The 72,089-nt window shown below is 38.9% G+C and overlaps 3 protein-coding genes and 1 long non-coding RNA gene across 19 annotated transcripts in view; 2 read left to right on the forward strand and 2 right to left on the reverse strand.

The window, feature by feature from the left end:
• Positions 1–8,453: 8,453 nt before the first annotated feature.
• Positions 8,454–21,273, forward strand: LOC104112255 (cyclin-H1-1). 12 transcript variants are annotated; one of them, XM_033660275.2, is made up of 15 exons: positions 8,454–8,607; positions 8,938–9,003; positions 9,770–9,947; positions 10,292–10,342; positions 11,152–11,230; positions 11,344–11,456; positions 11,668–11,741; positions 11,892–12,012; positions 12,098–12,166; positions 12,423–12,467; positions 17,711–17,788; positions 20,118–20,176; positions 20,256–20,340; positions 20,476–20,567; positions 20,717–21,273. In XM_033660275.2, exons 3-15 carry the CDS (start codon positions 9,888–9,890, stop codon positions 20,775–20,777), a joined length of 987 nt encoding a protein of 328 aa, XP_033516166.1. In that variant the 5' UTR covers positions 8,454–8,607; positions 8,938–9,003; positions 9,770–9,887; the 3' UTR covers positions 20,778–21,273. The 12 variants fall into 12 exon arrangements, with proteins under 12 accessions (XP_033516166.1, XP_070043764.1, XP_009620419.1 ...); XM_070187663.1 differs by having other exon boundaries at positions 9,805–9,947; positions 10,230–10,342; XM_009622124.4 differs by having other exon boundaries at positions 9,805–9,947.
• Positions 21,274–38,013: 16,740 nt separating this feature from the next.
• Positions 38,014–40,963, reverse strand: LOC138899997 (uncharacterized). The gene is made up of 4 exons (XM_070186697.1): positions 40,381–40,963; positions 39,474–39,548; positions 38,728–38,927; positions 38,014–38,298 (listed from the first exon to the last, which is right to left on the reverse strand). Exons 1-4 carry the CDS (start codon positions 40,961–40,963, stop codon positions 38,014–38,016), a joined length of 1,143 nt encoding a protein of 380 aa, XP_070042798.1.
• Positions 40,964–51,887: 10,924 nt separating this feature from the next.
• LOC104112256 (uncharacterized) lies at positions 51,888–56,799 on the forward strand. 5 transcript variants are annotated; one of them, XM_070187371.1, is made up of 6 exons: positions 51,891–52,172; positions 52,976–53,056; positions 53,277–53,570; positions 53,726–54,081; positions 55,981–56,088; positions 56,207–56,799. In XM_070187371.1, the coding sequence occupies exons 4-6, from the start codon at positions 53,728–53,730 to the stop codon at positions 56,228–56,230; spliced, it is 486 nt and encodes a 161-aa protein (XP_070043472.1). In that variant the 5' UTR covers positions 51,891–52,172; positions 52,976–53,056; positions 53,277–53,570; positions 53,726–53,727; the 3' UTR covers positions 56,231–56,799. The 5 variants fall into 5 exon arrangements, with proteins under 5 accessions (XP_070043474.1, XP_070043472.1, XP_070043471.1 ...); XM_070187370.1 differs by having other exon boundaries at positions 51,891–52,116; XM_070187372.1 differs by having other exon boundaries at positions 51,891–52,116; positions 52,985–53,056.
• Positions 56,800–70,725: 13,926 nt separating this feature from the next.
• Positions 70,726–72,089, reverse strand: part of LOC104112258 (uncharacterized) — a 6,844-nt gene continuing 5,480 nt past the window's right edge. Inside the window, exon 2 of the long non-coding RNA XR_689935.4 lies at positions 70,726–70,989. This is a non-coding gene — a long non-coding RNA (uncharacterized lncRNA). The remainder of the gene's footprint in view (positions 70,990–72,089) is intronic.

Raw genomic sequence — 72,089 nt, forward strand, 5'->3', positions numbered from 1 at the left:
AGCACAAATGTCTCTGTACCAATCCTCCAGACTCTACTAATCTTGCTCGTGAATCGTGAGACCTAAGCAACCTAGAGCTCTGATACCAACTGTCACGACCCAAACTTTCCCACCGACGGGACCGTGATGGCGCCTAACATTTCACTTGCTAGGCAAGCCAACGTTAGAGAATCATTAACCAATTCCTTATTTCCATTCACTAATTAAAAATAATTAACTAAGATAAAATATAATAAGTGCGGAATATCATAAAACTATATTAACTACTACTACCCGGATGTGAAGTCACCATTCACGAGTATTCTAGAATTTACGACAAGTAATAGTCTGAAAGAAATACAACTGTCTGAATGAAAGAAAATAGTAGGACATAAAAGATAGATGGGGACTTCAAGATCTGTGAATGCCGACAGATCTACCTTGAGTCTCCGAACAGCGGACCGGTAGCAAATCTCGATCAACCTGAGCCGATATCAAAATATGCACAGAAAGTGCAGAGTGCAGCATCAGTACAACCGACCCCATATACTGGTAAGTGTCTAGCCTAACCTCGGCGAAGTAGTGACGAGGCTAGGACAAGACACCAACATATAACCTGAACAGTAAAATCATGCTAGTGGCAACGATAGTAAATAAAGCAATAACGCAGAAATAATGGGAAGGAAACATACAGTGGGGTAATACAACATAAAGAGTGAGAATAATGAAAAGACAGAATTAAACAGTAAATCCTTAAACGAGTTGAGCAATTAAAACAGCAAGGAAAACTGCACGGCATCACCCTTCGTGCTTTACACTCTTCTTCACAATATAATTAAATTATGCACGGCATCACCCTTCGTGCTTTACGCACTTCCTCACAATTCACAGAATCAATAACAACGGATAGAGAGAAGTTTCACAAGAAATCAATATTTCATCAATGATTACTTTCACAATTTAACATCTCGACCTCGAATCAATATTCCCAATTTTATCGACCTTGGTGGAACCGGATACTAGTCTCCCAACATTTCAATAACAACAATAAGCATGGATAACAAGATTTAAGACTACAAATTTGCAATAAATGGAATTTCACTCGCATGCTATGACTCGACCACAACGTATAGATGCTTGTCACCTCAACTATACGTCGTATTCAATAACAAAACACGTAGCAAATACTCACACAATACCTATTCCCTCAAGCCAAAGTTAGACACAACACTTACCTTGCTTCGAAGGCCACTTAATTCTCAATCACAGCTTTTCTTTTGGAATTCACCTCCAAACCACTCGTACCTATTCAAAATTGACTCAATAATATCAAATATTGCTAAAGGAATTAATTATATTTCATAAATTAAATTTCTCAAATTTTCATCCAAAAAGTCAAAAAATCGACCCCGGTCCCGCTTGGTCAAAACCCGAGGTTCGAACCAAAAACCTTTTACCCATTCATCCCCAAGCCCGAATATATAATTGGTTTTGGAATCCGACCCAAAATTGAGGTCTAAATCCCCAAATTCCCGAAATTCCTAGTTTCTACCCTAACCCCTAATTCCACCGTGAAAACTCTAGATTTTTGGTTGAAAATTCAAGAAATGTAATGGGAAATTGAAAGAAAATAGTTTAGAATCACTTACCAACAATTTGGGGAAGAAATGACTCTTGAAAAATCGCCTCTCACCGTTTGGTTTTTGAGAAAAATGAGTTTTTGGCTAAAATCCTGTTTTTGGATTCTGTTAAGTGCTGGGCGACAGTGTTCATCGCGTTCGCAAGAGCACTGTCGCGTTTGCGAAGTTTATGGCCTGCCAAGCCTTCGCGTTCGCGAGACAGTGCTCGTGTTCGCGTAGGCTACCCTTCCCTGGTCTTCGTGTTCGCGAGTCATTGTATTTTCGTTCGCGATGAAGAAAAAGTTGTCTGCCCCTCCCGAGAGCCTAACACTACGCGTTCGCGATGGCTTGTCGCGTTCGCGAAGGGTAACTTCCCCATCGCTTTGCGTTCGCGAAGAAGAAATACTCAGGTGCCCAGTTTACTCTTCGCGTTCGTGAGAGTACCTTCGCGAACGCGAAGAAGGACATGCCAGTACACCTGCTGCAGCAAAATACCAGATTTCCAAAGTCCAAAACATCCCGTGGCCTATCCGAAACTCACCCGAGCCCTCGGGGCTCCAAACCAAATATGCACACAAGTCTAAAAACATCATACGGACCTGCCGCGCGATCAAATCGCCAAAATAATACCTAGAACTCCGAATTTAGCACCAAATCGAATGAAATTCTCAAGAACACTTTAAAATTACTATTTTCTCAACCGAAGGTCCAAATCACGTCAAATCAACTCCGTTTCTCACCAAATTTCTCAGACAGGTCTTAAATATCATAATGAACCTGTACCGGGCTCCGAAACTAAAATACGGACCCGGTACTAACAATGCCAAACATCAATCAATTCTTAAAAACAATTATTTTTCAAAGTTTTAAATTTTTATCAAAAATTCATAACTTGAGCTAGGGACCTCCGAAATGGATTTCGGACATACGCCCAGGTCCCATAATTCGATACGGTCCCACCGGGACCGTCAAAATACGGATCCGAGCCCGTTTACTAAAAATATTGACCAAAGTCAACTAAAATTAACTTTAAGGCAAAAAATCTTATTTTCATTAGTTTTCAACATAAAAGCTTTCCGGAAATCTGCCCGGACTGCGCACATAAATCGAGGAGGGTAAAAATGAGATTTTTAAGGCTTAAGAGCGCATATTCGAGTTCTAAAACATAGATGACCTTTTGGGTCATCACAAGTTTCCAGAACTTAAGTTCTATTTCTGGGACTTTTACCCTTCGCGAACGCGGTCAGTGCCTCGCGTTTGCGAAGCACAAATTTGTGTTGTCCCATTTTACACTTCGCGAACGCGAGGGCTACTTCGCGAACGCGAAGCTTGCCTAGCTTGGCCTTCGCGAACGCGAGATGACCTTCGCGAACGCGAAGGCAATAATCCTGGCCAGCCTCTTTCCCTTCGCGAACGCGAGGCTTCGGTCGCGAACGCGAAGCGTTGAACCTCAAGCCTTCGCGAACGCGGTCACTCTGTCGCGAACGCGAAGCACAAAATGTGCCAGCCCCAATTTGCTCTTCGCGTTTGCGAGAGTATCTTTGCAAACGCGATGAAGAACACACCAGAAGCCTAAAGTCTGCAGAAAACCAGATTTCCTAAGTTCGAAAATGATCCGTTAACCACCCGAAACCAACCCGAACCCTCGGGGCTCCAAACCAAACACACGCAAGTCCAAAAACCTCATACGAACTTGCTCGCGCGATCAAATCGCCAAAATAACACCTAAAACTACGAATCGGATACCAAATCAAAGGAAGTTTTTAAGAAAATTTTAAAACTTAATTTTTTTCAACCGGACGTCCGAATCACGTCAAATCAACTCTGATTCTCACCAAATTCGGCAGAAAAGTCATAAATATTATAGTGGACCTATACCAGGCTCCGAAACTAAAATACGGACCCGAGGTCAATAAATCCAACATAAGTAATTTCTTAAAAATTATTAAGCTTTCAAGCTTTTAATTTTTCATCAAAATTTCATATCTCGAGCTAGGGACCTCGGAATTCGAGGGCATACGCCGAGGTTCCAAATCACGATACGGACCTATCAGAATTGTCAAAATACTGATCCGGGTCCGTTTGCTCAAAATGTTGACCAAAGTCAACTTAGTTGAGTTTTAAAGCTCTATTTCTCATTTTAATCTATTTTTCACATAAAAACTTTCCAAAAAATTATACGGACTGCGCACGTAAGTCGAGGACTAATAAATGGTACTTTTTTCGAGGTCTTAGAACACAAAATTACTTATTAAATTTAAAAATAATATTTTGAGTTATCACAGATCCAGCTGTTAACTACTATTTATTATATATCTTAGCCTTAGAATAATGAAATTATGAGAAAATTTGAAAAGCAATACTCATATAAAACAAGACCATTAGTAAAAGCACAGGAAATCAACTCGTGCTTTCGTGTTTCAGTAGCAATTAAAATTAGAATTCTTCAACATTCAGAAAACGAAAGAGGAGCTGAAGTTGTTTAAACAGTGGGTACAAATTAAATCGTGCAATTTTTACAATAAAAACATAATACAGACAAAATTTCTTTTGAATAATATTGTAATTGACTCCAAAGTCCTAATATGAGGATTAGTCGTAAATATAGTTTATTATAACATACTTCAAATAATTATTTTTATAAAGTAAAATCTTATATGGTTTTAAAGTGCTAAATTTAAGACATTTTACCTAGTTCAAATAAGGAAAGATTTAGTAATCACAATCTTAGTTGTTTTTAATGTACTAAATATTAGGGAGGGGAAAATTATAAATGACTATTTTGTCCAGTAAGAACTCTAATTTTAAAGGTAAAAAAGGCAAATAATATTTTACTAAGGGTTTTCGTGCTTTTAATATAACTAGTCTATATGAACGTGCGTTGCACATTAATAATTACACGTAGTTATTCAGTCTGTTTAATAATTGTACGTAAATATTCAATTAATAATTAATATGAGCAAAATATACTTTAACCAAATATTCAAATTTTCCCTGAATTCCAGTCAACGCTTAAGGTCGTACGATAATAGTTTTCCATTGAAATCAAAATTGTATTCACATGCAACATATATATACTAAATCTTGATGAATATCAGATGGCTACTAATACCGAGTACTGGATTTATAAGCAATATCTATTATTAGTTAGGCATGACAATTATTTTTTATTCTAAGAAAAAAAAATTTACCGATTTGTTTCCCACATAATTAGCATACTTTAAGATATCAATGCATCAAAATATTTTATTCTTTCCTTGTCTTTTGCTTGATTGGCTTGGACAAGATAAGAGCTTTACTTCTTAAAAAATTTACTACTGATTAGTGCAATATACGCCATGTTGCATCGCAAACTAAGTTTTGTCCAAAAATGTTGAACAAAAAGAAAAACCTTACAAATACTTTATGATGACAAAGTAATTAATTACCTGCTCTATCTTTTGAGTCGTGAACAATATAATATCGAGATCGAATTGACTTTGTTTCCTTCACTGTGAAAATAAGACCGTGATCAAAAGTACACATATCAAGGAGCTAGACAACGGTCTATCGGATAACAATTTTAATTAAATCATACAAAATAAAAACATTAAATCAGAAGTACAAAATCTTCCATAAACTTGAATGGAAGTAAAGGAAAACAAAGTCACACAAATAATTAGAATGGTAGAGATAAATGTGTGTTTCTTACTTCATGTAATATTTCTATCGCCTGTAATTAATGTTTCCTTGACTGCCATCATAATAGATAAAATATTTACAAAATCTCACCAATAAAAAGGACATTATCTGTGACTTTGAGAGAATGAGAGAGAGCCGATATCCCAAAATTAGTCTTCTTCTATGATTCCTAAACTTTATCTCAACTCCAAATCGTACTATCCTTTTAAAACTTTACTTCTATGTCCGATTAAATTTGATTATGATTGGAATTCAGTGCAAATCAATATTAGTCCAAGTTTTAAGTTATAATTTTATCCAACATAGAATTATGTTTTGAACGACATAAAAGTCGATCAATTTATTGAGGGTATTTTTGTCGTTCAACATTTAGCGGTTCAACATTTAGCGTAAAATATTCGTACTTTTATAATAATATAGATATATAGATAGATAGATTTGAAAAAAATCCATTTTATCGTATTATTTTTTTATTTATGTTGTACTTTTTAAATAATTAAAGAATCAAAATGTGAGGCCCCATAAAATCTCGCAAAGGAAAAATAATATTTCGTGGTGCCGAACTAGGCTTACGTGTTTGAGGATTGTACCGCGGCTCAGACTTTTTGGGTTGAACAATACACTGAAAAGTAAAGGAAAAATATTTGGGCAGAAGAAATGCACTTCTGCGGCCCACTATGCGGCCGCAGAATCACTCTGCAGCCCACTATGCAGACCGCATAATTGTCGTAGAGTGAGACAGTCTTTTGGGCCATTTTTGATGTCATTTTCGCGGCCCATTATGTGACCGCAAAATTATTTCATGGGCCGCACTCTAATCGCATATCTAGCTTTGAGATTTTTCGGAGGGAGGTTCTGTGGCGCATTATGCGACCGCAAAACAGGTCTGCGGGCCGCATAATGACCACAAACCGAGTCAGATTTGCCCAGTTCTGGAGGACAATTATGCGGCCTATTCTGCGGACCGCATAAGTATTATGCGGTCGCATATGCGACCGCATGCCCTGTTCCGAAGCTTCATTTTTGGGTTTTTATAACTCGGCTCTACTTCGTTAAATAGACAATTTGTACCATTTTTGAGCTAAAACCTGATATGTTGAGAGTGAGTGAGTGCCCTAAAGTGGGAGAGTGATCTTCAACAATTTGTTCTTCAATTCTTGCTCGAATCTTTGAAGATTAACAAGAAAAACTCACTAGGTCTTCATCCTAGAGGTAAGATTCGACACCCTAGCTCAAGATTAATAATAATTGGTAATTAGCAAGACAATTCTTGGGTATAGGAGTTATTTATTTTGCATGCATATGTTATCAAAGGGTGTAGGAAGATTGTGAGCTAAACATGGTAAAGAGTGGGTTTGTGGGATGATGGAATCCTCCATAAAAGGACCTTGAAACCTTAATGCGCACCTAGTGTTTGATAAAATGCTCAAATGAACTAGAACCATGATCATCTTCCTAATTTTGGTTCAATTTGTTATATTTCTAAAAAAGATTGAAGTTGCTAAGAATTCCGGAACATTTTAGAGTTTAAGGAAGCTAAATTGAGGTATGTTAGCTAAACTCTTCTTTAAGAATTGGAACCCCAATATCCTTGTAAGTTCTAAGATATTTATTACAAATCGAGTATTCCAAATAAGTTTTGTGACAAAGATATATATTCAATTTGTATTTCAAATGCTCTTATCATATTGTATTATAAATTGAGGATGTGTTCCAAACTATGGATTGCGTATCTACATGTTATGATTCCAAGTCGTGATTTATGTGGAAATAATTATGCCAAATTGTGTAGAGATTGTGATTGGGATTATACCTCCACCCGCATACATTGGGGATGAGGAGGCAATACCGCTTTGTGTATGATTTTGGTATTGTTGTTGCACCACCACCCACCTATATATATTGGGGTGAGGCGGCATGGCCGCTTTGTGTAGGTATTGGTATCGTTGATGCATTTCCACCCGCATATATATATATTGAGGCGGCGGGGCCGCTTTATGTGAAAATGGGTATTGTGTTTACACCTCCACCTGCATACATTGGGGTGAGGCGGCAGGGCCGCTTGAGTAGAGATTTGGTATTGTGCTTACACCTCCACCTGCATACATTGGGGTGAGGCGGCGGGGCCACTTTGTGTGAAAATGGTTACAAAGAATCTCACCTTAAATTCTATAAATGTTAATGACAACTCTTGATAAGCTTGCTTTGGTTTAAACGGTTATCTATGCTATTTTATTGTCGCCTTGATTCATCATATTCATACTGTATTTTCGAGTTCTTAAATTGGTGTTTGGTTTTCGTACTAGTACTATTCGACATGTACTAACGTCCCTTTTGCCGGGAGCGCTGCATCTTTAATAGATGCAGGTGGTTCCATAGCGGAGGATACTGACCAGTGATAGCAGTGCTCATTCTTCCCAACTGACTTGGTGAGCCCCATCTCATTTCGTGGTTGTGCATCTTTTGTTTCGTATGTGTTATCGTGTTTTGAGGTATAGCTGGAGCCTTGTTGCGTGCACTATCATTGTACTCTTTGGTATTTTTAGAGGCTCCGTAGACTAAGTGTGGGTTGTATATGGGTGTTGGGAATGTTAAACAAGTTGTGTTATGATTAAATCACCCGTTCCACTTTGAACCATGAAGGTGTGTGTGTTTTGAGAATTATTAAATGAGGTAACTAATGGTAATGAATTGGTATTGTAGACACGATCACCTTATTGTCTAATTAACGAAAATATATATTATCCTTATTCATGGATGAGTTTGGGTAGAAGAAAATCTAAGAGGCTTGCTCGACCGGGTTCATTCGGTTGAGCACTGATCGCGCTCTCCGAGTTTGGGGCGTGACACAAAAACCCAAACTAATAGCATGTTTGGCCAAGCTTTTCCTTATTTTTCAAAATTGAAGTGTTTGACCAATATTTTAGAAGAATAAAAAGTATTTTTAAGTAGAAGTAGAAAAAAATAGCTTATTCTCAAAAGTAATTTTTTGAAAAGTATTTTTGAGAAAAATACACTTAAAATTACTTTATAAAAGTTTGGTCGAGTACTAATTCATACTCAAAAGTATTTTTTAAATTAATTAAACAAATACAAATTATTTCTCGTCAAAATTACTTTTATAAAAAACAATTTTGAAAAAAAGTTCTCTTATTTTAGAAGATTTGCCAAACAGGTTATAAATTAACCCTTTGCTCTCTCCCCGTCAAAAACATCCCCCACTCACCCCAACAAGGAAACCCCGACAATCTAGCAGCTCTCTTGCGTTTTGTGAATTCCAACCGGCAACGGGCGACGACTTACAGTGACTGCGTGGGCGACTCTCACTGTAAGACTCTCTTTTCCTCCCTTTTTTTTTGTATTTTTTGATTTGTTCTTCCACATATGTTTTAATTTAATTTACTGATGCATCAGTTTTGATATTAAGAATTTCAGTTACCGAGAGACCAATTTTAAAAGGCCAAATTAGGCGTTTCTTGGGAACTTCCAAAAGCATATTCTCAGAAAACTAATTTAACATTAAAATCTCAACTCGTTTAATCATGAAATGGAAGACTACCAACTAAGTTTAAGCAAAAATAGATGGTATCATAGAAGAGATAGTTTATGTGGTTACTTGTGCAATGTATTGATGTAATTGAGCCTAATATATTTGCAGGGGCTTGCAAATTGCAAGATAAAATCTAGCTACGTCCAACTTCCGAGGTCATATTTTCTCCAATTGGTAAGTCTTCTTTTATTTCTCAAAGAATGTTATAGTTATGACTTATGTGGTAGATTCTCTACCTTTTGGTTTACTGCTTATACGGAAGATTTTTCCATTATTAATAAAATTATTTACCTTAAAAAAGATGTTATCATTATGACTTATGATAGACTTACTATGGAAGGATTGTGTTCCCTCTTACATGTTATAATTTGTGTTGATAGAAGAGATCTGATTTCCCTATTGGAATTGACTTATTGTTAATCGATATTATTAAAAATTCATACTTTGGTCTAGGTTCTTATTTTCACTTTTTTTTGGTGATCGGGTTGTATATGTAAATTGAAAAGACGGATAAACGAACTTAAGTCCAAAATAGGTGACATGATAATATTATTCAAGGCAGTGGTGGCACCCGTCGTCTTAAAATCTTGGGTCTGCCTTTGAAAATAGGCAACATATGATAATGTTATGATGGTGAAGAATAGAGTATGAAGTAGTCTTTTTGGTGATATTTTGAGTAGTAAAGATTAAAAACAATGTATCTAAAAAATTGGTTAGAGCAAGTCATATGTAACAAGAGTTAGATCTCTGGAAAGGAAAATGAAAACTGTCTATAAATTAAGGAAGTTACATCCTTTTGGTGGAATTTCTTTTTGGAGGAAACTTATTCCAATAAATTCAAAGTAAATAAACTCTAAGAATAATTTCATTAATTTTCTTTTTTTTTGACAGAATATTTTTCGGAAAAAACATTTTTTAATTAAACCAAACAAATATGAAGGGTTTGGCTGTGAAACAAAAATGTGCTAACTCCAGGAATAACGGATACCTTGAAAGACCTTGGCTGAACTTCATACGTGCAAACAGGGACGGCAGAAGAAAGAAGGAATCAGCAAGCAATGGCAGATTTCACGACATCGACTCACAGAGCCAAGTGGATTTTCACTCCCCAAGAGCTTGTAAGTTGCAAATTTTGTCCATTTAAATCCCTGCCCCTTAGTTCCAATCAACTGTTTCTGAAAATCATCAGCAGTACTAGGGATCTTTTTTGTAAATACTCCCTCCGTTTTAATTTATATGAACCTATTTCCTTTTTAGTCCGTGTAAAAAAGAATGACCCCTTTCCCTATTTGGAAACAATTTACCTTTATGCAATAGTTTATAGCCACACAAAATATATGTGCCTCATTTTACATTACAAGTTCAAAAGTCTTCTCTCTTTTGTTAAACTCCTTGTCCAGTCAAATGCGTTCACATAAATTGAAACGGAGGGAGTAATAGAATGAACTGTTACTGTTTACAGAGGGACAAGTACAAGGCTGCTAATCAAAGAGCCAAACAAGCTCTAGAGAAGGTATGCTAGTTCTATTTCCGTATGTTTTCTATGTGCTGGCACATGTATTTCTCAGTGTAAAGAAATGACTTTTTGTTGTGCTGATAAATTGCATCATTTATGTCCTCTTACTGTTGATTTAAAAGTTATTTGTCTTGCAATGTGCCTACAAATGCGTAGTGTATGAACTTCTATATGCCTAGTTTGGTTTCTTGAATCAACCGTCCCCTTCTTTGTGCTTTAACTACAATGGTATATCTGTAACCTCAAAACATTGAAGCATGCATCAGAGGAGTACTTCTACCTTTGAAATTCTTTCACTCACACACAGGCATCAATCTTCCAATCTTCTACAACTCAATTCCAGGAAAAAATCGTGGTCGTTTGACCACTTTATTCGGCGCCAAATCATTCCAATACTACACTTATAAATGATTCGCATGAATTTTTTCACAATGATAAAGCGGTGTCGTTTTGTTTGCTTCATTGACATTCCTGCAAGGATGTATACACCTTGCTTATGACATTGTAATTTATAACTGTATGTATTGATCTTGAAGTTCCTTAGATTACACGCTCCTAATATAGGAAAAGCCAAATTGAAGGTTAGATCAAGAGAAGTTGAGTCTTACAGAGGGTATGAGGTGTCATATTGTCTTTTCTTTAACAGGGGCTACTGTGAAATAGACCATTAAGATTACTTGACCAAAATGTGTCTGTGTAGTTTGACATATCTATGGACTTGATTTTTTGGTTCAATAAACTTAATCAACTCTTTTCTTGTTAACTTTGATTTGCTTACAACGCTGATAGCTAAATATGTTCTGAAGTACGGAGCAACCAGAATGGAAGTTGACATCGATGGGTCTTTCTCGTATGCTGAACCTCAAAGTGATGCAAAAGATAGTGGTAAGTTGTTTCTTGCCCCATGTAAAGCAATTTAAACTGATTCAACTTCTGTTGTAAGGCCCTTTTTGTTTTAAGGTAATCACCATTCTTTTCACTGCCTGTTGGCATGTTAGCTGAAAAGCGTCCCAAACCTCTCAAGGTCGAAGAAGAGCAGCTGTTAAGGGCTTTTTATGAGTTCAAAATTCAAGATGTCTGTGATGCTTTTAAGTTCCCACGCAAGATTCAGGTATAAGTTTAGTTTATTATTTTTATTTAATATGGCTCCAGCACTGCCTTGGCGCTGATTTTAATATAGTGTTGCCATTCTAAAAAAAAAAGAAGTTTATTTTCACGAGTTACAATTAGTGTACATATCAAAAGATGTATTTTTGGTTATTGAATCAGCAACCTTTGATCAACCTATTTGAAGGTTAACCAGTTATCATGTTGCATTGCAGGCAACAGCTCTCATTTATTTTAAAAGGTTTTATCTGCAATGGTCGGTGATGGAACATCATCCCAAAAACATCATGTAAGAAACTCTTAATTATCTCTTCCACCAGGTCTCCTGGTTCGAGAGAGATCAAGAGAGAGACATCCCTAAATATTGTTGACACTGTAAAAATGTGTTTTACTATCTTCTTCCCAAGAAAGTGGACGAGGTGTCTTATGATATTTGCAGGTTAACTTGCATATATGCAGCTTGCAAGGCCGAGGAAAATCACGTATCAGCTGAGGAGCTTGGTAAGGGGATAGAACAAGATCATCATGTTATCCTCAATAATGAGATGCTGGTTCTTCAGGCAAGGATGTAATTTATATGTTATTTCCTCCTACACTATTTTTTTGAATCCTGCTTTTATTTGAATTTTTACCTTTCTCTTGCAGAGTCTAGGTTTCGATCTTATTGTTTATGCTCCATATCGTGCACTCGAAGGTTTTGTCAGTGATATGGAGGTCTTTTGTTGATCCACCAATTAACTTTTTGTTGTAACTTTTTGAATGGATTCTTTTTTTAAAACATAATTACGATGGCTATGTGGTTAAAATCATGTTGTAATAGCTACAGCATGAGTAAAACTCTCAATATGAAGGAAACTTCGTAAGGGCTTAAATAAATCCCAATTGGTTATAGAGTATCCTGATAGTTGGTTACTCCTTAATCACGTATCATGTCCAATGCAATCTTTGACTATTCTTCTTGAAACTTTAGGAGTTTCGTGGTGCTAATGATGATGACCAACATGAGACGCTAAAGGTAATTGTTATACATTTGCCATACGATTTTGAAAATTTAAATTTAATAGCCTTTGATTTTCTGCTCCTTGTACAATCTGGCTTTAGTGAATTGCATTTAATTAGTGTTGTCGTATTACAATTATTATATTTAAACAACTGTCCATTACTGTATTTTTTTCCAACAATGCTGAGACTGTGCTTTTACTGAGGAGCCGAGGGTCTATCGGAAACAACCTCTCTAACTTCACAAGGTAGGGGTAAGGTCCGCGTACACACTACCCTCCCCAGACCCCACTTATGGAATTACGCTGGGTTTGTTGCTGTTGTATATTTAAACAATTGAGAGAGCTTGTACATTTTGGCTTTGAATAATTGCATTTCACTCGGTGTTGTTCAACAATTAGTCAGGTGATTCGAGGTTTGGGAATAGAGTTCACGGTATATTGTGTATATTAGACATAGAAAAGACATAGGATCATTTCAATTGGAGACATTGTTATACCTTCTTGAAAGAACGGATGCAGTGACAGATCAAAAGCTTTCTTTATATCAAGTTTGCAAATGAGACTGGTATGGCCAATCTATTCGGAAATCTAAGCATTCATTTGCAATGAGAACAACATCATTAATTTGACGGCCTCTAATGAAGGCCAACCGATGAGGAGAAACTAGTTTACTGATAATCAGCTTTAGTCTAGTAGCAAGTACCTTAGGAAGGATCTTGTAGAAGCTACCCCCAAGACTAAAGGGTCGGAGATCCCAAACTTCATTATCTCCAGACATTAGGGACCAAAGTAATAAAAGTAGCATTTAGACTCTTGGGAAGTGTTTGTTAACGGATGAGGTTCAAAACATTAAGAAAATGGTGCCTGATAATGCTCCGAAACTTTTTATATTCTACCCATGGTAAAGCCATTTGTCAAAGACGGAATCATTGATAACACCAATAACTTCCTCTTCTAGGAAAGGTTGTAAAGCCATATTATCTTCTATCGAAATACAGGAATATTACAATAAGACCGTGGGAGTCACATGGAGTCATCTTTACTGTAGAGTGATTCAAAGAAATCAAGGATTTTGTCCTTTATAATCACCTCATCTGTAACTATAACCCCATCAATAATAAGGTCATTAATTTGATTATATTTACGGTAGGCGTTTGCCATTTGTGAAAGAACTTAGTGTTGTTGTCACGTGTTTTAGCTAAATACTCATTGACTTGGTGTCGCAAAATTATTTTTTCCTGCTTGAATATTTCATCAAGGTCCATTTGTAATCTGTCTCTCTACCATTTCATCATCAGAGCGTGTTCTCCATTCAGCTTCATTGTTAAATTTCAGTATCTCTGCAAGGATAAAGGATTAAACTCTTCTGAGTTCTATACTGTACATCAGAGATTAATGCTTACCCCTCTGGCTCATGGAGCTGCCAACTAGCTAAACTTTCATTTGTTGAACTGCAAGTGTCTTTTACACATTTCTTTTTGACCTGCGATTTTCGATAAGAGCAATTAATAAATTTCCTGATTAGAAATTTGTAGCATCTTGGACATCAACCAGTACACTACTAATTCAATTGATTTTTTTAGTCATTACCTCATTGAGTTCTTTCCTGATAACAACACGATAGGGGATTCAAGAATTATTAAAGAAAAACAAGAAAATCAAGAAACGTGTTGAAGCTAAAAGAATATAGGGAAACGAAAAAAGACAGAAATTAAAGATAGATTGAATTAAAGAAAGAGTTTCTTCAATTCAACAAGTCTATTCTTGAAGTTGAATCCTAGCAACAACAATTAGCTAACGAAGAACTAATCGCCTTTGGTAGAGAATTAAAAACAAGCTATCAAATAAGACACTTTTATGATATAGCCAAGTATCAATTACAAATCTCATGGATTCTTCTATATATAAGCTATTCAAAGAAGCACATAAATTCTCAAGAAAGTTGGAAGAACCCATAATTACCAAAATAAAAGTTTCAATACATTCAAGCTCGTGATTATAACTTTCCCCAATAATATTTCTAACATCAACAGATTCTAAACATTTGCTCAAACTGTCATAGAAAGAGTCATAAATAAGCTCATGAAAGAGTATTTGATCACTAACGTCACAATAATCATTCATAGCCTCTTTACTAGTAGCAAACACTTTTACAGGCTCACAATCAACATGACTAGAAGAATGACTTCTCATCACACAACAAAATTCACATTCTAGCAATTTATCACATGAAAACTCATTAGCCACTTGAATAAGAGAAGAAGAAATATTTAATTCATTCGCAAGCCTCTTCTCATATATTTCATGCCTCTTTCCACAAAGTTGGAATACATGATCATCTATGTCATACTCAATTTCAAAAAGAAGCAAATTACTTTTGCACTTGAACTTAGATATTACAGTTAATGACTTGATATGCATCAAAATATCATCATCCACAAAAATAATATAGTCACCAACATAAAAAATAAGAGTATAGTTCTTTACCTCCAAAAATACCTTAGGTGTTCTAGAAAGCCCAAGAAATCGGATAAACCAATTATACATACTATACTTGGACTTATTTACCAATGGAACATCATCACCTTGTATTCTTTTATGCAATGGCTCCAACTTAGCAATGTCTTTAGGGAACTCCATGTCATAAAACTGTAAATAAGGATCAAAATAGTCAAAAGGTTCAACAACAAAGAAAATAACCAAGATTTTATCTTCCACCATCCAACAAAAATAGATTTCGCCAAATTCATGTTGGAATGCAATTAGATCCTTTGCCACCATCTCTTGCACTTCACCTCCCCTTTCAAAAGGTATTTCAACACGTGGCTGCACAAAATCACAAGAACTAAAACAAGAAAGAGTTAATGAGTTAGGAAGTAAAGAAACTTTTTTCTTGCTTACACACTCTCTTTGGCTTTTATCACAAAACTTACTTTCTCCTCACCTTTAGCCTCTTTTTTCTCACTAAAGTTTTTTTCTTTTTCTTCACTCAAACCCTCTTGTTTTTCTCTCTCTACCTCACAGACTTTTGTTATCTCATTGCCTTCTCTCTTTTCTTTTCCCTCAAGCTCCCTCTTTTTCTCACTTGATATCCCCTTCTCTTCACTCAACACAACCTCTCCTTTTTCCTCTCTTGGGATGTCGACATGCACTCCCTTACTCCTCTCATTCTTTTCTCTCTCATATTTTTTCATACTCTCTTTAATAGTCTTTTCATCTTCACAAATTTGTGAGGGAGTCAAAGGTCCAAGAATGAGTTTCTTCCCGTTAACCTCAAAAGAGTATCTATTTTTTTTCAGGTTATATGAAGCTCTTCTGTAGACATACCATGGCTTTCCCAACAAGATATGATAATTATCCATGGGAATCACATCACACCAGATCATATCCTCATACCTTCTAATAGAAAATAGTAATAACACTCTTTTATCTACCTTTACTCCTCTCAACATGTAAGGTTCAATATGCTCAACACAAGCTAAGTTCAATTTCTCAACCATATAAGTGCTAATTGAGTTATAGCCAAATTATTTGTCAATTCTAAGGGCACAAATCGTGGACATCACTTTAGCTCTTGTTTGAAAAATAACTTTACGATTGTTTTCCTTCCATTCGGTATACTGTAAGTTCGACTTTTCAAGTTGTTGAGTCATAGCTCACCTCCTTTCGCTATAACTACCTATTTGAGACATCTTGACATAGATTAGAAGAAATATGTATCTTTTAAATTTGGCTCTTTCCCTCTAATGTTCTCACTTATCTTGCCTTTTTCCCACTCAAAGCAACTCTTGGTCGTTAATCTTGTAGATTTATTAATAAACCTTACTAGTCATAACCTTAGCGATAAGAATGTGGAGTTAGATAAAAGGAAAAGGAAAGTGAAGGACCAAACATAGGAAGGATAGGAATTGGTTATTAAGAAGAAAAAAAAGATTAAAGAATTTAAGAAACCTAAAACCCTCAAGAATAAGGAAAAAAGTTACCTTAATCTTCAAGAACTAGGATCTCTTCTTGTTTCTTTCTTGACTTGAAAACCAAATTATACTTGAATCCGAAAATAATAATGAGCAATAACACTTTTTTGGGCTGATTTTTATTTTTTTTGGTTTTTTTAATCTTTTTTTCTTGTTCAAGAATTCACTCAAGATTATCAAGATTAAAATCTTGATTAGCCTATGCTCTGATACCACTTGATAACAACACGATAGGGGGTTAAAGAATTACTAAAGAAAAACAAGAAAATCAAGAAACGTGCGGAAGCTAAAAGAAAATAAGGAAACGAAAAAGAAGACATAAATTAAAGATAGATTGAAGTCTATTCTTGAAGTTGAATCCTAGCAACAACAATTAGCTAACGAAGAACTAATCGCCTTTGGTAGAGAATTAAAAACAAGAGATATATTGTGAAACCCGACCCTTTAGAATAACAAGAATAACAATAAGCCTGAAAAGGGTTTAACCTTACCACTTAAGTTGATTCTTGAAGGTTGGAAAAATAAATCCAAGAGTAGCCACACACAAGAGTGCAAGAAAAATATTACATTTTTTGTTGATATTGTCTATAATAATCTCCCCTAAAAACAAAGAAGACATCCTTTATATAGAGAGGGAGTCACGAAATTCTACCAAAAAAACAAAAAAAGAAAGTCCCAACTACCTTAGGATAGGATCTTGAATGTCCAAAACCAATCTTGGATAGAATCTTGGAAATCTTGAAAATCTTGAAGGACATTTGCAAGCAACTTGGCACCAACTTGCACTCAACTTCTAGCACGACTATTGTACCCTTCTTTGACATAAAGTAAGTTCTTTTTATGTTATAAAAACGTGACTTCATGTAGGACTTATTGGGCTGCAAGTTTGGACACATTTTAGGTGCCAAAATGGTCCAAAAGTGGACTGATTAGGACCTTCTTCAAAGGATATCTCTTGGAATCCAATACTCCTTTTCTTGGACATAAATTTGGGCCATAAAACAATTGTAACACCTAGGGAATTCACATCCTTTATCCTTGAGCTCTTTCTCCCAATTAACAACTTCTTTATTTGCATTTGAAGTATAATGACCTTGTTTTGCAACTCTTTAGCTTGACATCTTGTTAAAGGTCCTCTTTGAGATTCCAAAGCTTCATCCTTGTCCTTGAATATAGTCGAGCTTCCTTGGATGCTATCATTTCCTTTATATGTGAGATAATGCACTTGATCTCTGTTTGACTCATGGAACTGCCAGCTTAATATATATCCTTTTGGACTATAGAGAATGCTTGAAGCCGCTAGGATGGAAGCAGATAAGATTATGCGTACAGAGGCACCACTTTTATTCCCACCTGGGCAGGTATTCTTTATCAGTGACACAGTCTCATGAAATTCCTTATTAAAATTTTGTTCAGCATAAACATCGTTATAGCTCCCTAGTTGCAGAAGACTCTATTAATAGATATTATCATATCCTTGATGCTGGCTTCGCCATTTTTATAAAGAAAAGTCCGCGTGTTTTCAAACGGTCATAAATCTTTGATTTATTTTTGTTCCCTTTTTATTTTTCCGGCTTCATATGAAGTACGGATACTGAGAATTCTCTACAGATAAAATTTTCATGGTTGGTCTTCCTAAATTAAATCTACCTTTTCTTTATGGAAATAATGGATTGGGTACGTTTGCAGAGAAGAATTCTGGCTACAATTTTAAATAGGCTTCGCTTAACATTTTGTTGCAACTACCCAGGTCTCTTCTGTTGGTTAAGACTTACATTTTGTTTAGTCTGTTGAGTGTACAGATTTTGTGGAAGCGGGTAGTCAAAAAGACGGAGTCTGAGAAAGGAATATGAATTTTCCCAAGTTTTTTTAGAAAGTCTTTGTGAAAATAACGCAAAGCAAGAACGTTTTGGGAAATTGAACTTTTAACAGACGTGTAAATTAGCAACTTCCGTGAAGATCGGCAAATTGTACTTTTGACAAAGGGGTTGTTTGGACAGACTTTGACGGTTAAAACTGAATGTTTATATGATTCAACATTTGAAGCATTTGCAGCAACAGTTGGTACATTACCTGCAAATGTACATCCCAATTTCTTTGTATATGTTGAATTGACACTGTTAAAGAAAGAATAGAAGACTTTTGGCACATGAGCTAAATATGAATGAGATAACAAAACTACCTTGTACCAAACAATTTGTTTTGAATATACGTTTATATAAATCAAAAAGTAAAAGTACGAAATGTGAAATTATCGAGTTTCTACATGTGGATATACGTTGGTCCAAGGCTTTGGTCTAGTGGTAAGAGTGTTGTGCATGCTGTGAGGGTTAGGCACATGTCATGGTTTCGAACATTGTTGCAGACAAAAGCTTGGTATTCAAGTGGAGAAAGGGTATTGGGAGAGGGACGGGCCTATTATGCACCGAGTTTCGAACTGTTCGTCTGAAAAAGATGGAAATATGTCGATCCTTTTGGACGGACGAAAAAGTAAATAGTGCCAAACAGATTTTAGAAGGATAGCATTTAAACAATTATATCAGAATTTGTTTTTAAAAAAATTATCAGCACATTGTATGTTCAAAATGATAAGCTATGTTCTGATTTCAAATTTATTCCAAAGAAGTAACTTGATGTTACACCTGTGGGTACCTTCAAGAGCGCAAACCTAATATCTTTAGCTCTTGAATGATGTAAATAATCATTAGTACAAGATCAGCCTTTAAACTTCATTCTTTAGATGTCATTATTTTGAAGCAAGCAGCTCTATTTTATTCACTTGCTTGAGAGGTCTATATTTTGTATCCTGGATGTGAAAACTGTATTGGCCCTATGTGATGCTCCAATACACTAAGCTGAACCATTTCAGTTCTTAATTAATTTTTCACCTATAAATTTGTTTTTACTAAGCCCTCCCATTTTAAAAAAAAAAAAAAAAAAAATAAGCCAATGCCCCCTCCCCAATATTGACTTCACTTGACCACATGTCATTGCTAACTGCTTCATATTTCTCCATGGTCAGGTTAATAATTAGTACTACATGCTCAGAAGTTTAGTAGTACTAAATGTTTAGCGTATTAGGCCATTCTTCACTTTTACATCCGAAGCTTTCAATTTTCTTTTGGTTATTATGTTATCCTTTCATATCTCTATCTGCTGGCCTTCTATTTTCAAGTTAATGTGAACACAAAAAAATAAAAATCATTTTCTTCCTCTGCGTTTTCTTTCCTTTTCTCTCAACTGAAACAACATAAGTTAGAAAGTACTGCAAACGATGTTACTCACTATTCTATCCAGATCATTATGGAGCTTTAACTGTAACATGCAATCACTTGAGTAGACAATCATAATCATGTATATGGTTAATAATGCATCCATAATGTGGTTCTGACTGGATCACTTCAGAGGAGCTCTTCTTTGTGATGGACACGTTATATCCAGAGAACTCATATTTTAGATGAGGGAGTGTTACAAAAATAGCGAGTCAATGTAAGAACTTGTTTATGTTGATCATCGTATGGTCGACATATCAAGAGATTTATCTCATGATCATGCATGATAACAGAGTTCACTGACAGTCTGGTTTGTGTTTGGCATTATGATCTGCTCTTTATGAATGCACTAACCTTAACACCACATACGTGTCTTTTTATCTGGTAATCTGATTTAGCTTCTATTTCATTGTTGCAGTTGGCGTTGGCAGCTTTGCGTCGAGCTAATGTGGTGCATGACATTCTTGATTTTGAGAGGTTTAAGTCACTATCTTCGGAATTAATGCAAACTAGTCTCCTTTTCCTCCTACTGACATGATAATTAATTTTCATGAAGGTATCTGAGAAGCATCCTATCACGTCAACAGTCAACTCAAGCAATTTCTGAACTTTCAGTTTCTTTAAATACCATTGATTCTTTGGTAGGTGCTTTCTGCTTTAATCCAGGCCTATATTTGCCCTGCTACTTCTGGAAAATTTTCTTTTTTTCCTCTCTAAATTTTTTTTCTGTGCTTAATGTAGTCAGCTTACTGCCTAAACTCGTGGTATTCTGACAGATTTGTAAACTTGAGGCTCCTCCAACTTCCAAAGATGTGAAGCACATTGACAGGAAACTCAAATCATGTCTTGATCCTGGTTCACACGACAAGTACTTTCTATCAACTTTTCCCAGATTGTCATTTTGTCCTATCTTGACTAACTTAATATATAATCTTTGCCATTTTTGGATCTCTTTCTCTATGTCTCAGGCATATTATCTACCACCAGACTGAAATAATTGCTGTTTAAAAAATGCAGGAGTAAGAAAAGGAAGCACAGATCCAAGGAAAGCTCAACTGAAGTGCAAGACCTCTCTTGAACCTCTTTTAACTCAGTTTTATGCCCCAAGAATATGTTGGTATTCAGTGGGTGGAACTATCACTTGTTGGTACTCATTTAATTCCTAATATAAAGCAGAAAAACAAGTTGCACTGAGAGGTGGTCAATTTCTACTGCACACGTCATTCTCAGAGGGCCTTGCAGCTGAAATTGAACTGCAATATCCGAAGTTGCTCAAACTGCAGCAGATATAGTATACATGATGGTTGATGGCAGTTGGTCATGTGTTATATTGAACAGTCAATTTTATTAATGATCGTAACATATGCATCTATGAACTGGAAGCAGGTGAACAATCGGTTGTCAACCTCATCTGAAATGGAGCCCACCGAGGCTTAGGAAGTTTATTTTTGCGATAGTTGTGTCCAAAATTTATTCAGACTAGTCTGCTGAAAATGTATTAACTTGTGGACTAACTCGAAAGTGAATCTTATTGTTTCTGTTTACTGGATTGAATACTTTGAAGCTTCTTTGCATTTCCTCTTTTCTTTTGATGGGAACACGGAATTAGGGCACTAATTTTGTTACGATCCAAATCCTACCCGGTTGTGCTCGTTAGGCGAACCGACCAACACAAATGTAATAACAATAGAAGATAATCATATAATTAAGAAATTAAAATGCAAAATTTCAATAACTAACCAAGAACGGGTGTCACAAGTCGTGAGCAACTAAAAATAAGAGTACAACACTGATATGAAAAAATGTATCATCTGTTTGAATATATGTAAATAGAAGTACAAGATCCAAAGCTACCATGAACAAATGACAGCTAATAATTGGAATTTTGATATGTCCTCAATGCTTGCTCTCAAACTCCAAATAGTTCAGCTTCAAAATTTGTACATAAGGTGCAGTATAAGTACAACCGACCTCATGTACTCAGAAAATATCAAGACTAACCTCAACAAAGTAGTGACGAGCTTTACTCAAAAGATACTCACTTTATATAACCTGTGTAGTTCATAAGCATATATAATAGCAGAGAAACAACAAATATTAATTATAAGGTGCACTGTTAAAGACGAGGAGAATAAGCATGTGTTTTTAAATAACAAAGTCAAAAGCTTATACAAATGCACCAAATCAGCTTATAAAGGAGATATGCAACAAGTAGTAAAGACTCAAACTTTACACCAATCCGACACCCTTCAAGTGTCCAACAACCATCTATCAAGGGTATGTGTAAAATACATGAATACACATATATAGATGATATGCCTGAATGTTCTAAATGAGTTTAGAACGTCTATGCATGATAAATACTCAAATTTTGTACTAAAACCGACACAAGCCTATGTGTCTGACACAAATCCATGTGTCCATTGTGCATGCACTACCGACGGAATTCTGGTGTTCACTGACTCTATAGGGACGGATTCATATCCACACGTTATCGGTTAGATCCATATGCCCGAATAAATATCTCAATATAGGAACGTGAGCCCACACGCCCAACGAATGTCTCAAATATGAATGTGAATCCACATGCCCAAACAGATGCCTCAACACAGGAACGTGAATCCAAATGCCCAAACAATCTCAGATAATGATGAGAACTAGATCTGTATGCTAGAATGGCGCATATAAAGAGACATTGTATGTCTACACAGTTCTATCAAGTAAGACAAGTACATGAAATCCATAATGTTAAACTAGCATGTGAACGATATCTATAACATTATTCTAGCATGAATAAGATGCTCAAGTAGTCTTACAATAACTAGTCATGACATACAATATTCTATCATGTTATAGTAGCATAATAGAGATGCCTATAACATAATACTAGCATGTGAAGATGCGCATAGAATCATAACACAAATAAATCAAGTAAAGCATATGAAGTGAGGCATGTTGCAATAAGGCATAAGCAACCTAACATCTATCGAAAATATGCCACAACCTCGACATCCATATTGTCAGATCTAAAATCCCGCCAAAGCCATGAGAGCGCCTAACACTAACATTAAATATACATAAATAAACTCCAACAATAATAAGAAAAGCCTCGAAAGTGGAATAAGATAGATAACTAAAGCAATATAGCGAAACAACTGCAATACCATCCTAGAACCTGGTGTTAACGAATACATGAGCTCTATAGAATATAAGTACAACTGTCTAAACAACGATACAATACTGTCTGAAGTACATAAAGAGTAATGTCAAAAGTAAGAAAAAGACTCTAAGGCTTGCGCGCGGAAATAACAGAGCTGCATTGAACTCCAAACGGTACTGATGCAACTCTCTATCAATCATCTCTATCACCAACACCTGGATCAGCACATAAAGTGCAAAGTGTAGTATGAGTACAACCTACCCCATGTACTTTGTAAGTAGCAAGCCTAACCTCGGGTTGAAGATAGTGACGAGATTGGCAAAGTTCGCTCACTTTCAACAGTCAACAATGACAGAAACAACAACAACAACAACAACAACAACATAATAATAATAATAATAAAAGGAAAGTAACTCAAGAATAACAAGCTCAACTTATTCACATTTAATAGGAAATATACATGCTTTCCAATCAAATCAGCTAGGTCATCAAGTTCAAGATATAGAATTTCAATTAGCACGAGGAAGGTAAATCTCTATGCCTGCATGACTCGTAACAATGCCAAAATCAATGAATTCATGGTGAAATCATCAGATAATCACACTCTCAGTACTGTATGGGAGCCTGGCATGAATCCCATCACTCAGCATATACCAAGTGCCTGCACTCACAAGGCCCAAGGACCATGGGTTATCACCTGACTCTGGAGGGGCGGATTTAAGCCAACCGCTAATCAGATCAAAAGTCAACAATCATCATAAGTCAACCCAAATGGCATGGTGCACACGTCACCTCAATATCAATACCAATCAGACAAATGGGGACCTGGCATATGCGTTACCTCAATTTCAAAATTATCATGGCTCTATGCCCCTAGTTCAGTCATTAATCAGCTCAAATCACAATATGCAAATATCTCATAGTACCAGAAATCAATATGCCACCGAATTTATAATAATGTGCTACAATCCACTCAAACCCATAGTACTCAAGTAAGGAAACCAACAACATGTGAGATAACATGTAAGAAGTATATAAAAATAGTGAAATAACACATGGATATAATATCATGAATGAAAAGTATCACTACAATCAAGGCAAGCAACTCAACACAACTAAATAGCCCTATCATGTCTCAAACGGATAAGTACATAGCCTATACATAATTTCTAGCATGAATAATAGTCCAAGTAGTCATACAATAACAATAAAAACAACAACAACAACAACAACCCAGTGAAATCCCACAAGTGAGGTCTGAGGAGGGTAGTGAGTACACAAACCTTACCTCTACCACGAGAGAGTAGAGTGGCTGTTTCCGAAAGACCCTCGGCTCAAGAAGACGAAAAGAGATAAATACATCAGTACCATCAACAGGAAAAAAAAGAAATAATAACAACGACATAAGAACCAGAAAATAGATGAAAAATAGTAACAATAACAAGTAAATAAGGCCAGATACTATGTAAAATGGAAGAATAGTGTGAACACAACATTAACCACTAGCAATCTAAGACAAAACCCTATCAGGATAGGCTCACACCCGGTACAAAGTAGAAAAATGCTCAACTACCTCCTAACCTACAACCCTAATGTTCGACCTCCACACCTTCTTATCAAGGGCCATGTCCTCGAAAATCTGAAGCCACGCCATGTCCTGCCTGAGCACCTCTCCCCAATACTTCTTAGGCCTCCCTCTACCTTTTCTTGTACCCACCAAAGCCAACCGCTCACACCTCCTTACCGGGACATCTGGGCTTCTCCTCCGCACGTGCCCGAATCACCTGAGCTTCGCTTCCCGCATCTTGTCATCCATAAGAGCCACACCCACCTTATCTCGAATAACGTCATTCCTAATATTATCCATCCTAGTGTGCCTGGACATCCACCTCAACATCCTCATTTCTGCTATTTTCATCTTCTGGATATGCGATTTCTTAACTGGCCAACGCGCTGCCCTATACAACATGGTTGGTCTAACTACTGCTCTATAAAACTTACCTTTGAGCAAGAGTGGCACTTTTTTGTCACACAAGACTCCAGATGCTAACCTTCATTTCATCCACCCCACCCCTATACGGTGTGCGACATCCTCGTTGATCTCCCCATCCCCCTGGATAACCAACCCTAGGTACTTAAGACTACCTCTCTTGGGGATGACCTATGATTCAAGCCTTACGTCCATGTCCGCTTCCCTCGACTCGACGCTGAACTTGCATTCAAGGTATTTCGTATTAGTCCTGCTTAACTTGAAACCCTTAGACTCAAGGATCTGTCTCCAAACCTCCAGCCTTTCGTTAACGCCGCCTCGCGTCTCATCAATTAGAACTATGTTGTCAGCGAATAACATACACCATGGCACATCCCCTTGAATATGGTGTGTCAGTGTGTCCATCACCAAGGCAAATAAGAATGAGCTGAGCGCAGATCCTTGGTGCAGCCCCATAACAACCGAGAAAAGCTTAGAGTCGACTCCCACTGTTCTAACCCGAGTCTTAGCTCCATCATAAATGTTCTTAATCACCCTAAAGTAAATGACCATCACACCTTTTGCCTCCAAGAATCTCCAAAGAACCTCCCTAGGCACCTTGTCATACGCTTTCTCCAAGTCAATAAACACCATGTGCAGATCCTTCTTCCTATCCCTGTACTGTTCCACCAACCTCCTAATAAGGTGGATAGCTTCCTTAGTCGAACGACCCGGCATGAACCCAAACTGGTTATCAGATATAGACACCGTCCTCCTCACCCTTACTTCCACCACCCTCTCCCAAACTTTCATGGTATGACTTAGTAACTTGATACCCCTATAGTTATTACAACTCTGGATATCACCTTTGTTCTTGTACAACTTTACCATCGTACTACACCTCCACTCGTCGGGCATTCTCTTCGTCCTGAAAAAATTACATTAAACAGCCCAATCAACCACTCCAAGCTTGCTATATCCACACTCTCCAAATTTCTACCAGAATTTCGTCTGGCCCGGTTGCTCTGCCCCTACTCATCTTTCGCATATCCCCCATGACCTCCTCAGCCTTAATGCATCTACAATACCCAAAATCTCGGTGACTCTCGGAATGACCCAATTCACCTAGAACAATATCCTTGTCCCCCTCTTCATTCAGAAGTTTATGAAAGTAGGTCTACCATCTCCGCTTAACCTATGCCTCTCCCATCAATACCCTACCGTCCTCGTCTCTAATGCACCTCACTTGGTCCAGATCCCGAGCCTTCCTCTCTCTCACCTTGGCCAGCCAGAACAACTTCTTATCCCCGCCTTTGTCACCCAGTTCCTCGTACATACGACCAAACACTGCAGTCTTAGCCTCTGTGACCGCCAACTTCGCCTCCTTCCTAGCTACCTTATACCTCTCTCTGTTCACTCTACTCTCCTCCTCGCCTGAGCTCCCTACTAACTTCAGGTATGCCGCCTTCTTCGCTTCCACTTTACTTTGGACCGCTTCATTCCACCAACAGTCATCTTTATGCCTGCCAGAGTAACCCTTCGAGACCCCTAATACTTCTCTTGTCGCCTCCCTTATACAGTTCGCCATCATCGTCCACATTGCGATCCCATCCCCACTACTCTTACAGGCAATCCAAGTAGTCATACAAGTAAAGAAAATACGATAACACGAATGTATATTAGCAAAACAAGGCATGTAATAGCCTAAAGTCTACTCGAATCATGAATAACCATAATTTAAGCAAATACGCTCGTCACCACGTACGTGCATCACCCCAACACATAATCAACATCGAAATCTACATGGAAATGCCCCCAAGCCAAGCCTAGGCAAGATACTTACCTCAAAGCGCGAGAATCAATACTCCAAAAATTCCTTTCATCTCGAATCGGCCTCCAAACGGGTCAAATCTAGCAAAAAATAATTCAATAACATTAAACAATGCTATAGGAATCGATTCCAAGTAATAAAACTTCAATATTTATCAAATAGCAAAAAGTCAACCCAAAAAGTCAATCGGGGCCTACCTCCCGAAACTCGATAAAAGTCACAAATCTCGATTAATCACTCGAATACGAGTCCAAATATACAAGTTTCATCCAAATCTGTCTCCAAATCGAGGTCCAAATCTTTTAGTTTTCACTCTCCAAAATCATAGTCAAAATCACCAAATTTCTCCTTCAAACCCCCATAATCTATATGTAATAATTCATGGGTAATCAAGATATAATGTTAAAATAAAACAGAAAGCACTTACCTTCTTGCCTTGTGTGAAAATCCATTTCAAAAATTGCCCCTCTCCAAGTCTAGGGTTCAAAATATAAAATAATGGGTCTAAGTCCCAAAATACAAGTCTTTAAAAATCTGCTCAGTGTACCCTTCGCGAATGCGACCCAAGCCTCGTGTTCGCGAAGCACAATCTTCCCCTGGACCAAAAATGCTCTTCGGGAATGCGGTCTGCCACCCGCGAACACAATGCTCAAGATCCTCAGGCCTACGCGAACGGGGTCAACCCAATGCACACGTGAAGGCTTACCCCCAGCCGGCTCCCAGCCAGGCTCTCCGTTACGCGAACGCGAGCCTTTCTCCTACAAACGCGAAGACCAACGACCCTAACTCTTTGCAAATGAGATGGCCTGTTCACAAATGCGAAGGACAAAAACTCAGCTGCCTAAAAAGACTATTCACGATCACGAGACCTACTCTACGGTCGTGAACCACACCAGCCACCGTTAAATCTTCATCAGCTCAACCAAGCTCAAAATGATCCGACATCCATCTGAAACACGCTCGAGCCCCTACGAACCCCGTCCAACCATTCCAACCAGTGCCAAATATAATATGGACCTATTCGAGATCTGAAATCACACATAGTAACATCAGAACTAGAAATCTCTCCTCGATAAAAGCTTAATGAACTAATCAACTTTCAACTTTCAAAACTAACGCCGAACTACGTCTAACCAACTCGAAATAACCCCAAATGTTGCACAAAATTTCCAAATGACATAACAAACCTATACAAAATTCTAGAACAACAATTCAAACCCGATAGCATCAATGTCAGCTCCCCGTCAAACCTATAAACCTTCCAAACCTTCAAATTTCCAACTTTCGCAAAATAGAGCCAGATCAAGCTAGAAACCTCCAAATCCAAATCCGAATATACTCTTATGTTCAAAATCACCATACAAACCTATTGGAACTATAAAAACACCATTCCGAGGTTGTTTACCCAAAAGTCAAACTTCGGTCAACTCCTTATAACTTAAGCTTCTATCATCGAAACTAAGTGTTCCAATTCACTCCAAAACTTCCCCGAAACAAAACCAACCATCCCCACAAGTTTCAAAACAACAAAGAATCACACGAGATGCATAAAATATGAGAACGAGGCTCAAATACACAAAATGACCGGCCAAGTTGTTACATTCTTCCCCTCTTGAACAAACGTTCGTCCTCAAACAAGTTTAGAATTATACTTGGTATATCAAAAAGATAAAGATATCTGCTCCGCATATCATGGTCGATCCCTTAAGTTGCCTCCTCGACCGGTTGACCCCTCCACTGAACCTTCACTGATGCAATATTCTTCGACCTCAACTTCTGAACCTGACTATCTAAAATAGCTACCGGCTCCTCCTCACAAGCCAGATCCTCATCTAACTGCATTGAACTAAAATACAACACGTGGGACAGATCCTCATAGTACTTCCGAAGCATGAAAACATAAAACACCGGATGAACTCCCAATAAGCTGGGTGGCAAAGCAAGTTTGTAGGCCACCTCACCAACTCTCTCCAAATCCTCTAAAACACCAATATACCGAGGGCCAACTTGCCCCTCTTCCCAAATCTCATCACACCCTTTATGGGTGAAACTCTAAATAGAACCTTCTCACCCCCCATGAAAGCCACATCCCGAAACTTTCTATCAGCATAACTCTTCTACCTGGACTGCACTGTACGAAGCCGCTCCTGAATTAATTTCACCTTTTCCAAAGCATCACAAACCAAATTTGTGCCCAACAATCTAGCCTCACCCGGCTCAAACCAACCAACAGGAGAACGACATCACCTCCCATATAAGGCCTCATATAGAGCCATCTGGATGCTCGACTAATATCTGTTGTTGTATGCAAAACTCCGCTATTGGAAGAAACTAATCCCACTAACCTCTGAAATCTATGACACATGCTCTCAACTTATCCTCCAAAATTTGAATGGTCCGCTCGGATCGCCCATTCGACTGAGGGTGAAATGTGGTGCTCAACTCAACCTGCATGCCCAAATCACGCTGAACCGCTCTCCAAAAATGTAAAGTAAATTGAGTGCCTCGATCTGAGATAATAGACACATGCACACCATTCACACTGACAATCTTCCTGATGTAGATCTTAGCAAACCGCTCCGAAGTATTGGAAGTCATAACTGGAATAAAATGTGCAGACTTGGTCAGTCTGTGCACAATGACCCAAACAACATCAAATCTCTTCAATGTCCATGGCGAACCTACCACAAAGTACATAGTCATGTGCTCCCACTTTCACTCCGGTATCTCAATCTTCTGAAGCAACCCATTAGGGAGCTGATGCTCATACTTGACCTGCTGATAATTCAAATACTAAAAAAAATATCCAACAATGTCTTTCTTCATCCTCCTCCACCAATAATGCTGCTTCAAATCACGGTACATCTTTGCAACACCCAAATAAATAGAATACTGCAAACTATGAGCCTCCTCAAGAATCAACTCTCTCAACCCATCCACATTAGGAACACAAATCCGGCCCCGAAGCCGCAATACACCATTATCACCAATAGACACTTTCTTAGAACCACCTTGCTGCACCGCCTCCTTGAAGAAAATGAAGTGGGTATCATCATACTGACGATTCTTGATGCGCTCAAACAAAGGTGATTGGGATACAACACAAGCAAGAACTCCGCTAGGCTTTAATATATCTAATCTCATGAACCTATTGGTTAAAGCCTGAACATCCATAGACAAAGGCCTCTCACCAGCTGGAATAAATGCTAAACTTCCCATACTCTCCGCCTTTCTACTCAAGGCATTTGCTACCATATTGGCCTTCACCAGATGATAAAGAATGACGATATCATAGTCCTTCAATAGCTCCAACAACCTCCACCGGCTCAAGTTCAAATCCTTTTGCTAGAATAGATGTTAAAGACTTCGATGATCCGTATACCCCTCACAAGACACGCTATATAAGTAATTCCCCAAATATTGAGCGTGTGTACAATAGCTGCTAACTCCAAATCATGCACTGGATAGTTCTTCTCATGGGGCTTCAACTGGCGTGATGCGTAGGCAATCAACCTACCGTACTGCATCAACACACACCCAATGCCAATCCGTGATGCATCATAATAGACCGTATATGATCCCGATCCTGAATGCAAAACCAGCACTAGAGCCGTAGTCAAAGTTGTCTTGAGCTTTTGAAAGATCTCCTCACACTCATCCGACCACCTGAATGGAGCGACTTTCCAAGTCAACTTAGTCAATGGGGTGACAATATATGAAAATCCCTTTATAAAGCGATGGTAGTAACCTCCCAAACCCAAGAAGCTCCTGATCTTTGTAGCGGTAGAAGGTCTGGGCTAACTCTGAACTGCCTCAATCTTCTTCGGGTCCACCTTGATCCCATCACTAGATACCACATGACCCAAGAATGCCACCGAGTCTAACCAAAACTCACACTTGGAAAACTTAGCATATAACTTCTTCTCCCTCAAAGTATGAAGCACAGTCCTCAAATGCTGCTCATGCTCCTCCCTACTACAGGAATACACCAATATATCATCAATGAACATAATGACAAATGAATCCAAGTAAGGCTGGAACATACTGTTCATCAAGTGCATGAAAGCTGCTGGGGCTTTATTCAACCCAAACGACATCACCATAAACTCATAATGCCCATAACAAGTCTGAAAAGCAGTCTTAGGGTTGTCCAAATCACTAATCTTCAACTGGTGATACCCCGATCTCAAGTCAATCTTCGAGAACATCCTAAAACCCTGAAGTTGATCAAATAGGTCATTAATACACAACAATGGATACATGTTCTTAATGGTCGCCTTGTTTAACTACCGATAGTCAATACACATTCTCATAGATCCATCCTTCTTCTTAGCAAACAACACCGGCGCACCCCAAGGTGAAACACTAGGCCTGATGAACCCCTTATCTAACAACTCTTGCAGCTGTTCCTTCAATTCCTTCAACTCCGCTAGAGCCATACGATAAGGAGGAACCTCACTACTGGAACTGACTTAACAGTAAGAGTATCAGCACTAACATCTCTGACAAAGGCTAAATATGCCAAATATCCCTTCTTAACCTTCCATTGAGACTTCAAAAATGATATCACTCTACTAGGAGTGAAACAAAGAGAATCCTTTCACTCTAACCTAGGAAACCCCAACATCGCCAATGTCACGGTCTTAGCGGGACAATCCAGAATATCATGGTATGGGGATAACCAATCCATAACTAATATCACATCAAAATCCATCATATCTAATAATAGAAAATCCACCCTCATTTCGAAACCATAAATAATGATCGCACATGATCGATTAACTCGATCCAATACAATAGAATCATCAACAGGTGTAGACACATGCACAAGAGCATCAAGAGAACCACGAGGCATATCCAGACAAGAAACAAAGTATGATGACATATATGAAAAAGTGGAAGCAGGATCAAAGAATACTGAAGCATCCTTGTAGCACACAGAAACAATACCTGTAACTACTACATCAGAAGCAACGACCTTAGTCCTCCCTGGGAAAGCATAACGTCTAGTCTGACCTCCACTAGACTGAGCTCCCCCTCCAGGATGACCACATCATGGATGACTTCCACCCCGAGCTAGCTGAGCAGGTGGTGTAGCAACCGATGCGGGAACCATAGTCTGACCTCCCTACTGCACTAGACCTCTATGAAAACGGGATCAATACTTCTTGACATGTCCCAACTCTCCAAACTCATAGAAACCTCTGACTAGGAATGATTACGGGATCTAAGTCAGATCCCATGAACTAGAATAGCCACTAGAAGAACCAAGTACCAATGAACCCTGAACAGATAGAGTGTGATGAGAACTCTATGCTGGAAGTGCACTGAATGAAGACTACACGAGAGATCCTCGACTGGGTGGTAGTGAATGATAAGCTGGCCTCCTAGACTGGCCTCCCCCAAACTGACCGCGACCTCCTGATGAGGCACCATTGAAACTCCTTGAATGTCGGAACCTCTTGTCCCTACCTTACATCATCTCTCTAGTCTCAATGCGAATGTGCTCAATACAACGCTATCTCTATAACCTGGTAAAATAGAGTCCCGGTCTCCACCTCTCTAGCCATAGCAATATGAATACCATGGTGAAGACCATCAATGAATCTCCTCACTCTCTCCTCCTCAGTGGTTATCAAAATAATATCATGATAAGATAACTCCGTAAACCTAATCTCATATTCAGTAACTGACATCGGACCCTACTGAAGGCACTCAAACTGCCTCCTCAGCTCCTCTCTCCTAGTGTAATTATAAAATATTCCAAAAAGACCTTGGAGAACTCAGACCAGGTAAGAGGAGGTGATCCTGCTGGTTGACCCATCTCATAAACCTGCCACCACCTCTTGGCCGGAACATGCATGTGGAAAGCGGTGAAATCAACTCCATTGGACTCTACTAGTCCCAAATTGCGCAAAATCTCATGGGACGATCCAAGAATCCCTGGGCATCCTCTGAAGTGTACCACTGAAGTGAAGAGGATGTAACTTGGTGAACATATCCAGTCTTTTCATCTCATCGGCTGACATTGCGGGCCTATCCTCACGCTGCGCAATAATAGTAGGCTAAACTCCCCCAACCGGTAACATTGCAGGAGTCTGAAAACCATGGGCTACCTACTTTAGGGTATGGGTAGCTGAAGTCTGCCTTCTGCCCCCTGCCTGGGAAGTAGCTGGTATAGTAGGAAATGCCCTAGCCTGAGCCAAACTCAGAAACAAGCCAACCATACAAATTAAAGCATTCTGAACAGTTGGTGATACAAATAGGCCTTGGGGAACCTGAGTTGTTACCTCTGGCTCATCATCATAGTCATGAACCTGATCCTCATCAGGAGTAATGGTGGTTCCACAATAGCCGCTCAAGCAGAGGTTCTAGCTGCAACACGCACTCCTCCCGTACCTCTGCCTCGACCCTGTACTCTTGCGGCCCTAGCCTGGGGTACCAGAGCTTGATAAACTACACCCAATGATCGTATCATCACCACCCGTGAGAGAATAGAAGAGTAAATTTTCTAACTCAAGGATAATCAAATTCGCACGATAAAGAATAGAAGAAGTGAAGTTTTCCTAACAGCCCTGTAGCATCTCGAAGATAAGTATAGACTTCTCCGTACCGATCCGTAAAACTCTACTAGACCTGCTCATGACTCGTGAGACCTAAGAAACCTAGTACTCTGATACCAACTTGTCACGACCCCAAATCCTACCAAAGCCATGAAGGCACCTAACACTGCTTGCTAGGCAAGCCAACATCAAATATATAGAAATAAATGCTAACAATAATAAGATATATCTTCGAAAGCGGAATAAGATAGATAATTGAAGCAATATAGCGATACAATTGCAATACCATCCTAGAACCTGGTGTCAACGAATACATGAGCTATATGGAATAATAAGTACATATGTTCGAATAACGATACAATGCTGTCTGAAGTACATAAATAGTAATGACAAAAGTAAGGAAAAGAATCCAAGGCCTACGGGCAGAAACAACAGAGCTACCTTGAAATCTCCAAACGGTACCGGTGCAACTCTTTATCTATCAACTATATCAGCTACACCTAGATCTGCACATAAAGTGCAGAGTGTAGCATGAGTATAACCGACCCCATGTACTCAGTAAGTAGCAAGCCTAACCTTGGATTGAAGATAGTGACAAGATTGGCAAAGTCCGCTACTACTTTCAACAGTCAACAATGACAGAAACAACATAGTAATATAATAAAGGAAAGCAGATCAAGAATAACAAGTTCAACTTATTCACATTAACAAGAAATAGCCATTCTTTCCAATCAAATCAGTTAGGTCATCAATTTCAAGATATATAATTTCAATTAGTATGAGGACTGAGGAAGATACATCTCTATGCCTGCATGACAAGTAACAATGCCAAAATCAATGAATACATGGTTCCATCAAATAGGCACACTCTCAACACATAACAACTGTTGAGAGTGCTTGCACTAACAAGTCCAAAGACCATGGGTTATCACCTGACTCCGGACGTGTAGATCGTTGTCCAAGCGATGATATCAAAAGTCAACGATCATCATAACTCAGCCCAAAATGGCCTGGTGCACGCGTCACCTTAATATCAATACCACTCAGCCCAATAGGGAGCCTGGCACACGCGTCATTCAATATCAATATTATCATGGCCCTATGGCCCTAGTTTAATCATTAATCCACTCATATCATAATATGCCAATATCTCACATTACTAGAAATTAATATGCCGCACAATTTGTACCAACTTGCCACAAATCCACTCAATCCCATAGTACTCAGTAAGGAAACCAACAACATGTGAGAAAACAGGTAAGACATATAGAAATGGTGAAATAACATGTAAATATAATATCATGACTAAAAAGTATGACTACAATCAAGGCAAATAGCTCAACATAGCAAAATAGCCCTATCATATCTCAAACGGATAAACACATAGCCTAGACATGATTTCTAGCATGAATAATAGTCCAAGTAGTCATACAAGTAAAGAAAACATGGTAACACGAAGGCATGTTAGCAAAACAAGGCATGTAATAGCCTAATAACCACAGTATATGCAAATACGCTCCTCGCCATGTACGTGCATCACCCCAACACATAATAAGCATCAAAATCTACGGGAACGGGTAAGAGACAATACTCCAAAAACCCATACTTATCTCAAAGCGCAAGAGACAATACTCCAAAAACCCTTGCCTCTCGAATCGGCCTCCAAACGGGTCAAATCTAGTAAAAAATAACTCAATAATGTCAAACAATGCTATAAGAATCGATTCTACGTAATAAAGCTCCAATCTTTATCAAATAGCAATAAGTCAACCCAAAAAGTCAACTCGGGCTTGTCTCTCGGAACCCGATAAAAGTCATAAATCCCGACTACCCATTCAAATACGAGTCCAAATAATTAGTTTTATCCAAATCTGACTCTGAATCGGAGTCAAAATCTCCATTTTCACTCTCCAAAACCACACATCCCCAAATTTTCCCTTCAAACCCCATAATATATGTGTAATAATCCATGAGTAATCAAGATATAATATTAAAATCATGTAGAAATCACTTACCCTCTTGCCTTGTGTGAAAATACCCTTTAAAAATCGCCCTCTCCAAGTCTAAAGCTCAAAATATAAAATAATGGGTCTATGTCCCGAGATACAAATCTTTAAAAATCTGCCCAGTGATACCATTCACGAATGCGACACAAGCCTCATGTTCGTGAAGCGCAATCTCCCCTGCCCCAAAAATGCTCTTCGCGAACACGGTCAGTCACCATCAAACATGATGCTCAAGATCCTCAGGCCTACGCGAACGCGGTCAACCCATCGCGAATGTGAAAGCTTTTCCCCAGCCGACTCCCATCCATGCTTTCCACTACGCGAACGCGAGCCCTTTGCATGCAAACGTGAAGGAAAAAAACTCAGCTACCCAAAATGACTCTTCGCGATCGCGAGACTTGCTCCGCGATCGCGAAGCACACTAGATACCTGCAAATCTTCAGCAGCTCAACCAAGCTCAAAACGATCTGACATCCATCCGAAACACTCCTGAGCCCCTCGAGACCCTGTCCAATCACACCAACCAGTCCCAAAGCATAACGCGGACCTATTCGAGGTATCAAATTATACATAGTAACATCAAAACTACAAATTGCACCTCGATTCAAGCTTAATGAACTAATCAACTGCCAACTTTAACAACTCATGCCGGACCACGTCTATCCAACTCAGAATAACTCTAAATTTTGCACACAAGTTCCAAATAACATAATGAACCTGTACCAGCTTCCATAATAATAATCCGAACCTGATAGCATCAAAGTCAACTCCCGGTCAAAGCTATGAACCTTCCAAACCTTTAAATTTCTAACTTTCACAAAATAGAGCCAATTCAAACTAGGAACCTCCAAATCCAAATCCGGACAGACGCTTAAGTCCAAAATTACCATAAGAACCTATTGGAATCATCAAAATACCATTCCGATGTCATTTATAAAGTCTAACCTTGATCAACTTCTTATAACTTAAGCTTTCACCCTTGGAACTAAGTGCTCCAATTCACTCCAAAATGTCCCTAAAATCTAACCAACCATCCCTGCAAGTCACAAAATAACAAACAAGTATAAGAGAAACATCAAATAGATGAACATAGCTCAAATACACAAAATGACCGGTCGGGTTGTTACACACATATACGCTCGTCACTTAACATATACCTCACCCCTAAACATGTAGCATGTAGCACATATGTCCATTTTAAAAAAAACATTTCCTCAATCGAGGTTAAGCAAGATACTTACCTCACCAAGGGCTGGCTGGCTCTATTCTTCCAAATTTGCCTTTTCTAACTCTAAATCCGTTAAACGAGCATAATCTAGCCCAAAGAATTCTCAAGGAAGTCATATAAGCTATAAAAATTAATTCCAAATGATAGAATTTTGATCGTTAACAAAATTTCAAAAGTTAACAAAAAATCAACTCGGGTACACATGGTCAAATCTCAAAATAAAAGCTGCATCCTGTTGAGCCAAAGCCTCACCATTGAGTGTGGATTAGGCGTGGATCAAGGATACCTCCTTATTTTATAGCTTGCGAATTTGTCGGTCTAGTATGACAACTGGAATTTCCTTATACGATAAGTCCTCTGTTATCTGTACATCATCAGTGGGCACCACTTGTGTAGGATCCCCAATGCACTTCCACAGCATAGAAATGTGAAAAATCGGATGGACAGATTCTAATTCGGAGGGAAAATCTAACTCATAAGCTACTCAGCCCACTCTTTGAATAATACTATAAAGCCCAATATACCTTGGGCTAAGCTTGCCTTTCTTGTCAAACCTCATCACGCTCTTCATAGGAGACACCTTTAAGAATACCCAGTCATCAACCCCAAACTCTAAGTCTCATTGCCGCACGTCAGAATATTACTTCTAACGACTCTGAGCTGTCAACAGTCGCTCCTGGATAAGCTTTACCTTCTCTACGGCCTGCTGAACCAAGTGTGGCCCATGTAACTCAGATTCTCCAACATCAAACCACCCTATAGGATATAAGTACATACGCCAATACAAAGCCTCGTACAAAGCCATTTGGATTCTGGAGTGGTAACTATTATTATATGCAAACTCAATAAGTAATAGATGTTCATCCCAACTTCTTTTAAAATCCAACACACATGCTCGTAACATATCCTCGAGTGTCTGAATTGTGCGCTCGGCTTGTCCACCAATCCTTGGATGAAAAGCTATGTGAGATTCACCTGAGTCCCTAGACCTCTCTGAAATGACCTCCAGAAATACGCTATAAACTGGGCCCCTTGGTTAGATATAATAGATACTAGTACTCTGAGTAGCCGCACTATCTCCTTAATATAAAACTTTGCATAATCTTTGGCTGTATACGTAGATCTGACCGATAGGAAATGGGCTGATTTCATGAGCCTATAGACTATCACCCATATAGAATCAAACATAAGATGAGAATGCGGCAAAACCATGACGATGTCCATGTTTATCGTCTCCCATTTCCACGTCGGGATCTCTATAGTTAGCATTAGCCCTCCGGGCTTCTGGTGCTCTACCTTTACCTGCTGGAAATTAGGACACTGGGCGACAAACTCACCAATTTTATTCTTCATATCGTTCCACCAGTACACATCCTTAATGTCATGATACATCTTCGTCGACCCAGGATGAATGGAGTACCACAAATAATGTGCCTCTGACATAATCCTGTCTCGTAGGCCTGCTATATCTGGGACATATAGACGAACCCTGTATTTGAGAACCCCATCTTCCTTGAGCAACAACGGTTACTTCTACTCGGCCAACTCTGGGTCCTCCTAATGCCTTTCCTTTACTTCAGCTATGAGAGATGATTTTGCAGTGTTTTGGAGTACAACTCCACCATCATCAGAATCTACTAACCAAACCCCCAAACAAGCCAATTGATAAAGCTCTCTAGGTAATTCTCTTTTCTCAGCCTCTACATGTGCTAAGCTACCCATAGATCGGCGACTTAAGGTATCAGCTACAACATTAGCTTTCCCAGGATGGTAGGGAATTTTAACATCGCAATCTTTCAATAACTCTAGCCATCGCCTCTGTTGTAAATTCAACTCCTTTTGCTTGAAGATATATTGCAAACTTTTATGATATGTAAATATGTACACATGAATGCCATATAAATAATACCGCCATATCTTAAGTGCATGGACTACCGCAACTAACTCGAGGTCATGGGTCGGATAATTCCTCTTGTGCTTCCTCAACTACCTTGAAGCGTATGCAATTACCTTCCCATGTTGCATCATGACACATACTAACCCGACACCTGAAGCATCACAATTCACGGTATAACCCTCTGGACCCTCTGGAAGTGTTAGAACTGGCGCTGAGGTCCACATGTTCTTAAGCTCATGGAAACTCCGCTCGCAAGCCTCTGTCCACTAAAACTTTGCTGCTTTCTGAGTCAACTTCATCAATGGTGCCGAAAAGGAAGAAACATCCTCTATGAACCTCTGGTAGTAGCTCACTAAGCCTAGAAAGCTACGTACCTCTGTCGAATTAGTAGGTCGAGGCCAGCATTTCACGGCCTCAATCTTCTGAGTGTCTACCTTTACATCTTCATCGGATACAATATGCCCTAAGAATGCTATAGACTTCAACCAAAACTCACATTTAGAAAACTTATCATAGAACTTAAGATCCCAAAGGGTTTGGAGTGCCGCTCGCAGGTGGTCTACATGCTCCTCCTCTGAACGTGAATAAACCAGAATATCATCAATAAATACTATCACAAACAAATCTTAGAATGGTCAGAATACGCTATTCATCAAGTCCATAAATATGGCGGGTGCATTTGTCAACCCGAAGGACATGACAAGGAACTCAAAGTTGCCATATCGGCTTTTGAAAGCTGTCTTCGGAATATCTTTCTCCTGAATTCTGACCTGATGGTACCCCGACCCGAAATCTATCTTCGAAAAGCATCTAGCCTCCTACAACTGATCAAAGAAGTCATCGATCATTGGAAGTGGATACTTATTCTTAATAGTAACCTTGTTCAGCTGCTTATAATCGATACACATCCTTAGCGAGCCATATTTCTTCTTCACAAACAGTACCGGTGCACCCCAAGGTGAGGTACTGGGTCTGATGAAACCTTTCTCCAACAAATCTTTTAACTGTTCCTTCAACTCCTTCAATTCGGCAGCAGCCATTCTATATGGAGGAATGAATATTGGTTGAGTTCCCGGAAGCAAATCGATGCTAAAATCAATCTCTCGCTCTGGAGGAATACCTGGAAGCTCATCTAGAAACACATCTGTGTACTCTCTGACTGTTGGAATAGACTGAAGTGTAGGTATCTCATCATCTACATCTCTAACTCACACAATATGATAAATGCACCCTTTTGCGATCATTTTCCTTGCCTTCAGATAGGAAATAAACCTACCTCTGGATGTCGCTATATTACCTACCCATTCAAGGAATGGCTCACTCGAAAAATGAAATCTGCCTGCCTTTGCTCTGCAATCAACTATGGCATAGCAAGCTGCCAACTAGTCCATGCCCATGATAACCTCAAAATCCATCATCTCTAGCTTAATTAGGTTGGGTTAGGTTTGACGACTACAAAATGTTGCCGTACAACCTCGGTAAACCCGTCTAGAAATAATCGGTTCTCCGACCGGTGTAGATACTGCAAAAGGATCATTTAGTATTTCAGGCACTATACCAAACTTCCACACGACAAATGGGATAATATATGATAAATTACATCCTTGATCTATCAAGGCATAAACATCGTGAGAGTAAATGGTCAATATACCTGTCACAACATCTGGTGAAGACTCCTGGTCCTATCGACCCGCTAAAGCATAGATATGATTCTGATTACCGCATGAACTGGAACCTCTACCTCTGCCTCGACCTCTACCATCCGAAGACTGAGACTTGCGCCCTGAAGGATACACGAACATAGATGATCTTGCTGTTGAACTCGTTCGTTGTTCCATACCCCCCAGAATCTCTACTTAGGCAATCTCGTATCATATGCCGCGGACGTCCACACATATAACAAGCGTCAGAACTTGCTTGGCATTATCCTAGTTGTCCTCTACCACAGATGTCACACCGCGGTGGAAATGATCATATATGCCCTGAACTTCGCTGTCGCTGCAAACCCGATACCCGTGAGCTCTCACCTGGTCCTGACTGAGCATATCGATCAAAGCTGTAACCCTGTAACTGAGGAGGTGGAGGCCTAGGTGGCCGTCCGAAGTACTGGGGCCTATAGCTACCCCGAGACTGCTCCTTATACCCGGCAAATCTCATCCTCTTACACAGCCCTTGCTCACTCCTCTCTGTACCCTGCTGCCGATGCCTGCCCTTTTCTATATTCTTAGTGAATGCCTGAATCCAGGAGATATCCTTACTATCCTGCAATGCAGCGGTAGCACATGCCTCGGTAAACTCTGGTGCCAACCCTGCTATAAGCATGTGGATCTTGTCCCGCATAGTAGCAACTATGGATGGAGCATATCTGGCCAATGAGTCAAAATAGAAACTATACTCTCGAACGCTCATTTTGCGCTGCTTGGGGTCTAGAAACTGATCGACTCGAGCCTGTCGGATCTCCCGCGATAAGTACTGGTCAAGGAAGGAACCTGAAGAATTCTCCCAAATAGTTGGAGGTGCATCACGTCCCCTGGACCTATCCCATCCCTTGTACCAAAGGTCGACTATATCTCGGAGTCCAAAAGATATCTCTTTCTCCGTGGCATGCATAACCTAAAAGATCCTGTGGAGATGATCTGTGAAATCCTGCAGGTCCTCCCTCTGATCTGTCCCTGTGAACTCTGGGGGACTTAAGGAAATAAACTCTCGAACCCTTGAACTCCCAGACCCCTTAGAAGATCCTGTACTAGCTGGTGCCCTAGCCTGTTATTGGGTAGCTACCAACTGTGTCAACAAATGCACCGCACTCCTCAAGTCCCGATCTAATGGAAGTGGATGCGGAATTGGATGTGCACTATCCCTAGGAATCTCCTCAGGTCATGGAGGAGCCGGTAATGGCTGAGAAGGAGTCTCACCCTAGGCCTTAGACTATTCCTCATCTACTGGAGGTACCCTGCTGGTTGCCTCACCCGCTGCTGTATCTCTCCTCTAACTAGCCGTAGTCTTCCTAGTTACCGACATCTCTGTGTGCAAACACCAATACATAAGTTTAACTTAAATTTCCTATAACTCAGTTCTACAACACGAAGGAAGGGTAACCAACTCCTAAATGTCATGTAGTCCCCTCCTTATATAATGTGGTGCACAACACATCTATAAACAAGACCCTACTAGACACGACCTGTAGACTCCCTAGGACAGAACTTCTTTGATACCAAGTTTGTCACGACCTAAACCCGAGGAGGTGAGACTGACACCCGGTGCCTCACTTGACCGAGCGTACCAACCTGAGACTGAGGGGCTCTGAACAATAATGTGATACTTTAGCCATAGGGTCACATTGTAGGATAATTTGTGAAAGAAAATATAAAACTGAACGGAGACTAGCTCCAACTGAACATCAGTATAAAGGTGGGCCGGCAAGGCCATCACAACTACTACAGTTGACAAACCAAAAAATACATACAAGGCCTACGTGGCCAACATACTGCACTAACTGACAAGATATATCTACAAGCCTCTACTGATGGTTGTGATGTGGTCGAAACTGGGCCCCAACCATATATATATATATATATATATATATATATATATATATATATATATATATACATACACACACACACACACACACACATACAATATGCACTCAAAACCCTAGACCTTGCAACTACGAATGACGTGGAGCTTATCGATCGAGCTGAACTCGGACAACACCTACTGAGGAGGTCTACCCGTTTGTCTATCTAAACCTGCAAGCATGAAATGCATCATCCCTGTAAAAGGGACGTTAGTACGAAATAATGTATCGAGTATGTAAGGCAATAGAATAACTGAAAGCTGAAACTGAACTGATAATATAATAACAGAAAGTAACTGGGAGTCAAATATAATCTGAAGATATACTTACGTGTTGATACTGACTCAACTCTCTGAATATAGTAAGTAAAATAGTTGTCCGGCCCTTTAAGGCTCAGTACGTACAACTGCTCGGCCGTAGTAGGCTCGCTCATAGGCACTCAACCATACTAGGCTCGGTAACTCAGCCATTATAGGCTCGTTCATAGGTGCTCGGCCACAGTAGGCTCGATATATAACTTACCATTTGATTAGAGGTTGCCCAATAGGGGATTACCCGTCGATTATAGCTCGGTGGTGGTGAAAATACTATAATACTGTATATAGTTCCAAGAGCTATAATAAGCCAATCATGGCATGAATCAATAAAGTCTACTGCGGCGTGCAACCCGATCCCATAAATATCTCTCACAAACAGGCCCTCGGCCTCACTCAGCCATCAATTTCTCTAGTCTCTCGGCCTCACAAATCTCATGCCCATCGGCCCAAACAATGATAATATGATGTGAGGCAAATGATAACAGAGACTGAGATATGATATGCAATGAATGAGTATGACTAAGTATGTAATTGCAATTTAAGCAGATAACTCGACAGTAGAAATGACCTCAATGGGTCCCAACAGGATAAGTATATAGCCTAAACATGGTTTCTAACATAGATCACAACTCAGTTACACTAGCATGCAGAAATCTCATGGATAAAGACAAGATTAGGTAACTACACAGTACCACAGAAACAACCGAGTCATGATTCACACGGTGCACGCCTACACGCCCGTCACCTAGCATGTGCGTCACCTCAACACCGAACACATATCACGTATATTCAGGGGTTCATACCCTCAGCAACAAGTTTAGAAGTGTTACTTATCTCGAACAAGCCAAATCCAATACCGGGCAAGCCAAACTATACTCCAAAAATGCTACCCCGCACGTACCGACCTTTGAACGACTCGAAACTAGCAAAAAGCAACTCAAATACATCAAATAATGCCTAAGGAAACAATTCCAAATGATAAAGGCCGAATCTTCAATCAAAAGCCCAAAGTCAACCAAAAAGTCAAACCAGGGCTAGCGCCTCAGAACCCGATGAAACTCACAAAATCCGGTAACCCATTCAATTATGAGTCCAACCATACTAGTTTTACCCAAATCCGACTACAAATCGACGTTCAAAACTCAAACATTCATACTATGAAAATTTAGACAAAACCCCCCAATTTTATCTTTAAATTCATAATCCAATTACAAAAATGAAGTTAGATTCACGAAATATAATCACAACTGAGTTAAGAATGCTTACCCCAATCCGTTTGGTGAAAATCGCTTCAACAATCGCCTCAATTCGAGCCCCAAATCTAACAATTCTCATAAAAAGAACCAAGGCCTCGAATAAAAATAAAATCTGTCCAGCCCTTTCGCTTCTGCGAATAATTGAGCCGCTTCTGCGGAATAAGCTAGAAAAAGTAGCCTTTCACACCTGCGAAAAACATCCGCTCCTGTGCATTCGCAGGTGCGACAACTAAATGCGCATCTGCGCATAAGACCGCCCCTGTTCCCAAAGATTTCGCTTTTGCACACACGCAGGTGCGCCTCTCTGTATCTGCTATGACCCCCATCCAAGCCTGTTTTCACTTCTACCACTAATTGTCCGCATCTGCAGACTCACATCTACGTCCATTCTTTCTAAGATGCGGAAACACCAGAACCAACACTCCTTCAGCAATGCAACATGCGTTAAAATGATCCGAACCTCGTCCGAAACCCATCCGAGCCACTCGGGACCCCGTCTAAATATACCAAAAAGTCCCATAACATAACACGAACCTACTCGAGTCCCCAAATCACGCATAACAACATTGAAACGATAAATCATACCTCAAATCGAGTTTAATGAACTTTTGAACTTTCAACTTCCAAAACTGGCGCCGAAACATATCAAATCCATCTGGAATGAACTCAAATTTTGCGTACAAGTTTCAAATGATATAACGAAGATATTCCAATTCCTGAAACCACAATCCGAATCTGATATCCTCAAAGTCAACTCTCGGTCAAACTTATGTACTTCCAAACCTTCAAATTTCTATCTTTCACCAATTAGCGCCAAAACCTTCTAGAAATATCCAAATCAAATCCGGGCATACGCCCGAGTCTAAAATCACCATCCGAACCTAATGGAACCTTCAAAAAATCCATTGTGAGGTCAAATACTAAAATTCAAACTTGGTTAAATCTTCCAAATTAAAGCTTCAATCATGAAATTCAATCTTCGAAATCGATTCCGAATAAACTGAAAACCAAAACCAACAATTCACACAAGTCATAATACATCATACAGAGCTACTCATGCTCTCAAACTACCGAGCGAAGTGCAAATGCTCAAAACGACCGGTCGGGTTGTTCCATTCTCCCCCACTTAAACATACGTTCGTCCCCTAACATGCCAAGAGTCATTCAGCCATCAAACTGCCGTGTAACCTTACCATGCACATACCCGGGGGTGACCCCATGTCACCCTAATCCATATACGCCTGACGACACAACCTAACTGAAAATCCTTAATTCAACCTTAGCCTATAAACCTTAGAATCCAATTTTCATCATCCGAAATTTCTTATGAGACTCGAATCTCACATCTACACACTGTATAAGTCTAGACAAGCTGTATCAAGCCATATCCATAACCTAAGATGTAATCACATGATATACCGCATAACTCGTGTACTCGTAGCAATAATTTCTGACCACAATAACTGCTCAAAACAAAATTGGTACCGGTAATAAATCTTACTGCCGATGATGAAAGAAACACGCAGAAACTCATAACCACTCATCAGATCAACAAGTCATAGATCTCTCTCTCGTCCGACAAGAACCAAAGCCAAATCCTAAGCCGACTTCTGATATTATTCCTCCATATATACTGTAATCAAATCCGATTGTATCCATTCTAGGTCCAATGACCTAATCTCATCAAACACAACCATTCTAGTGACAGGTTACCAATAAAACCTAAAGCTACAAACCATGCAATCCATGCACCAATAAGCAACAATTCAAATGCACCCAAAAATGGAAAATGACTCAAGTGAGAGAACCGTCCGCAAGCTCAACAAGTACCACCACAATCACAATGCTATAAACCCATTGTATATAGTAGAACCAAGACACACAAATTTAACACAAAGGGTCATATCTCAACATAATTCTGCTGCAATGCGTGACCCCATCCAAACACTGGTCCATATGAAATACCTCAAGCCACAATACTCCAAATCAACAACCACACGCAATTTGGCATCAAGTACACAAAGTGCATGGCCATAACTATGAAGAAGCAAACCATATAGTATACCACAACCGGGAAAGACCATAACCAAGGCGCAATCAACCATTCCGCACCCCCAATCACCATATCACTCAAATTTTGCTATAACGCCCAAATAAAATCACACCATGTGTGCATATAACCAACAAACCACAACCCCTCGTAGAATAGAGGAGTATCACATAGATCATATCAGATACGCATAAGATCAATTCAAATCGAATGACACACCTTTCTGCAATAACGGTGCCGAGTCAACAAATCTGACCTGGTGTAGGATACACATCCTTATTATGCCTACCAATGAGCCCCCAAATTAACCCTGGTCATCCACAAATAGATAAATAATCTCTCCAAAAGTCCACAATGATCTAACCATAACACATTCTATCATTCGGCTAGCTTTGGCCACATCTTCACAGCATACAACCACGAAATAATCAGCTTCTGAGAACTCCTAGTCTCAAAATCCATAGAGCACATGAATCACCATAACTGATCCCAACTCAAGCACTCAAATGTCTAACACATCTCTCATACACGATTATCCCATGAGGAATACTTTTATAATTCTTCCGTACCACATAGAAAAATCTGAACATCGGCAATCGATCAGCCAGGCGAGTACCGCCATATCAACGAAGCATCCGTAGGCCAAAACTCAGCGCACCTTTTGAATGTACAATCTCCTCAGGCAATTCCAAGTAGTAATATCATTCATCTAGTCATCTGAAACTGCCCATGTTGCCTAAGAATTCATGACATTCCTTTCAAAACTGAACCATGACCTTGCACATGCAAATGTCAATCCCACACAACACACCACATACATCATGCCATCATATAAAATGGCATTCTCAGGATTTTGAGCATAGTCAGAATTATGTGAAGATGACTCCGGAATGGAGTTTTGTTAGCTCCGTTGGATGATTTTGGACTTAGGAGCGTGTCCGGACTGTGAATTTTAGGTCTGTAGCTAATTTAGGCTTTAAATGGAGAAAGCAAATTTTGAGAAGTTTGACCGGGGGGTTAACCTTTTGATATTAGGGTCAGATTCCCATTCAGGAAGTTAGAATATGTCTGTAATATTGAATATAACTTGTGTGTAAAATTTGAGGTCAATCGGACGTGGTTTGGTAGGTTTCGGCGTCGTTTGTGGAATTTGAAAGTTTAGAAGTTCTTTAGGCTTGAATCCGGGTGTAATTGGTGTTTTGATGTTGTTTTGAGTGATTCTAAGGTTCAGCTAAGTTCGAATGGGGTTATATGACTTGTTGGTATATTTGGTTAAGATCCCGGGGGACTCAGGGGTGTTTCGGATGCCCATCAGAAGGAAATTTAGACTTAGGCATTGCTGGTTTTGTTTTGGTGTTCTAGTGTTTCGCACTTGCGGTGGGAGCCCACAGGTGCGGCCCTATATAAGTGAAGAGGAGGAAGCAGATGCGGGCAAGTCTGGGTTGGACTAGAAGCGGAGGTGCGAGGTTAGTAGCGCATCTGCAAAACCGCAGATGCGGAAGGGGAGGCGCAGATGTGGAAAAAGGCCTGAGTGGGAAGGATCGCAGAAGCGGGCAGGGCCCACAGGTGCGCACCCGCAGGTGCGAATCTGTGATCGTAGATGTGGAGTCTGGGAGCTTAAGTGGGATCCATACCTGTGATGGAATTTTCGCAGGTGCAGCGTTGCAGATGCGACAGAATGTCCGCAAGTGCGGAAGAACTGGGCAGAAACTGGAACTTCGAGGGTTTGATTCCCATTTCGATTTTGGGACTTTGAGAGCTCGGTGTGAGGTGATGTTTCGAGGTTTCTTCAAGAATATTGTTGGGGGTTAGTGATTCTAATTCGGATTGGACTATATTTCATAAATCTATTGCTATTTTCATCATCTAATTAGGGATTTGAGTTTTAAATTTGGGGAAAAATGGTAGAAACTTCATAGGCTACAATTTCGAGTTTTGGAAGGTGATTTGAAGTTGGATTCGAGTAATTCTTGTATGGTTGGACTCGTGAGTGGATAGGTATTCATACTTTGTGATTTTGTCGAATTTCGAGACGTGGGCCCGGGGGCCAGTTTGAGCCTATTTCGGATTTTGACTTATAATTTCGTGTTTCTCTTGTGGAATTGATTCTTTTATCCTACATTAATTATATTGTAGTGCTTGTGGCTAGATTCAGGGTGTTTGGAAATTGATTCGAGGGGCAAGGGCATTGCGGAGTAGGATTTCTGCGCGGTTGAGGTAAGTAACAGTCTTAAATCTGGTTTTGAGGGTATGAAACCCCGAGAATTGGTATGATGTGAATATTTGGAGGTGACGCACATGCTAGTGACGGGCGTGTGAGCGTGCACCATGAGGGATTGTGACTTGGTCCGTCCCATGAGACTGTAAAGTCGAATAGCCATTGTTATTACTTGTTTTTCCTTGTCTTTGAGCAATTGACTACCTTTCAAGGTCATCCCTCCAACCAAACATAATTAACATTAGCATTGAAAGACCAAACGGGTAAGTTCTACATGATAAAAGTAAATAGAAGAATTATTTTAACCAAAAACTAACACACATGGCACATGAACTAATCAAGACGGATCAAGTTCACTTCTTAATAAGAACAATTAGAGCAATATCATGCTAACTAGTGGGCAAAGAGTCACAAAATGAGCTACAACGTTATCACAAAAATTATTCTTCCCCATGCAACTTTTTTTTTTCTATTTACAACCAAAAATCATAGGGGTATTCTTCATTCACACTTCACATACAAGAGACTAGTTCTATTAGTACCAAATAATCCAAAAGTCTCCACATAACAAAAATAAGACTAATTCCCTTAAGAAAATCTTCACGCCATCCATCATAGGGAAAAGTCACCCGGTTCAACACAAAAATATTCTTCGGGAAAGAACCGTAACATAAAGAAAACCCAAAGAAATTTATTGAAAAGTATATTACTACTAAAGAGATAAAAATAAAATAACTAAAAACTACAAAAGAAAATAAAATAACAAAAGAAACTAACACTAAAGGAATAAAAATAACATAAACTAAAAACTACTAAGTATATAAATAAATAAAGAAAAATAAAATAGAATAACAAAAGCAACTAATCCGTAATTATATCACCAATCACAAACTACGCCCGGCAAATGCACATGATAAACAATAGTAAAATAAGCCCGACAAGAGCACACAATATCCATACAAAAGCATAAGCCCGACAAGGGCACAAGTTCAGTATCAATGTACAAATAAAGTATATTTCCTAAAGTCACCCCCAACAAAAAACACTGCAGTGTCCTCATTGTACAATATCAAGATAAAATAAGAGTAGTTGGAGGGTCTCCTTGAGGTCTGCATCAAACTAGAAGACTGCGGGAAAAGGCTAATCACTTTCGTTTAGAGCTCTCGACCTCATCATCATCGTTATCATCAGCAGCATTCGACAAAAATGAATACTCTTTACTATCGTCTTTGTCCTCGACCAGTATCTTCCTGTTTGGCTGCCCCTATTTGAAGATGGCCCTAATGCCTGTCTACATCTTTATCATGAACTTGACCTTCTTCTTATTTCTATCTTTCTCCTTTTGGAAGTCTGCCTGAAGATCTACATGTGCCTTGGCCATATTACCATAGGCTGCCTCGAGCCTGCTAACAAAAGCTGCCAACTTCTCATGCGACTCTTCTTGCTTTTTCTGGTTCTCCATGTAGGTCTTCATTTCTTCCTTGGTAAAATACTCGGGCATAGGCTAGGAGTGTGAGGGCCCACTAGGGAGCTGTGACACTAAGTCACGAATGGAAGCAAGCTGGGAATTTAGCATCCCAAATGGTCCCTCAGCCTGAGTAGCTTGTGAGGAAGATCCCTCACCTACAGTAATCACCATCTACCTCTTCTTGCTCTTTAGCACACTGCCTTCTCCTGTCACTCTCAATGGGTGAAAGGGTTTGTCCGCCGGTATCCAATGATCTCCATCCCATACATTAACCTGTGCACGCCGGCACAATTCTGTAATCAATGATAGAAATATCAATGTGAAGCCACCTTGAAGCACATACTCCTTCAACTCCCGAACTATATAGTGACCGACATTCACTGGAATGCCATCAAGGACACAAGCAATTATCAAGGCCCTGGTATATGCGACATCAGACACTTTCCCACAAGGAGACACTCTACTCGCAATGATATATAACCACATTTTTGCTTCTACTGTGAAATCACCACATTTGATGCCTTTTTTCTTTTTAGCCCAAGTCACTCTTTGAACTGTAGGACAAAGCTTTGAGCCTAGCCAATCACCATTATTGCATGTATCTCTTTCTTGCATTGGCTCGAGCGGATGATTTGGAAGACCATAGACATAATTTATTTCTTCAACTCCAAATTTCACAATGTATCCCCTTATTGTAAGTTCATGGTTTTGGAAATGTGTACACTTCAAGTTAGCATAAAATTCCCATACCCATTCCTCATTGGCTACATAGAGTGGGAATAAAGCAGGTCCAGCCGCTTGAAACTAGCCGGCCATGGAAATCCGGAAGAAACTCGGCCACTTTGTCATCGACAATTCCTTTCTCAAGTTTGAGCTTCGTCGTGAGGAGATTATCATAATACCGACTTTGACAATCAGACGACATGAATCTGTTGGTATCATAGTTCAAATCCTGTCACGACCCAAAATCCTAATCTGTCATAATGGCGCCTATCGATGGTACTAGGCAAGCCAATTCTCAAAAATACTTACAATGTTTCACAAAAGATAAGTCAAAAGCTTTTACATGACAGAGGTTTCGTAAAAACGGGAGTTAAACTCAAAATACAATGCAGAAAAATAGCCCCAACCATCGGGTGTCACCAAGTCATGAGTATCTAAACAACCAGTCTAAGAAACAGGGTCTACAAGAGTCTGTGTCAAAATACAAGTAAAGAAAAGAAAAGATAACAAGGAAGGACTGCGAACGCCGGCAGTTACCTCGTGAATCTCTAATACTCAACCACGCACAATTCAACGTCCTCCGTGACCGAAAACACATGTATCTACACATGAAGTGGAGGGTGTAGTGTGAGTACAACCAACTCAGTAAGTAACAATAATAATTAAGTAACTGAAAAGTAGTGACGAGCTATACAAATACAGTTCATTTAAGTAATTTCAGCAATGAAAGTAGACATGTCTCAATTACGGCAATTTAAGTCAAGTCAGTTACACATTACCAAGTTTAGGTAAAACTGGATACAGTGTTTTCCAGAAGCTTTTGAACAATGACATAAATCATCTAAGTGCAGCAATAGATGAAACAAGTGCAACCTCTCAGGGCAACGGTCCCTCAAGCTCTCTGAATAGCTCAACACTCGGCTCTCAGTCCTCAATACTCACACTCAATAGGTACCTGCGCTCACTAGGGGTGTACAGACTCTGGAGGGGCTCCTACAGCCCAAGCGCTATAATCTGCACAGATAACTCACATGCTGCACGGACAATTCACGTGCTATAGTATCATATCAAGATCCGCATGGACAATTCACGTGCTACAATATGATATCAGAATTCGCACGGAAAACTCACATGCTGCACGGACAACTCACGTGCTATAGTATCATATAATGATCCGCACGGACAACTCACGTGCTATGGTATCAATACCTCACAAACAAGCCATCGGCCTCACTCATTTATCAACCTCTCTAGTCTCACGGCCCTTAATAATAAAGGGAAATCAACCCAAAACAGAATGATATAATGTATGGAATAACATAGACTGAGGTATAATATACAAGTAATACTACGACTAAGTACAAGTAACAATAAGCAGGAAGATTCAACAGGTATCACGACCGCTGGGGATCTTTACAGCACCAACACCTAGCCTAAGTATGATTTCTAACATGATTCACTATCAAATTTCCACTACAAAAAAAACAGCGTTTAGCGACGGTATTTAGCGACAAGAGATACTCCGTAGCTAAGTAACGATGGATTAGTGATGAATTTCATAGTTTGTCGCCAAATAAGCTACAAAAAAATTCGTATCACATATAGCGACGGATTAGCGACAAAAACTTATATTCGTCGCTAAAATTGGTGCTACAAAATTAGCGCCTTTATTTTACCTACAAAATTAGCGACGAAAGTGGGGCGACAAAAATTATTAAAACTTAGCGACGGATTTAACGTCAAAAAATCCGTCGTTGCATTCATTTTACTTATCAAGACATTCCAAAGTTAGTTGCGACAAAAGTTTTTGTCGCTAGTTTCCTTAAAATAAAATTTTATTAGTTATTATTAGCGACAAAAATTAGGTCCGTTGCTAAAATTTTCGTCCTAAAAATAAAATTACCCTAGTTAAAAGACATTCCAACAATTAGGGCACAAATATGCCCACTTTCTCTCCTCTCTATCAGACTCCCACTTTTACTCTTCTTCAACAATGTGTGTTTTTTTCTTCAAATACAAAAAATTGGGCGTGAATCTAGGGTTGATGTCTGAAAAATAGAAGAAAACTTTCGAAATTGCAAAATTTTTGCTGTAAGATTCCGAAATTCAAAGTCGTGTGTTTGATGCTCCGCAAGATTCTCAGACGAAAGGGTAGGGATTGTAACTTTTGTTTGACTGAGTTTTAGGGATTGTATGTCCTTGTTATGGTAAGCTTCTTTGTGATTTCATTCCTATCTTGTAGAACCGGGCGAGAATCATGTTCATCCTGTCTTGTGCTTCTATCTCTCTCTTCCTCTAAATTCGTTTACTTTGCTTTATTTTGGTATTTTCTTTTCAAAGTTTCTCTATCTTTATTCCAGATTTTCTCTACTCTTTGTTATTATTTTTTTCCATCATTTTCTTCTTTGTTTATTCCACATGTGTGTTGGCAATGAAAAATTACGAGTATCCCGTAGTTTTACTGTTCTTTGGATAGTTTTCCTTACTGCATTTTGTATATCCATGTCATTAATTTTATCTGAGTTGAAAATGCACATATAAAAATAGATAAATAGATGCATGTTGAGTATATCTATGTTCCATAGTTTAGACCGGGTATTATTGTATTTGTAAGGTGAATAGATTCCTCCTAAATTGACTTCTTTGCATCCATTTAGGTAAAACCTGGATAAGCTGTTACATTTTTTATCAACTTTGTTCTTTTTAACTTTATTTTCGTCGCCCCAGCCTCCGTTGCAATCTTTCATTTTTATTTGTATAGTTTTTGTATAATTTTGAGGGAAGATCTGGGCGAAATGGTAGATTGCTCTTTTGGTAATGTATAGATGTCGTGAAAACACTCTTTAGAAAAAGGTAAAGGAAAGACTATGTAACATTTCCCCTAGTCCTAGACTGTACAATATACAATATAAAGTGAACTCTTTCAAGTTTGATTTTGTATCTGAAATTAATATACTTTATCTCATAAACATGATGAGATTGAATACAGTCTTTTGGTTCTTCCTTCAAGATTTTCCAGTGGATGTGACAAATTGGCACTTTGAAGTTCTTTGCTGGCTATCTCGACGGTATTTCTACGAGTACTAGCTATGTGAGTTGCTTTCTTTCTAAAGTTCACTGGAAATGAATTAGAACTTGTTCTTCATTTTTGGTTATTTTTCAATCTTGACTTTCCACTGTTAATTTTTTAAAGTAGGATATTTCCAGAAAAGAAGGCATTCTGATGCCAACTTGTTATTCATTTTAGAAAGCATTCTGATGTCTTATTAAATAAAGAAGTCTAATATCTTATTTATTTTAATATTAAATAGGAACATGGACAATCTAGAGCGTGATTGGATGTACAAAAGGTTGGATGGCCGAGGGGGTATTAATTCAAGTTTCATAACTGGTGTGAACGAGTTTCTCCAGTTTGCTTGTTCTCAGCGCAATCGCATGAGTGGTGACAATGTTAGATGTCCATGTAAAGATATCACAACATTAAATACATGGATATTGAAACTGTTAAATTTCACCTTAAATGGAACCAAGATCATTGTATTTTGGTATAAAGAAGCTATCAAATTCAACAATTCAGTGAGTAGTTCAAGCATTGGATAGTGCAGGTATTTTTTGTATTGTGTTATGTCTCTTTGTATCAATTTAATAGTGTCTTTCTGATATTGTCTTTAGTAGAACATTTTATTTTGAAGCTTCATATGCCATATGTTATTTAGATATACATTGTTTCATATCCTTCTTTTATTTATTTATTTTGTAGATATGCCTCGAGGTAGAGGTCAAGGTAGCGCAGGCCGTGTAGGTAAATCTTCAGTTGGGGCTAATTTTTCTCCTCGTGAAAACATGCCTACTGTTCAAATTCCCACAATTACTCCTCAACAAGGTGGTACGAGTTCCTCAGGTGGACCAGATCACATCAATCAAGTTCAAACATTAGGTCCTAGTAGTACGCCACCTATTCAAACATCAGGCCATGGTAGTACCACAACTATTAATTTGGAACCATCTCCAAATACCCCTAATCAGAGCAACACAATAGGCGATGGTGGGAGCGGAGTTGCCACTGGGACTCACACATGTGGCTCTATCAGTGTTGGGGAGCATCTCAAGAGACTTGTAAGTGTATATAAAATATCTGAAAATCTCATTTAAGTTTGCTCTAATTCGAATCTGAATCTCATTTAAGTAGATTACCTGAAGTTGTGAGCTGCAAATTGTCTCTTGTTCTATTTTTAATATTCTGCATTTGAGTTATGTTTATTGAACTTTTGTGCATTGGTAGGACTTGCATTTTTCTTATAAATTGAGACTGTTTGATTGAGTTTGAACTGAACTGAGTCTCATCTTTGTTACTACTGATTGAGGTTGGAGAATTAGAAATAATGTCGAGTCATACTGTTATTGTTTAAGGCTGTATGAGTTGCTGCTTCAGAGATTGATTTGAAGCTCATTTTCAGAAAAATGTCAATCCTATCCTTCAGTTCTTACACTGTTTAGCTGATTTGAGTTTGAATCACTAGAGACTGATTGAAAACCATTTTTGAAGTATTAAAATCAAATCATGTTCCTAAAAAACTGATTGGTTTAGTTATTAAAGTTTGCAACTGTTTTTGGGACAGTTATGGAGTAAATTGATAGCTGAAATTGTCCTAGTTTGAACTTGTTGCCACTGATTTCCAATAGCTGTTTCTAATAGTTGTTGGTGTCAGGTTAAAAGTAGTAGGTTTAACTGATTCCATTAAAAGATTAAAAGAAAATTTTCAGATCTAACTTGTCAAAAGTTCCATGTGGAGAATAAGAAAATGCTTAAAATCTGACAGGAGGAATGGACATTTAAATGGTGGCAAATGTGATAAAATTCATAAATAACCACTTTAGATAGTTCCATGACAATATCCTCAACTTTCACTTGTGAAATTTGAAACTCTATGACCAGTAGGTTTAAAACTCTATGACCAGTAGGTTTAATCTTGGAAATTTCTTTAGTAGGTTTAAAAGTCTGCCTGCTCCATTCCAGCTGCCTGCTCCATTTTCCATCAAAGAACCAGTAGAAGCCCACATTTTCCATCAAAGAACTAGTAGGTTTCAAATGAGTAATCTATTGCTCCCCTTAAGCATTGTTCTCATTGTTAATCGCAAGTATGCAAGATCTGGTGCACTGTCCACTAGTAAAAATTCAACTCACTGAAGCCTGTTAATCAGGCTAAATATATATTGGAAGAATGGTCTGCAAGAAGGATGTCAAATGAAGGACAAAGAATAAGCTCCTAAAATTAATGCTCTTCTTTGAAATCTACATTGCATGGCTATCTTACGGGCTATGAATGAGCTCCGTTTACTGTCAAAACAATCAGTTTCGTTGAGTTGTGGTCCATGGAATGTGGTATTTCGTAATTTCTTACCAACTTTCAGGTTGAATGATAATATATTACAACTACTTGTATTTCTTGAATTATTTTATCATGAAGTAGATATGATTGCTAGTCCCTTTTTTCGTGGAAACTTTTGGTGATCCATAAACTAGATTTGGGCCCCTAGAGAAAATTATCGATGATAGTGTATGCAAACACTTTCGGATGCTGATTTGCTCTGTTTCTAGCTTGAGTGTAGATATAAGTTTAATAGTTGGGACATATTTGCCTGAGAAGTGAGGCCCTTTAGCTTCTAAATTCACTGCTTTATACCCTGCAGTCCTATGTTCTCTAGTCGGTCTGCATTCATATGAAAAAGTTTTTTGCTGTAAAAGCATGTATCATCAGTGGCTGCAATACTAAGATACTCAATGGATATAAATGAGCTACCATATCTCATCGATTTACCTGTGGCTTTCTTGCAAGTAATTCAGTTGTTGCCTTAAGTTTGCTGCTTCCTCTTGCCAAAACTAGCAACAAAGAAATGGAAGTTTAGTTTAACTTGACAACTACTATATTAGTTATATAAAGACAAAATTGATAACAGAACTTGATTCTTGACAGTCTTAAGGTCTATCTTCTTAATTGAATAACTTTTGTATAGGCTGTTAAAAAGGGTCGAGATCCAACACCAAGTGAGTTGTATTTGCACGTCCATACACATGGTAATAATGGAAAATCTTTTGTTGCTGAGAAATCTCAAATCGTACATGTAAGATAACTTTTTAAATAATTTTATTGACTTTACTTTCAAATATTTTTTCATTTTGTAAATTAATGCTAAATATTATTTAGTCTTTTTATTTCACTAATTATTAACTCTTCTTCAGGAAAAATATCAGGAGATATTATAACAACAAACACAGACTCAATCTGATATTAATCAGTGTAAAGCATATTATCAAGCCACGGGAGGAGAAAAGAAAAGAAGAGCATATGGTCTTGGATCTCAAGCAAAATGCTACTACGGGCCAAATCTTCATGACTCTTTTGGATCTGATGCTACATCGTCAGCAACACCTCCAAATGCTCAATCAACACCGACATGGAATCTGGATGAGTTAGTGATGCGATTGATTCCTGCACTGACAGATCATATAGTTCCTGTAATCGTTGAGCGGGTACGCGAATTAGTTTCCTTACCCTCGCATCAGCCAAATATCGATCTTACCAACCACCCATTAGATGTGGCACCTACAGTTCCTACATCTTTTACTACTGCTAACATTGATGAGGTTCATGCATATGGTTCTGATGATAACCGTAACTCTCCAGCCTCGCATAGTTAGCCTATTTTGTTTGGACTTTATTGTTGGTCCTTGTGGATTTTTTGTACTTAACGATACCGTTATATGCATTATGCTATATATTTTGGACCTTGTTGAATATATTGCTAAATAATATTAATATCTGTTTTAACTTTTATTAAGTGTATTTAAAAGCTTTTATATAATATACTTGAACAAAGTACATTTAAAATAATAAATAAAAATAATTTTAAAAAATTTGCAATATATAAAAAATAAATTAGCGACTGATACTTTTCGTAGCTAAAATTATCGCGTAAAATTAAATCTTGCGACGAATTGGCGACAAAAGGCTTTTGTTGCAAAAAGTAGGGACAATTAGCTATAACACGACTAGCGACGGACGAGTTCGTCACTATTAAGAACAAACGATGAATTTTGTTATATATTATAGAGACAAAAGTCGTAAACATAGCGACAAAAACAAGCAATATAGCGACGGTTATTTCCATCGCTAAACTTTGCTACAGATATATTTCGTCGCTAATTCTGCGACAATTTGGTATTTTTCGTCTCTATGAGCCTAACTATGAGCATTTTAGACACAAACTTGAATCCGTCGCTAAACAACTGTAGCGACGGAAAATATTGGTTTAGCGATGGAATACGGCCGTCGCTAAACACTATTTTTTTTTGTAGTGTTCTATAGCACAGAAAGGGCACATAGCTAACAACAAGCGTATTCAACTTTTCAGTTTCACGGAATGGACCAAGTCCTAATTCGCATGGTGCACGCCTACACGCCCGTCACCTAGCATGTGCGTCACCTCCAAAATACACATAATACAATAATCTGGGGTTTCATACCCTCAGGACCAGATTTAAAACTGTTACTTACCTCAAATCACGCAAAACTCTACTCCAAAGTGCCTTTGCCTCTCGAATCGGTCTCCAAACGCCTCGTATCTAGCCACCAGCAGTACAATACAATTAACATAGGCTAAAGCAATCAATTCCATAAGATAAACACGAAATTAAAAATAAAAATCCGAAATTGGCTCAAACTGTCCCCCGGGCCCACGTCTCGAAATCCGACAAAAGTCACAAAACCCGAAAGCCCATTCACTCACGAGTCTAACCATATCAAATTTATCAAAATTCTACACCATTTGGTCGTCCGAATCCCCAAAATTCACTCTCCAATTCTCTAGCCCTAAACCCCCAAATTTCACCTCAAAAACTCACCAACTAGATGTAAAATCAGTGAAAAAACATCATTATTGAAGATAAACGGACACAAGGAGCTTACTTCAGTAAATACTTCAAAATCCCTCTAAATATCCTCCAAATTCCGAGCTCAAAGTGGTAAAAATGGTGAAACATCTCGAAGTCCCGTATTTATATGTTCTGCCTAGGCCTTTCGTACCTGCAGCCTCTCATCCGCACCTGCGGGACCGCTTCTGCGGAAACCACTTAAGCTTGCACCTGCGCTCCAGGTCTCGCACCTGCAGAGGCGCTTTTGCGACCCTTCGTCCGCTTCTGCGGAAATGCCTAAGCCTTCAGACTTCGCATCTGCGGAGCTATTCACGCATCTGCGGGCTCGTAGATGCACATTCTCCTACGCACCTTCCTGGCCTTGCTCTCTTCTACATCCTCTCTCTTCGCTTCTGCGGGCTCGCACCTGCGATTAAACTTCCGCAAGTGCGTATATACCAGCTGAGTCCAAACTTCAGCAGCCTTCCAACTTCAAAACTTGGTCCGTTAACCACCCTAAATCAACCCGAGGCCCCCAGGACCTCAACCAAACATACCAACAAGTCTTATAACCCAATACGAACTTAGTCGAATCCTCAAATCACCTCAAACAACCCCACAATACGAATTACACACGGATTCAAGCCTAATGAACTTCGAAATTTACAAATTCTACAAACGGTACTGAAACCTATCAAATCACGTCTGATTGACCTCAAATTTTGCACACAAGTCATAAATGGCACCACAAACCTACTCCAACTTTCGTAAATCTAATCTGACCCCGATATTAAAAAGTCCACCCTCGGTCAAACTTTCCAAAAACTTCAAATTTCCATTTTTCGCCAAGTGACCCCGAAACGACCTACGGACCTCCAAATCCACTTTCGGAAGTGCCCCTAAATCTAGAATCATCATACGAACCTGTTGGAATATTCAAATATCGATTCCGAAGTCGTTTACTCGAAGTCACACCTTAGTAAATTCTTCCAACTTAAAGCTTCCGAAATGAGAATTTTCTTTCTAAATCAACTATGGACTTCCCGAAATTCAATTCTGACCACACGTACAAGTCATAATACCTTAAGTGAAGCTACTCATAGCCTCAAACTGCCGAACGACACGCTAAGGCTCAAAACGACTGGTCGGGTCATTACAAATCCTTAGCTACTTCTTCAATTTCATGATCAAGCACCGTATTTTCGTTCATGTTCGGGTCCATTTTAAGCTCAAAGTAACTTAAAAAATCAAAGAAAGTTAGTCGGGCATTAGATTTATCTTAAGCAATTAAAAGCACATAAACTAGGCCAAAGAACCGAGCCAAACGGCCTCCGGAAGCTCCAGTTTCAAAGCTACTGGAATTGCAAATTTCTGTCAGGCATCGCACCTGCGGAAGTTTTGTTGCAGGTGCGGGTGCACATATGCGAAAGGTGTTTCGCTTCTGCGAACTTACACTTCTGAACAGAAATCGCACCTGCAGAATAGGCATCGCAGCTGCGAGGCCGCATGTACGGCCCTTTTGCACATCTGCGATGTTCATCGGAGGGTTCAAAAGCCCAGCAACTGTCGATTTCATTTCTATTTAAATCACGTTTTTGGCACAAAATTTATACTCAAGACTTCTAAATTTGTGCTCTACAAGTTAGCACGACTTGATTAAACATGATTTTAAGGTACTTAGCAACAAAATATCTTTCGAACAATTTATCGAACACATTACAAAGATAGATAATGTTATGCCTTTTTGAAAAAATTAGGTACTCAGATTTCCCCATATGGTTTTCAACAAGAGCAGCACACACGACTACACTCAACCAATTTCCTCGCCCCTAATATTAACACTAATCGGAAGGAAATTGGGCTGTGGGAATTCTTCCATGGAGAAGAGATGAAGAAGAAGAAAATAAAAGTAGAAGAGAGAACTGAAAATGATACCTGTTTGTCTTGTGTGAGGGCAGTAGAAATCGAGCAGTGGAGATGAATGTGAGAGATGAGAGGAGTTAGATTTTGGGGAAGAACGATTTTGAATTTTACCTGATGAAAGACACAGTGGGTCTTTGAAATTTACCCGACGGACCGCATCTGCGGATTTTAGACCGCTTCTGCAATGTTACCGCATCTGCGGTGCCCCAGGCGCTTCTGTGAAGTCACATCTGCGTCGATATTTTCGCAGATGCGATTGCACCAGATTTCTGCTGGGCAGAACTGGGCAGCCACTGTTTTGGCTTGTTCCAACACCTCAAACTACTCAATTCAACTCCAAAAAATCTGAAAACTTTGTAGATTAGTCAAAAATAACATAATAAACTATTCTTACAAAGAAAATTTCAAAAACGACTAAAATTTTGAAAACGATGGGTTGCCTCCCACAAGTACCGCATTTACCATCGTGGCACGACGCGAATCAACTTTACCACTTTTCTCGCCACGTGGATGATATAAATTGGGCACCTAACTTGGAATCAAGCTTGTGACCACGAGTGACGGTGGGTGGTAAGTAAATGATCAAGCGAAGCATAAATTTCTTCGTTTTGCATTTATTGGCTTTCTTTTGAGGAATGTCATTTTTTGTTCTTGAATATTCAAATTGCAAGATGTATGGCTCTTGCCTTTCTTCTTTACACTCCCACATAGATTCACATGGTTCAATTGTTATATCACCAGACAAGTCCAAAGTTGAAAAGTGCTTGGAATGAGATATCAAACTCCCAACTTGCAACTTTTTTCCGAATTTTGACATCCTCTTTTTTCCCCGGACTAGAGTCATTTTCAACCATCTTTTCAACTACATCGGTTGACTCTAATTCCATATTTTTTTTGGTATCATCAATAAGCATAGAGTCGGTTGGCGGAATTTTAATTCTTGATTCCTCAAAATAAAGCTCACTTTCTTCCTCGAAGTTGGACTTTTCTTGAGCTTTTTCCGCACTCTCAAGTTGGTGGGCATAGTGAGCCTCAACCTATATTTTTATTTTATCTTCCAAGGTACGGATATTCTCATCATTTTGAGTTAGTACTTGTTTCAAGTCCTCGAGTGCCAAGTTGTGCTTCTCCTCATTTTCAAGAATGGCCTACGGCATGAGCATCACCTTCTCATTTTGAGCATTTGAGAGTTCTTCTTGGATTGATCAAGTGACAAAGAAGGATTTTTGGCTTCAACCTCTAAGGAAGGTTCTTGGCTATCATTCACTTCCGAGGCTTTTTGGACCTCTAAAGCTTCAAGCATTTCTCCCATTTGTGAGTCCAACCTTTCAAGCGCCAAATTATTTTGGAGACTATTTTCCGAAAGCTCCTCCAAGGTATTTTGCTCTTTGTTTCCCCCTTCAAGTACATATTCTATCATGAGCTTGAACTCTCCATTTTGACCGTGCTCACTTTCTTCCACATCCGTATCCCTATAGTTATCATCACAACAAGTAGAATCATCATAGCGGGGGTTCAAGGAAGGGAAGGACAAATAAGCGTAATTATCCCAATGGACATTTTGACCACCACACTTATCACAAATACTCCACTCACAGGTTTGAGATTATGCGCACAATCCGCCCCCGGGAGAATTTAAATAATTTTGCCACGAGTGTGGTCCTCCACAATAAGGAAAAGGGTCATCAAAGTATGAACAATTACCATCTGACCAATTTTCATTATGCGATTCCATTTTTCAAAACTAAGAAAATAAACAAGAAACAAAACAAGAAGATAAACAAAGTTAAAAAACTAATTACATAAATATTCACAAGTTTGGACCAAAGCACGTACCCTTATTTCTCAAACAACCTAAATACGCCAAATTATTCCCCGACAACGGCGCCAATTTTGATGACATCCAAATCCACTACTAAAAAGTAAATGGACACGGTCGCATGCAATATAATTTATCCAACTATGAGTCGGGGTCGAATTCTATAGAGAACAATATGTAGGCGATTAGGTGTGTAAGAGAATTATTACTTATTATGCTAAGCCAAACACTTAAAAAGGGTTTGAGAAAATATTTATAACTAATTATGAAAATATAAACTAACCTAGAAAGCAAGTAAAATGATCAATGACTACAAGCATGGATACACGGGGAGTTACACTTAAGTAACGATCCAATATATTTCATAATTTTATAAATATGAGCGAGTTTATGTTAATTAGCCTCGGGTAATAATTCTTTATTATCTTCTTCCAAAGACCAACACGACATCCTAATTGAATTATCCCTAAAATAATTAAGAGATTAGGCACACCCGAATATGGCTACAAGTAGTTCAATCCTATCCCTAGGTAGAATCTATAAAGTGAGGGTTAACGCCTCAAGTTCTTGTTAATTAATCTTTCCCAACCCAAAATTATCTTTTCCAAAATCAATTCGAAGTAAATGGGCGAGTCCTAGGGTTAGCTACTCCCTTTGGAAACATTAAAGAACAAGAATAATTAAATAAACAATAACTCACTTCAATATAAATAAAAATCGTTCAATACATAAGCACAACAAGATATTTAATTCACACTTTAAATATTAATATTCCCATAAATAAGATTCAAGTGTTAGAAAAAATACTACTAACTTAAATACTCAATATAAAGCAAGGAAATGGAGAAATGAACATAAATAGGTAAGAAATTCTCAACCAAAATCTTCAAATCTTCAAGACCCAAGTGTGTGTAAAAGAACCCTAGCTCCAAAACTTGTGTTCTCTAGTCGAGAGATGTCAAATATGTCCAGATATTGGCCAAATATCTTTTACAAAATGGGCTAAGTCATGTATTTGTGGGTTTGGGATAGAGAAAATGTGAACTGTCAATCTTGCCGAGGTCTGAAGACTGTTGACAACAACGGTGGAAGAATCCTCGCAGGTGTGGTTCCGCAGATGTGGATACCTGCTTACAGAAGTGACGATTGGTGAAAAATACTATTCTGCAAAAGCGGACCACGAGGCACAGAAGCGCACAGGCAGGTTCGGATCCTTTGCGCAGAAGCATCTCCGCAGACGCGGATGACCAATCGCACATGCGATCCCAGCGGAGATTTGCCCAGTTTCGCAGATGCGGCCTCCAATTCGTAGACGCGAGCTCGCAGACGCGCACAATGTTCTGCAGATGCAGAATCACTTAAGGAATTTGCATTTTTAACTCTTTTTTGCTCAATTCCACTTCAATTGAATTCAACTCTCTTCATGACTTCATTTACCTGAAAATATAGCAATACACACCATAAACAATCTCATATTATAATTAAAGGATAAAAAATCTAAAGAAAATGGACTAAAATAAATGGTAAAATAACCACTCATCACCTGCCTGTGTGCCTTTGGTTTGGAAGGTTTTTGTTTCCCTATTAGCTACAACCTTAAGGGTTAAGTACTTAGATTTCAAAGTTGTTTAGTTGGACTAGTATATAGATTGTCACTTGTTATTACGGTTGGTTTGGTACTCAAATGGGTAAGCAAGGTAGTTGTTTGGGCCTGTTTGCTGGGCTAGTTTGGTAATGAGAGCTAAAGCGCATCAACTGCCATCTAGAGTGTGGGCCTACTCATCCACACAAGGTTCCAAGCTTAGTTGAAGGCCCAGTAGCACCCCTGGGTATTCTGTATTTATGTTGGGCCTGTAGTGATCCTAGTTAGGCCAGTGATCACTCTATTGAGCTTGTAATTATGCTATTTGGGTCTGTAATAACTGAATGATGGGAAATTAATGAAAATGGGGTTGGGGGTGTTCTAATGCTCGCATGAACTGGTAGAAAACATGCCTATAGGGTTTAACTGCCTTGTTCGATATTTGTTTTTTGATTCTACACACTAATAGAAATCATGTCTATAGGAATCGCACACACTTCACTTAACTTGTCTAATAATGGTGCATTATTCAAAGTATGTTAGCTCAAGTAATTGCTACTCTTATTTCCATGTCTACCACTGAACGCTTTAGACAATATGTTTATAGGAATCAAATGCCTTGCTTAACCATTAAACAATATGCATATAGGATACAATAATGCACGCCTTTGATAATACTCATCTAGATACCATGACTATAAGGGTTTAAATAATTAATCAACTTTCTTCTGTTACTTTTATATATTGCCTCACTTAGAGGACATGCCTATAGTGGTAAAGTGTTATGAATTCAAGTCTTATTGTCAATTGTTAGAAATCCTGCCTATAGGATATTGTCACTCTCATAAGAAACCGTTTACGAAATCAATGCTGCTAATTCTGGGTTCTCAAAGTTGTGTTACCGCCTCATTTTGTGAACAATTTAGATATCATGCCTATAGGGTTGTAATACTTTTAATCTACAACTCTGTTAGCCTAAAGTTGTAACGCTGCCTGTACACTGCTGGAAATCAGAATCATCTAGAAGTTATGCCTATAGGACTTAACAGTTATAAATGTCTCTTAACTCTGAAACTGTCTACAGCCAAAATCTGCTCGCGTGCATTTCTTGCTTATGTGTGGGAGGCGAACCTGAGCCATTTGTTGCCTTTATGTGAAGTCCTATATGTTTTGAATGTGCGCCTAGTTTTATCATTTTGATCATCCTAAGTAAAGTCTAGAACCACCCAATAGTAGGTCCAAAGATGGGACGGATAATGCACGCATAGGACGCGACCTAGCATTGAATTAGAGAGCCTTTAAGTAACAACTTTAATATAGTAATCAGTTAGCACGAGCTGATAGTCTGTGCCCACTGAATAATATGAGCAACCCCTACCCTAAGGGAGTTGTGAAGCACGGGGTGATCCTTTAGGCTAAAAAACTTAGGACCTCTTCCCTTTATATGCTTGCTGTTCATACTTAGTCATCAAATATAGACCAACGTAGTTGTGTCCGTATAACCTCTAAGATTTGTACTAGATATTTATATAGTTTAATTCTTAAGCTATTTTCTTTACAATTGTTTATATAGAACCTTCAACTTCCACATCTTTTTTCATTTATATGATCACTTAGCTTAATTCAATAATCCACATAGCGTAAACTTCGGCCGGGACCCACCGTTGTGGACCTCGAAGAGTGCCTAACACCTTCTCTTCGAGTTAATTTGAGCCCTTACCTGTTCTTTGGTGATGTAGACTACTCAAACAGAGTTATTTGCAAATAGTGCCCTAACGAACCTTAACGTTAGGTGGCGACTCTTCCATTTTAGTACCCATTTAAAAGAGTCGTCACACGTCGAAACCCACTTTCGTGAGAAAACGGGGCGCGACACACGTTAACCCATATCCTTATACTGTAGCATGCAAATCACCATCACAACACAATATTAACTCGCACCACATGTGCCCTTATACCAAAACTTACCAAATTCACAATACCAAATGTTACCACAACATATAACCCACGGCTCAACCACAATGTGTACAAGAATCTCAAATTAACAAAATGAATGAAACATTCTCAACAAATAATAATATCTCAACAACCAACAACTTCAACCTCAATGTGTTAATAGCTTTTCACGACTTCAACCTCAATAACTCAAAATAAAGGTATTTCCAAAATGGTCATTTCCAATTCAAATGTATAGCATATGCTTAAAATAGAAAGAGATAGTGTGAAATGGTAACTACATCTAAATGTATGATAACGACTCAACACAACAAGACATCATATAATAACAACTCCAATAAGAATAACATGACAATAAAAGAGGTAACATGATAATAAGAGAGGTAACAATATTAATTAAGGCATATAAGAGCAAGTTTGACAACAAAAGATAAAATATATGTTAACAACGTCAAGTAAAGCATATAAGAGTAATTTAACAATGGAAGATATAATATGATATGACAATGTCAATTAAATGCATGAAAGAGCCTAAGAGTTTAGACCGGCCAAAATACTACATATAAGCCCGTGTACATACTCGTCACCTCGTGTACACGTCTTTCACATAATTCAAATAACATAATTAACTCGTCTTCCATATAATTCAAATAACACAATTAACCCAAATCCTAATGTGTAGTTTCCCCACACAAAGTTAGGCAAGATACTTACCTTAACTAGGACAAATCAACTCTCAAAAATAGCTTTTTCCCTAAAACTCGCCTCTACGGGCTCAAATCTAACCAAAAATGACTTAATAACATCAAAAAATGCAAGAGAAACCAATTACGATTAATAAATGTATGATCTTTACACAATTTTCCAAAAGTCAACAAAAGTCAATCCTAGGTTTGTCCTGTCAAAACCTGGGTCCAAGGGTAGATCCCTACCACCCATAACCCCACGTGTACATATATGTATTTTGTTTTCAAATCTGAGTCCAAATTGACTCTCAAAACCCAAATTTTTATTTTTCAAAACTTTGATAAAAATCCCAAAAATTCTTCTTTGTTTCTCATAAATTTGATGTTAAATATAATATATAATCATGAAATATAGTTTTAAATTGATTAGAATCACTAACTAAATGATTGTAGATTAAAATCCCCTCTCCAAGTCGCCGCCTAGCGAGTCTAGGGTTCTATAATGAGAGAAAATGAGATAAAATCCCGACTTCCAGCCGTTTTGTTCAGTTGCAGATGTCGCAATTGTGACTCTGGGTTCGTAATTGTGAACCCTTGCAATTGTGAAGAAAGTCTCGCATTTGCGGCTGCTGACAAACCCAGGAGATGTCGCAATTGCAACACAGACTTCGCAAATGCGAAGTCTGCCCTCCTTGCAAATGCGACCTATTTATCGCAAATGCGAACTAACCCATCGAAGCATAATCTTCGCAAATGCGAACAAGGTATCGCAATTGCGATATTTGAGTCCCCCTTGTAATGTTCTTAATTGCAAAGCTGGTGCTCGCAATTGCGACACTGTAGCACCAGCACACCAGTAACCTGTATTTGAGTCCAAACCTTTCTGAAACACGTCTGAAACTCACCCGAGCTCTCGAAGTTCCAAACCAAACATCCACACAAGTCTAAAAATATCATGCGCACTTGCTCGCGTGATAAAAACCCAAAAACAACATCTAGAACTACGAATCAGACATCAAAGCACAGGAATTTTAAAGAAAAGTTAAAGAACCTCTAGAATTACAACCAAACGTCTGAATCCTATCAAACCAACTCCGATTGACACAAAATTTTGCGTACAAGTTCAAAATAGCAAAACGGACCTATTTCAAGTACCAAAACCAAAATTTGAAGCTGATAGCCAAAAATTCAACCTATGGTCAAACTTGGGAAAACTTATAAGCCTCAAATTGCCATAACTGAAGTGACGAAATCACTTATAAGCCTCAACCTAGGGACATCCAAATTTAATTCCAGGCATACATACAAGTACAAAATCATGATACAAATCTATCGGATCCATCAAAATACCATTCCGAGATCGTTTTCACAAAATTCAAATATTGATCAATATTTTCAACTTAGGCTTCTAAACCAAGAACCAAAGGGTCCAAATCAATCCAAAACCTTTCCGGAACGAAACTAACCAACCCCGCAAGTCATAAAACCACTAATACACATGTGTGAAGAATCAAAGGAGGAAGTGCGGTACAAATACACATAACGACTGGTCAGGTCATCACATTCTTCCCCTCTTATGAGAAACGTTCATCCTCGAACGTGCATAGAGACATAACTGAAGTGACGAAAAGGTGAGGATAACAACTCCACACGTCATGCTCGGTTTTGCAAATCGCCTTCTCGACCGGATGACCCCTCCATCGAACCTTCAATGAAGCAATGTTCTTTGATCTCAACTTCCGGACTTGCCTATCCAAGATAGCCACTGGCTCCTCAGCATAAGCCAAATCCTTGTCCAATTGGACTGAGCTGAAATCTAATACATATGATGGATCACCATAAGACTTCCGGAGCATGGAAACATGGAACACCGGGTGAACTGCTGACAAGCTAGGTGGCAATGCAAGTCTGTAAGCCACCTCACCAACTCTCTTAAGGATCTCAAAAGGACCAATATACTTAGGGCTCAACTTTCCCTTCTTCCTGAACCTCATCACCCCTTCATGGGTGAAACCGGAAGCAAAACCCTCTCTTCCACCATAAATGATACATCACGGGCCCTCCGATCAACATAACTCTTCTGTCTAGACTGTGCTGTACGAAGTCGATCCTAAATCAATTTGCCTTTCTCCAAGGCATCCCAAACCAAATCAGTGCCCAACAACTTAACCTCACCCTGCTCAAACCAACCAACTAAATAACGGCACCGCCTCCCATATAAGGCCTCACAATGAGCCATCTGAATACTCGATTAGTAATTGTTGTTGTAGGCAAACTTTGCAAGCGGTATAAACTGATCCTATGAACCCTCGAAATCCATAACATAAGCACGTAGCATATCCTCCAAGATCTGAATGGTATGCTCGGACTGCCCGTCCTTATGGGGATGAAATGTTATACTCAACTTGACCCGCGTGCCCAACTCATGCTGCACAGCTCTCCAGAAATACGATGTAAATAGAGTGCCTCGATCGGAGATTGTGGATACCGGCACACCATGGAGACGAACAATCTCGTGGATATAGATCTGAGCCAGCTTCTCTGAAGAATAGGTAGTCACCACTAGAATAAAATGTGCCGAATTGATCAGCCTATCAACAATAACCCACATTGCGTCAAAATTCTTCAAAGTCCGTGGGAGCCCAACAATGAAATCCATGATAATACGCTCCAGCTTCTACTCGGGAATCTCAAGTCTCTAAAGCAAATTGCCAAGCCTCTGATGCTCGTACTTTACCTGCTGACAGTTCAAGAACAAGCTACATACCCCACTATATCTTTCTTCATTCTTCTCTACCAATAGTGTTGCCTCAAATCCCGATACATTTTCATAGCACCCGGATGTATGGAATACTGCAAACAGTGGGCTTCCTCAAGGATAAACTCACACAACCCATCTACATTGGGTACACATATCCAGACCTGCATCCACAACACCCCATTATTACCGATAAAAACCTCCTTGGCATCGCCGTGATATACCGTATCCTTAAGGACAAGAAAATGGGGGTCATCTTACTAACGCGCCCTGATGCACTCATATAAATAGGATCGAGAAACCACGCAAGCAAGAACTCATCTAGGCTCCGAAACGTCTAATCTCACAAACTGATTAACAAGGCCTTAACATCTATGGCTAGTGGCGTCTCTGTTGCCGGTGAATATGCCAAACTGCCCATACACTCCACCTTCCTACTCAATGCATTGGCCACTACATTGGCCTTCCCGGAATAATATAGTATGGTGATATCATAGTCTTTAAGCAACTCTAACCATCTCCGTTGCTGCAAATTAAGGTCCTTCTTCTTGAACAGATGCCGGAGACTCCGATGGTTGGTATAGACGTCACATGGAATGCCGTACAGATAGTGACTCCAAATCTTCAATGCGTGAACAATGGTTGCTAGATCTAAGTCATGCACATGATAATTCTTCTCATGAACCTTCAACTGCCGGGATGCGTAGTCAATCACCCTACTGTCTTGCATCAACACCGCACCAAGCCCAATACGCGATGCATCACAATACATAGTGTAAGACCCCAAACCTGTAGACAACACCAATACTGGGGATGTAGTCAATACAGTCTTGAGCTTTTGAAAGCTCGCCTTACACTCCTTAGACCATCTGAAAGGAATACCCTTCTAGGTCAATCGAGCCAAAGCAGCAGCAATGGACGAGAAACCCTCTACAAAATATCGATAATACCTGACCAAACCAAGAAAACTCTGAATCTCAGTAGCAGAAGACGGTCTAGGAAAACTTTGAACTTCCTCAATCTTCTTTGGATCTATCTTAATCCCCTCACTAGATACCACGTGACCCAAAAACACCACCAAATCAAGCTAAAAGTCACACTTTGAGAAATTTTGCATATAACTTCTTATCCCTCAAGGTTTGGAGCACGATCCTCAAATGCTACTCAGAGATGCAGGAATATACCAAGATGTCATCATTGAATACGATGGAGAATGAATCAAGATATGACTGGAATACACTGTTTATCATGTGCATAAATGCTACTGGGGTGTTGGTAAACAGCTGCCTATAATCGATACACTAGAAACTCATAGTGGCTATATCGAGTCCTGAAAGCAATCTTCAGAATGTCTGAATCCCGAATCTTCAACTGATGATATCTTAACCTCAAATCAATCTTCGATAACACTCCAGCACCTTGAAGCTAGTCAAACAAGTCATCAATGTGCAGTAGTGTGTACCTGTTCTTGACTGTAACTTTCTCCAGCTACCTATAATCGATACACATCCTCATAGTACCATCCTTCTTCTTCACAAACAAATGGAGCACCATAAGGCGAGACACTTGGTCGGACGAAATCCTTATCAAGAAACTCTTCTAGTTGCTTCTTTAACTCTTCAACTCCACCGGTGCCATACGATATGGTGGAATAGAAAGGGGATGAGTGCACGGCACTAGGTCAATACCAAAATCGATATTCCTATTGGGCGGCATGCCCCAAATGTCTGTTGGAAATACATCTAAAAAATCTCACTACTAGAACTGACTTAACGGTAAACATATCAGCACTAACGTCCCTCACAAAGGCTATATATGCCTCAAACCCCTTCTCAACCATTCATCGTGCCTTAAGAAAGGACACAACCCCGCCGGAATATAATCCAATGTACCCCTCCACTCCAACAATGGGAAACTTGGCATAGCCAATGCCACGGTCTTGGCGTGACAGTCCAAAATAGCATGATAGGGAGACAACCAGTCCATACCCAAGATCGCATCAAAGTCTACCATATTGAGTAGAAATAGATCAACGCTGGTCTCATAACTACCAATGGCACCTAGACTCTAAGACTAGGTAAGCCTGACATTCATCGATAGCTTAACAGAAATAACAAACCAAGATAACAAAATAAACCTATAAAGCTCATAATAACTCCAAAACAGAAAATCAGTAACAAAATCCCCAAAATCGGTAGAACCGAGTCATAAGCTTTAGAGAATGTACTAAAACCTCTAATACAACATTGTCCGATAATAGGATGAACAATAGTAAAGTAATAACAGAAGGTGACTCTGAGGCCTACGAGCGTCGAGAAGGTATACCTTGAAGTATCCAGATATAATTGTACGATCACTAGTGTCCGACACGAGCAGATGTACCTAGATCTGCACAAAAATATGCAGAAATGTAACATGAGTACACCACAACGGTACCTAGTAAGTATCAAGCCTAACCTCGATAGAGTAGTGATGAGGCCAGGTCAAGACACCTACTAGCATAAGAAAACTGAACAGAGCATAGTATAGTCTAATAATGGAAAGTGAGGAAATAAATGAAAATAAAGCAGTACAATAATGTAGGCTAATGACGAAATTTAAGGCGGTAAAAGCAACAAGAAGTGAACACATGAGGAGAACAACAAGTGATCAAATACGGACAAATACAAGTAAGACAATGAAGAAAACAACGAGAATTGTCCAACCAACAAGCTTTTTTAACATACAATATACAACAAGAATCACAACCGATGTATCATACCTCATAACCTCATTTCACAAATCACAATCACAACCTTTTCTTATATCGCCGCGTGAACCTTACATTTAGATATTTTTGAAAATATTTTCACGAAATAGCTACACGCGCTTTAGCCCTCTTATGTCGCCATGTGGCTTCAAGTAATTCCCTTACTAGCAACACGCATATAAATCTCACTTTATATCGCTGCATGCACATTAACCCTATCCTTATTCACAATATCACAACACAACACAATATCAACTCGTACCACATGTTCCCATATACCACAACTTACCAAATTCACAATACCAAATGTTACCACAACATATAGCTCATGGCTGAACCACAATGTCTACAAGAATCTCAAATTAACAAAATGAATGAGAAATAGTCAACAAGGAAAGTTATTTTAACAACCAACAACTTCAACCTCAATGTGTTAATAGCTTTTCACGACTTCAACCTCAATAACTCAAAATGTTTCCACGAAATGACAATTTCCAATTCAAATACATAGCATAAGCTTAACAATGAAAGAGATAATATGAAATGGTAACTACATCTAAATGCATGAGAATGACTCAACGCAACAAGACATCATGTAATAACAACACCAATAAGAATAACTCGATAATAAAAGAGATAACATGACAATAAGAGAGGTAACAATATCAATTAAGAAATATAAGAGCATGTTTGACAACAAAAGATAAAACATGTGTTAACAACATCAAGTAAAGCATAT

The sequence above is a fragment of the Nicotiana tomentosiformis genome, chromosome 10, assembly GCF_000390325.3.
Source record: "Nicotiana tomentosiformis chromosome 10, ASM39032v3, whole genome shotgun sequence".
In the NCBI taxonomy this organism is placed as follows: Eukaryota; Viridiplantae; Streptophyta; class Magnoliopsida; order Solanales; family Solanaceae; genus Nicotiana; species Nicotiana tomentosiformis.

Excerpts from the sequence above, each read along its gene's own strand:
- LOC104112255 (XM_033660275.2), top strand. The coding sequence starts at position 9,888 with ATGGCAGATTTCACGACATCGACTCACAGAGCCAAGTGGATTTTCACT. Across the intron at positions 10,343-11,151 it reads CCAAACAAGCTCTAGAGAAG|TACGGAGCAACCAGAATGGA; the intron begins GTATGCTAGTTC and ends TATGTTCTGAAG. Across the intron at positions 12,167-12,422 it reads GTTTTGTCAGTGATATGGAG|GAGTTTCGTGGTGCTAATGA; the intron begins GTCTTTTGTTGA and ends TTGAAACTTTAG.
- LOC138899997 (XM_070186697.1), bottom strand. The coding sequence starts at position 40,963 with ATGCATGCCACGGAGAAAGAGATATCTTTTGGACTCCGAGATATAGTC. Across the intron at positions 39,549-40,380 it reads ATATGCTCAGTCAGGACCAG|ATGATGAGATACCTACACTT; the intron begins GTGAGAGCTCAC and ends TTAGAGATGTAG. Across the intron at positions 38,299-38,727 it reads GACCTACTAATTCGACAGAG|CAAAAGGAGTTGAATTTACA; the intron begins GTACGTAGCTTT and ends TATATCTTCAAG.
- LOC104112256 (XM_070187369.1), top strand. The coding sequence starts at position 53,728 with ATGCCTCGAGGTAGAGGTCAAGGTAGCGCAGGCCGTGTAGGTAAATCT. Across the intron at positions 54,082-55,980 it reads GGGAGCATCTCAAGAGACTT|GCTGTTAAAAAGGGTCGAGA; the intron begins GTAAGTGTATAT and ends ACTTTTGTATAG. Across the intron at positions 56,089-56,206 it reads AGAAATCTCAAATCGTACAT|GAAAAATATCAGGAGATATT; the intron begins GTAAGATAACTT and ends ACTCTTCTTCAG.